We start from the raw sequence: 72,089 nt of genomic DNA, 5'->3' as shown, positions 1-72,089 counted from the left end.
TCCCTTTTGGTCTTAATTTCAACCAAGGTTTGGAGGCATTTCGTGACCAATTTGTCCCACAGTGCTAGGAATGCTCATTCCTAGATTACGCGAGGATTTCATTGACAGGTCACTGAATGTACTATTACTGGACTAGGTCCTGTTAACAATAGCCAAATCCTCTGGACTGCCTGTCTTACTAGTCTGTCATGGTCCAGAAAATGATTTTCTCTTGTCGTTTCTTTCCATTTCTAGAGTTACACTATTACAGTCGTTGATCTTATAGAACTATTTATTTGGTCAATCATTTCAAGTCACCTAGTCATCATTACTTTTATCAGAAGCTCAGTCACACATTTGGTAGTTCAAGAAACAATAATCTGTAAAATAGGCTGGATACAAATACTATAGCCAGTAACATTAATAAGGTCATAAGTAAGTAATGTTATCTTATAAGGAGTTACAAGTCTGATGCCAGAAGAAGAAAAAATTGATCTTTATGGTTGCGCAGGTATTTCTGTCATTGGGGAGGTCCGGTTAATGCATAATGCAGATACATAAGGCACATTAGAGAAAGGGTGTGGAGGCTCAAGAAGCAGAGAAAACATTTTGTTTAATTTTTTTTTGGTCTTGCCTTTAAATATGAATTTTATTTCATTATCTATGATCAGCGTGGCAATGTAATGCTCTTCTTGATCAGTCTTAAACTATGCTGAACTAGAGACGGATATTCAGTATTTGCATGAGTGGGACAGCTCTTCTTGATCCATTCATGAGCCACTCTGTGTATTCTCCCTTGTGGTAGCGGTGTGTGGAAGGCAGGGGAATGGACAAATTTAAGCTCTAGAAGAACAGAAATATTTTTCTGTTTCATTTAGTCCTGTTTCTTCAACACCTAAAACAATTCCTGGAATATAGTAGTAGTTTAATAAATGTTTGTTGAACAAACAAATTAATGAATCTTACTTGACTGCCTTCAGATTAGATTAATCCCAATTCATAAAATATTTTCTCTCTGATTGTCTTCTCTTACATTTATCTCTTTGTGCTTTTTTGTACCACTTAAACATTGGTTGGTCCTTGCCTCCATTCTTCACTTCTTAGGTCTCCTTGCACAGGCTCATCTACTCCTCTGTCTACAATTACTTTGCATCTATAAGATGATAACCCTGAAATGTGTTTTTCCAACTCAAAAAGTTTCTTCAATCTGCACACAGAATATATCAGATAGCTCCACCCAGATATCATACAATATGTCATCCCCATACATCTGAAACTCAACTCATATTCGTACCCATAACTTCTACTTTTCCTATGTTCCCTTTCTCAAATATTTGCTCAACAAAGCCTTTTGCCTATAAATAGAGACAATTCAGAATAATAGACTAAAGGTAATATTAAGGAATCTATCATGAAAAAGCTCTAATATGATAAAAATGTCTTCTGAATATTATAAAGGAAGGGGGTAGACCTGGCAGGTAGAGCCTTTTTCTCCTGTACATTGGCTAGAAATTTGAGCTGAGAGCAAGAAAAAGAAACAAGATGTAAGATTTATGGTGAAGAGTCCAATGGAAGGAAGATTAATAATTCAGAGTTACTTAGCACACATTTCATTGTGTAGTATAATTTACTCTTTTCTACTTTCATCTGAGAATTATACTTTCACAGTCCAGAAACAATTTAAAATATTCAATTGAATTTGATTTGATTCAATTAAACAAATAGTTATCTTCCTGTTATCTTTCAGGTACTTTCCCACTGCATGTGAAAAATCGATACACAGAATAATCAGTAATCAAGACAGACATAGCACTCGTTAAAAAAGCAGGTATTAGAGATGATTTGCCATTAGTATTTTTGTGAATTCAAACAACGTGGTCAGGAATCTCCCTCTTCCTCTTCTAACTATGTTTTCCTTTTTATGACCATGCCTGAACCAGTCAATATGATCTAGGAAGGAAGTGCTCTGAATGGTTAGGTTCAGACCATTTGCACATTCTGGAACCTGGAGTTGGCATCAATCCTGTACAGATCACAAGGACGGAGCATAGGTGAGGGATAGGTTCTGAAAGAAAGAGAGAACATTTGTTATCAGGAGTAGAAACACTCTATAGGCAAAAGCACAATAAACCAGCTATATTCTACCACTTTTATGAGGGCTCAGAACTTTTCTTCCTATGCATTTCATTTAAAAAATGTTCTCTCTTAACATAATGCAACTATCCTATAGGCAATTGAAAATTCACTCATCCTGTCCTCAGAGGAAAATAATACATAACCTTCCCAGTTCTACATCTAGGATGATTATCATTCCTTTTATATGGGTCCGGATGGAGCTCATCACAGTCCAGTAATCCGTGGAGAAATGATCAACTTTATAAACTCTTATACATCTAAAACACAATGGTGCAGGAGAATGACAACAAAAGTTGCCACTTGGAACATGGTAAAGGAAGAATGAATCATACTGGTCTTTCTGGGCAAGGGTAAGTGAAGATTCCTGTCTTAAGAGGAAGAGTAATTTCTGAGGCAGCCAGGTCCGTTAGGCTGACCAAGACTCTTCTCAGTAGGAGTTCTTTAGTCTACTATCCACACATAAAATAACTGGAAGATTTTTCCTTCTGGAGCTGCATCACTTTATTACAATTTTACAATTTATTTGGGGGACTAGGGAATTTCAATGATGGTGAATCAAACCTGTGACAGATTTAGATATGGCCTTTGTCTTACAGTATAAGTTCTCAATTAATGTTAACTTGAATCCAAAGACTTGTAGCTTGAACTCTGAGAATTCTTTTTCTGTTAGAATATGTAATTCATGATGGCAGGGATTTTCATTTGTTTTATTCATTTTGTTTGTTGTATAGCCAAAGCCAGTAATCTTGCAGTAGTTCAATAAATGTGTTAGATGAATAAATTAGCTCTTCCTTTCTCTTCTGTCCCAAGTTCTATTTCTGCCCACTAAGTAGCTTTGAGCTTGTTCACTTCTCTCTCTTTCCCTTTATCATCCTATCCCAATTCATCATCACCTACTGTCTAAAAATGGTCCCTCTTCCACAAGCCTTGTTCTACCCCCTTCCATTTTACACACAACAGCAAAACTCAGTTTTTAAGCATGGATCAGATCATTTTAATCCCAGATTTAACTGGTTTCCCATTGCTTTTAAGATCAAGTTTAAAATTCCTACCATGGCCTATAGTCTGCTTTGTCCATTCTCCGTACCTCTGCCCTGCCATTCTGCTGATCTCTCTTTCTTCCTTGTTCCTTAGATTGCAACCATTCTGAACTTTAGTCAGTTTATTAAATATTCTACAACATTTCAAATTTTTCCTTTCATTTGCTATTCATTCTGTCTAAAATATCTCTTTTGACTTTCTCCCATCTCTCTGCTCTTTGGTAGGTTCCTGGTTATTCTACACATCAGGAAGATTTTGACAAGACTTACATTAAATTCCCTTGGTAATGAATTCTTAAATGCAATTTAATAATATGCATCCCTCTTATAATTACTTGCCAAATGTCTGCAAAGTGGACATCTATGGCGTTAGCCTGTCCAGCACAGCTTCTGGTACAAAATCCTCCTTTCCTTTTGGGAGCCATCAATTCTACTGACATTTTTATTGCTGGTAGTTCAGGCAGGGTGTCCTGCACGCTATTACAGGGCAAGGCACGTGATTCAGATCTGGCCTTGGAACTCTGCTTTCCCTCTATTTCTTAGCTTTATGGTAGAGACAGGCCTCTGGCTCAGGACAACAGTAGGGTTAATTTGTTCCCTTCTCTCTAAGCTGCTTCCAAAAATGGTTTTATAAAAAGGAGACAATAATTATTATTTTTTCAATCAGAGGGTTTTGGGGGGAGGAATCTAAGAGGTCAAGCATTTCTTGGGTTTCCAAAAAGAAATAGTATGCTCCTAATACACATTTAAATCTTTGGAATTTTAAGACAGAAATACTGCTTTAATTTTTAATTCACTCCTCTTTTTAGCTTCTACTTGATAAGGTTTTAGAAAACAATTAGGATCCTTGCAGCATCCTCTTGTATTTAAATTCCTAGTGTATAAAGTGGTGTCGAACAAATAATAATTACTTAGTACATATTTTTAAATTAAAAAAAGAATGAATGAATGAACAGCTCAACATGTTTTCCTTTTAACAGTTTCTTAGAGTCAGAGCAAGAAAAACTCATTTTAGAGATTATTTTTCCATTCAGACCTCATGAGGATGTTTTCATTAAGATCCTAAGAAACATATTCACCAATGGGAAAGATTAGGTTATTTTGAGATATGAGAAATATACACTTAATGGTTTTAATCACTGTCTTTATTTTCTAAGCTAGAACATATTAATGATAGATTTTTTAAATGAATTTGAGGAGCTAGGTGGTTTTAGAGTCATCATTAATTTCATAGTTTCTCATTTTTCACAGTAAGTCTTCTTTTTCCATATCTTATGATAAGACTGAATTCACTTAATCAGTTTTGCTACTATTTAAAAATCTAGTTCAATTGCACATGTCTGTATTAGGTTATTCAAATCTTGGGTCACATAGTGTCTTTGAAATTTACAGTATACAGGTTGAAAAGAAGATGAAATGCCTATAAATCCATTTCTAAAGTTCCTTTTAAGTACTCAGGAAAATATTCATATAGGGAAAATTCCACTAAATTCTATAGCAGCTCTGAAAATACAAGTGAGAATCAAATATTTGTCAGAATCAAAGATGTTTTTAAACTAATTACATCACTGATTGGAACAGATTAAAAATGTCATCAATGTTTTCAATATGTCTCATTTCTGAAAAAAATTCATACAGATAACTTTATTCACTAGTAAATGTATGTTTAAAATATGATCAAAGATGATGTTATTTACTAATATGTATGGAGTATGAGTAAGTTATAAATTGTGTAAAGGATATCTTATCCTGAATTATTTACTATGGTGCATTGTGCAGAAAAATAAGCAATGTAAAGTAAGTAAAACTATTCACCCTCTTGTTAGTTTACTCACTCAAAAATAATGGCCTGCTGTATGCTTCAGATATAAACTGCCCTAATGTTGTAAACAAATACAACATAGTTTATAAATGAGTGACTTATTTTTTAAACATACTCTTATATACTACAGGTACAAATGCACTGATAAAAATGAAGTAACCTTGAACAACTAGAACATAAGGTGTGTCTATGACACCCAGGGTCATAGGTAGTATAAAAAGCCCTCTATACCATTGAACATCAGTAAGCTACCACATTGGTCTTTGCAGCTCCTCAGAATATGGTGGGGATTTTCATGGACTGGAGTGAAAAATATCAGAGAATAAGCAACTCCTTGGGCAGATAACATTTCAGGTTATCAGTTAACAGAGGCCATTAGGCACCAGCTGGAAAGGAAGAGTTCTTCCAAGGGCCTAGAGAGAGATGGACCTGATCTGTCCCTATGATGACAGTGTGTGCCATACACTCCTCCCGGTTCCTTTTCCTCTTTGTGAACTAACATAGCTGCTTAATTGCTAAATTAACTTAATTGCTTAATTGATTTGAAGGCTCAAAAAGCTTGTTGAATCAGAATAAATTTATGTTCATAAATGCTTTTTTGATTACTTCTTCCAACATCCTGAACTGTGTCTTTGCTATAAAGCTAGCCAAGATTGATTTTTAATGCAAGCACTTGAACATACTTATTGGATATTAGCTCAAATGCAATATATGAAAAAATACCACACCACAGAGAAAAAATTGCTGAAATAAAACAGTGTATAAAATTGTCAATGCTGTATGATCATATTAAGCAATATTAACCTGAAATAAATAATTCCAAAAAGCTTATCTCTGTAATGGGAGCATGGATTTAATTTTTCATTCTTTCTAACATCTATATTATCAAAAAATTAGTTATTTCTATTTCAGTTTAAAAGATTATGAGATTGTGTATATGCAATGCCTATTTTATGTCTAATTGCATAACACTTTCACAATTTAAGTATATTTAATAAATATGACTTTGATTCTGTTCTAAGACTCCATTATAGGTTGGGCTACAATTGAAAATATGTCATAGTCAGTTATGGAATGAGTAGGGAGCAGACTTGAAGTTACAGTGTCTTGCCTGATGCTACAGGGTTAGGTTTGTGTTAAGAAAATTTGAATAACATAAACATGGGCAAACATGACATATAGAAACTATAGTAAAAACCTATTAAGGTTGACAGATGTGAATATCATACTGTAATATTAAACGCATATATTAAAATGGAGCTAAAGAAAATAGGGTAATACCTGCTTCATGGAGTAATTTCAAATGCCAGTTCATTAATTAAGCTTTTTGATGCCTCTATTATTTTGACAAAAGTAATTATTTTAATAAGTATGAGTACTAGTCTTTAATGGAGAGTTTAATTTTCATAAACATCTTTAAAATCAGTTTATTGATTTCATAGTCAAGAACTAAAATTAGTTATAATTTTACCTATGGATGTACATGATGAAGGCATGTGAGCTACTTTAAACTTAGAAATTGTAATTTTTAAGCAAGAAATTAATTTTAAAGCATTAAAATTTATAACTTGGAAAGCTGCTTTTTCAATATCTGTATATCATATTTGATTTCTTTTTGCTTTTGAGTAATTTTTAAGTATTCAGTAATCCTGAAACCAAGCTCCCTTTAGTCTAGAATCAACTTTCCTGGCACATGCAAGCAACGAGTAGCCCCTAATGAATGAAGGTAGTGTTTTATTTGGTAGGGCTGCTGTGACAAAACTACAGACAGAAATTTATTGTCTCACAGTTTAGGAGGATAGAAGTCCAAAAGCAAGGTGTCTGCAGGTCTGGCTTCTTCTCTGGCCTCTCTAATTGGCTTGCAGATGGCTGCCTTCTTGCTGTGTCTTCGTATAGTCTTCCCTCTTTGTGTGTCCTAATATCATCTTCCTATAAGAATATCAGTCAGATTAGATTAGGGCACACTCTAATGGCCTCATTTTATCTCAATTACCCCTTTGAAGGAACTATCTCCAAACACAGTCACATTCTGAATAGTACTTCAGGGGGTTAGGAGTTCAACTTATAAATTGCAGTGGGACAATATTCAAGTCCATAACAACCAGGGAGCCCTGCATGGTCAGATTTTTCTACCTCCATTAATTTATATTTCCTGGATTTGTAGTGGGGCTTCAATATAAATTTGAGAAAAAAACAAAACAAAAGTGTATGTATTTGAATATGTGCTAAGGTAGTTAAACTTCACATAGAGAAAGAGTTCATTAGATATGCTTTATACACTGTGGTCCTTATTTTGCCATCACTATTTTATCAGTAAAAATTAGCAATGAATATTTCACTTACATCAGACTCCTGGTTCTTCTTCTGGTACCTAATCATTTACAAAATATTATATTATATTTTATAAACCTAAAGTATTAGCTTCTAGAGCTCCATATTTTTGGGGTTTCTGTGGTTCTCAGACTCCTATCTTTGTTTAGTTTTTGTTTAGTCACTATAGCATAAAGTTCTTCTATTTTAATTAGTAATACATGTTGCTTCTTTTAATGCTGTTTTTGCACCTTAACAATCATAGAGAAATAATAAAATTATTTTCTATATTATTCTCCCCTTTTTTCGTGTCAAAGGGTAGGGCTAATGTTGATCTACTTCTTGAGGAGAGTCCTATGCTTCTGGTGGGAAATACTATCTTTTAAGTGGCTAATTAGTAAGCTGTCCTCATGAGTTAAAAAAATAGAAATGGAACATTTTATTGTCCTTAATATTCTTTTACTCATGGTATTTCAATTGCTACTATGTGGCAGGTCAAAAAGCAAGGCATACTAGCTGGCAGGAAATTGTTCTTTCTTCTCTCATATATAACACGCATGATATTGCATATTACTATACTATATTTTTTTTAATATTTTAGTTACCTCCTCAGTAATCACATCCCCAAGGGCTTCTGTAAAATTAAAATGAAGGCTGAAACCAAGCCAGATTCAAGAAATTTAGAAGAATTTATTGGCTTCTTGGAGATCACCAACATGGTATCATAAACTGCATGGTATAGGGTGCTTTTTGAGAGAAATGTATGTAGTTTCTGCAGGGAAGCTTCATTCAAGTAGTTCAAATTTCTCTGGTTTACATAGGAAGGGGTTTCCTTTCACCTTTGGCCCTCTCCTTACTCCTCCAATTTAAGGTAGAGTGAGTTAATTCATTCATAAATTCCAGCCATTGGTCTACATTTCTCAGTTGGATGGAGAAAATTTCAGTGTATATGAAAGAGATCCCTATTTATATCCTCTCCCATTTATCCGGAATCAGGTCGAGTTGGTGACCTGGGTAGATGTACCTTTTCTGAAAATTCCAACACTTCCTCTGATAGGCTGTTCAAGTGGACTGGAACATGGAGCTCTCACACTGAGGTGTGCACTGCAACAGCACTGTCAGGGATGAAGCAAACATTTCCTTCTCTTTCAGTTGATGCTTTCATGTTTTTTACTTGGTTCAGAACTTAAGAGGGATGCTAAGTGTTGAATTTCTCAAACCTCAACTCTTTTAAAACTTTCTTCCCCTTGGAAACATTTTTCTCAGTATTTTCCTATCAACACAACAGCTCAAACCACATATGTGAAGAGTGCCAGGTGTGGTAAGTGTTGGGAAGGAATTATCTGAAGAAAAAGGGGAAGCAGTAGCAATTAGTCGTATGCAACATATGACAATAATTGAGAAATATTATTCCTTGGAGGTTTTAATCAGTCAACTTACTATTCAGTACTTTGTTTGTTCTTGATTCCTTGTGATTCACCCACCACTAAAATCACTGGAGAAGTTTGTGAAGGAGGTGGCGGTTCTCAAAATCTTGACAAAAAGGCACAGCTTTGCCAGACATGTCCCTAATTTAAGTGATAAGAAAGAGAACCTTAATGCATAAATTCTACATATTATATAAAAGACAAAAGGTTAAAAAAATTCTGTGGAAAAAGACTATGAAATTATCACCAAATCTATCCACCCTTAGATAAGGAAAGTCATGACATTGGTGAACCTGGAATACTATTTAATATGGAGACTCCAGTGGCTAAAGCAGAGTAAGTGTTAATCTTTTAAGCTGAATGAATATAATCACCTTAACTCTACTGAGCACACACTTTTTAAGCCTGCTTTAATATTATTGATCTCCTACACTTAATCATTAGTTTTATTCTGTCTTGAAACTTCTGAACTGAGTATGGGTCTGGTACATAGAAAGTATTCAATAAAATTTGAAACAAATGAAAGGAAGGAGTAGGAAGAGAAGAGACAGGAAAAGAGAGAAGTAGTCTTGATTACTGTAGCTTTCTAGTATAGTCTGAAGTCAGGGAGCCTGATTCCTCCAGCTCCGTTTTTCGTTCTCAAGATTGCTTTGGCTATTCGGGGTCTTTTGTTTTTCCAAACAAATTTTGAATTTTTTTGTTCTAGTTCTGTGAAAAATGCCAGTGGTAGTTTGATAGGGATTGCATTGAATCTGTAGATTGCTTTGGGTAGTAGAGTCATTTTCACAATATTGATTCTTCCAATCTAGGAGCATGGTACATCTCTCCATCTATTTGTATCATCTTTAATTTCTTTCATCAGTGTCTTATAATTTTCTGCATACAGGTCTTTTGTCTCCTTAGGTAGATTTATTCCTAGATATTTTATTCTTTTTGTTGCAATGGTAAATGGGAGTGTTTTCTTGATTAAATATATCCCTTTCTTTTACATCTGAGTTCCATAACACAAATATTAATTGAAGATGTGTATAAACATAAATGAGAATCTGAAACCTTTTCAAATACATAGAAATATACTTTTTTTCCCCTTAAATTAAATCTGTTCCACATATCTCAGTAAACATTACAGATTGTATTTTTGAGACCTGGCACTTATTACAGCTGAAGATCATGTGAGAAATATTTTAATATTAATTTGTAGTATATGTTTCTATCTTCATAGTTTAACATACCATAACATCTTGAAGTAGGTGTATCTCTTTAAACATTTAAGAAAACTGAGTTTTCTTTTTGCTGTCAATATAATACATATTTCAGCAACACATTAGAAGATTCTTTCTCTGTGAATTATCCCTAGAGATTAAAAATAAATGTATGGTGGCATAGAAAGGCTGCGAAAGCACATTATGTGACTGTTCCTGGCTCCCACTCTATCTTTTTTTCTATCCAAATGAAGCTTTCTGCCAAAAAGATACAGGTGTGGACGCAGATCTTTCAGTCTCTGAACACTTGGGTTTACATCTGAAGAATGTATCTTATTTTAGAATATGTATTGATGGTTTTAAAAAAAATAGAAGTGGGATGTTCTTATGAAAATGAATAAGAAGGAAAACAGTTGTCACCCTTTTGCATTATAGAAAATCTCAGTCGGATATATCTGGGATATAACTACTCAGTTATGTTCAAATGTTTGTGATGCAATATTGTGTGTCGTGATCCAGATACACATGTTGAGTGTTAAAAAATAGATCTTAAATACAATCTGCAAAACCTGCACAATATTATACTAGTTCATAGAGATGTTTGGAAAAATCAATGCTTATAAGTGACTTGTGTTTTGCCAAGAATGATTAATGTGACGTTATGGTATTTTTGCTGAATAGTCTAAAAGCATTATATTCCAGTGAAAAGAAGCGATGATTACAATAGATCCTGGCAGAGGAATGAGAAAATATTCATATAAGAATCTCAAGATCATTTTAGGCATAGTTAGAAATGTGTGCTTATTGTTGGAAAAATACAGCAGTTAAATTGTTGAATAGCAGATATTCAGATTCATGAAATGTCATTATTTTTGATTCAGTAGTCTTGTCCAATGAACTGCTTTATAAACAATATGTGTGTCTATATATTAAATTCAGCATTACAATTTGAATGATAACCATGGCCAACTATCATAGGAAGCAACATGTAGGATCCAAAATGGTCCATGGTATGAAATGGTCTCTTTCTCTTTTTTTTTTTTTTTTTGCTGTACATGTGCCTCTCACTGTTGTGGCCTCTCCCTCTGCGGAGCACAGGCTCTGAACGCGCAGGCTCAGTGGCCATGGGTCACGGGCCTAGCCCGTGGGATCTTCCCGAACCAGGGCATGAACCCATGTCCCCTGCATCAGCAGGCGGACTCTTAACCACTGTGCCACCAGGGAAGCCCTGGTCTCTTTTCTTAATCTTTAGTTTAAAAATATTTTTCTGGTTCAAAAATAAAGAGAAATTTGGTTCTCACCTCTCTAGTGTTTACTGAAGTGAGGTCATGTCCCTTATTCTGAAGTTCAAGTTCTACCACTTTTGGTTCCCAACTTATATTTTCATTTTTATCCTCCACTCATCTTCACTTGAGCACACAGTTCATCTTAATGATCTTCTTCACATTTTCAATAGTGTGGAGATTAGGTCAGGTATCAACATATTAACAGCGTACATAGTGCATGTAAATATTAGAACAGAGAAATTATAAGAACAGATAAGAGGAAGAAATTACTCTTGACCAAGGTGATCAGAAAGTACACTTAAGTAGAAGAAATATTTGAATTGAACTTGAAGGAAAATTTCATGTTGACCATCAAAAATGTTGGCAAAATAATATTTCTGAGAGAGGAAAGGATGAGTAAAGATGGAAAAATGAAAATTATACGTTGAAGTATATTTCTGAGGGCTTTTTTTTGGCAGGAGGGTGGGGTGAGAAATTACGTTAAAAAGGCAAGATTAGGGCTTCCCTGGTGGCGCAGTGGTTGAGAGTCCGCCTGCCGATGCAGGGGACACGGGTTCGTGCCCCGATCCCGGAAGATCCCACATGCCGCGGAGCGGCTGGGCCCGCGAGCCATGGCCGCGGAGCCTGTGTGTCTGGAGCCTGTGCTCCGCAACGGGAGAGGCCACAGCAGTGAGAGGCCCGCGTACAGCAAAAAAAAAAAAAAAAAAAAAAAAAAAAAAAAGGCAAGATTAAGGTAGTGGAAGGAGTGTGTCAGTTGCCAAGATTGTCCCAGCAAATAGCAGGGGAAAAACATGCATCTGTCTTTTATTTTAAAGGAATGTAGTTCATTTCAGTAAATTAAAGTTGTATTTGTAAAAATTGTCAAGAGGATTTATAAAGATAATCATGCTTGTACATATATTTCTAGCAACAATTTAAAAACCAACTAAATATGATTATTAGAGTTAGTTTACAGCCAGTTGTTCGACTAACCTATTAATATTTCTTATTAGAGTAGACGCAAAACAAAAAAAAAATACATCAGTGCAAGGGAAAAAACACGATAAAAGTTGTTTTCTTAATTGTGAATATGTTAAATTATATAGGCATTTAGGAATGGTACCATCAAAAGAAGAGTTCTGTTCACAGAAGAACAGAATTGGGAGTTAGGAAACTAAAGTTCTTGTCAAAGTTCTGTCATGATGTAGCTAAGTTATCTATCTTAATTATTTTTAATTATATCATCTGCAAAATATTGATTCAGGCTCAGTGACTTTGGCTGTTTTGGGCTATACATATTTAAATAATTAAATATACATTTACATATAAAGTATATATTTTTTGTTACAGGAATTCACATCAAAATATGCTCACTAATAATTTATTACTGAACCTTGAGCATGATATATGTCGTTGATATTTTGAGTTTAATTAAAGAGAAGACAGTTTAGCTAATTTTCATCATTTCTGAACTTTCTATCTCAAAAACATTCATTGGCTTATACAATTCATTGTATTCCCTTTAAATAAAATCATATCCAAACTAACAAGCACTTATAGTTTATAAAGTCCCAATATAACCTATATATTTATGTGGATATTTTATTGAAATATTATTTTATATTAAATATGTATTAGGATAATTTATTGATATATCATCATTCTAATTACTGAATATTAGCTATATTTTCCTTCCCTACACCTAAAATCTTTTCTGATTGGATTTGGGGCTTTCTAAACTACAGGAAATGTTTTCCTTGCTTGGAGTTAATGATATGGAAATGGAAAATTTATAAGGTATTGGGAAACAGCCCCCTAAACAGGTTTCTGTTTTTTAGGAGTCAACTCTGTCAGATGTCCAAGTAAAAATGGATAGCAATCAATTTAGGATAATTCAAGGAAGATTTATTACCAGGGGTTAGTCATAAGGTGTGGGCAAGGGTGCAGGGAGACCTTAAGGCACAGTGAAAACAGAGTGCTGAGTCATAGTTCTCAAACTCTCAGTTCTATTCAGCTTTACTTTCAGCACCTGCAATTTTCTTAGCCTCCTTATTTCAAACTAAATGCAAGAACACTGTACCTTACACAGTGTCTGCACTGATTCTGCCCTCAATAAATGGTTATTTGAATTGAACTAGATTAATAAAACACATAAATCAAGAAGGCTTGATTAAAACCTAATTCACTTGAGGCTTAATTTAACATATGTAAAATTTTTGAATAGTACAAAAAAGATATTAAAAAGTTATTGCTTTATCCTGGTAAAACACAGAGCAAAATGTTACCTTAGAGAATGTCTAAAATGTATTTTCACATTAGTAGTTGAAATAACCAATACAATATAAAATTAATCATTAATATTGTCAGATATATATATCATGGACATATAATTCACTTCTTTGGGGCCAGTAAAATCTCACATATAATACCCCAGGAGGTCTACTTCTGCCTAGGAACATTGTTACTTACAAGTAGAAATGGATAACAAGTGCTCTAGAACCCTGTAAAGAATTTGGCTATTTATCTAATGTCAAGAAAAGAAATTTATCCATGATTACACTTCTATATTATCTATCTTGATAAAATATTCCCTTTGGTTTTCAAATGAAATAACTTCCAAAGTTATCTCAGCTCTTATCTGACATTTATTGTTCATTCTGCTGTCCCTTTAGTACATATCTAGCTACCCTAGACACTAGGTGTTCAAAGTCATCCAGTAGCTTTCCAACTATTCAGTCTACTTTTACAATTCAACTGCTTCCACTGAAGTCACCTTGTCTTTGTCTTTATTGAAAGATATATCATAATTGGAAATGCTATTGATATAATTCTGAGCATTTATTTGTATCGACCAGTGTTTAGTAGCAGTCAGTTAATTGCTGCTGGGTTAACATATGCCTTAATTACATATTTACATTCCTTTTTCTTATATGAAATAGGATTATTTTTAGTCTTAAATATATTTTTATGAAATTTGATAATTTGATATATATTCATGCTAAATAAAAGCTTGATGCAATGGGAAATTTGATGGAATTTGATAAATTCTTTCAATTTGAGGACAGTTGGCATAATACTATTCAGTAGTTGCTTGCAAATGCCCCTGTACATTGTCTGGAATAGTTCATATATTCTAGGCTTTTGAAAGAAACTGAAAAGTGATGTAGGTCATCTCTGGTGGAAAATGTTTTCAAGTATACTCAAATATCTATACTTTATCAACAGAACAGTGATAAAGTCCATAATGGTTTTGATACTTAAATTATGTTTAAGGAGTACTTTTCAGCAGTGGAATCAATGGTCAGACACAAAGCAAAATGGGGTTTGCAGAAAGCAAAAAGTAGAAATGGAAGAGCATGTCTTTTTCTCAATTTCCACTTCCCAATTAAGATTCCCTTTTTATGAAACATCTCATTTATATACTTCCTTTCCTCAGGTTCATGCTGCTGAGTGTCCTTGTGTTTTCTAGTTCCTCTCAATTTTTTAATCCTTAGGAAATGATCTCATATCAGCCATTTATGTTTCCTTATATGAAAGGCTTTCTCCCAATTAAAGGAATTACAGGCATGGGAAAAGATTGTTGGAGAAGCAGTAAGATCTTCCCACAGCCTTTAAAATCACAATGTGTGGACAGGTGCTTGCTGCACTAATGAGGAAAAAGTGGCCTTGCTCTTGATGTGTGAAAAGCTCTAAGGACAAGATCAGCATAAGTGCAGCAATTATCTCTATTTCCCCAGATGTGTGGATAGGGAAGGGGGGGGCTTTTGAAACAGGCAATTTCAGTGCCAGATATTGAGGAATTACTTCTGACCACAGTGAGTGCAATGAAAATGTAACACTTTAAAAAGAGTGTTGACACATTTATTACCTATATAAGAAATGATCGATCATTTGGGATGTTGAAGAAGGGTACTTGGGAAGGAGAGGAAGTGTGAAATATTAAAGTACTTGGAACCTACAGCAGGAAAAGACAGAAATCAATTTATTCCACCGCAACAGGTGGTTAACTGAGGGTGGTCAGACAAGAAGTGGAAGCCAAAGGAGCAAAATCTGTAAAATGAGAAACTGATTGACATGAGGATGTGAGGGCTGCAGAAACAAGAAACGGGGAGCCAAAGACAATTGAGTTGAGACAATGATGCAAAGAGGAATGAAAAAGGCTACTACATATACTTATAAGCCTCAGAAAATGATCTGTTTCAGCTCAGTTTTATCCAATTCCATAGTCACAAGAGTGATAGACTCCTCCCCACCATCTCCAGTGTTATAGTTGCTCTAAAACCAAGAATGCTTAAGGAAATTGTGGTCTGTATAAATATCATTCCAAGAGTAACATCTTGCAGAACTGATAAGGTTAATAATGTGACAGAATCTCAGAGTCATTTGTGGGTGTTTCAGTGGGTGGGTTGAAGCCATAACAATTTTTGAACTCCTCTATGAAGGAGGCCACTGAAATATTCTTTGATGGATTATTGTTATGGCTGTGCCTTTATAATCATAAATAGAAAATTACAAAGTGAGGGGAAAAGGTATGGGCTTCCAGACACCTGAATAAGAAAATGGGTATATTTTATATTCTGTTAATAATGAGAAAAGTACGCTATAACTAGACCAATACTTTAGATGCATTTAACCGTCAGTAGATGGGTAATAAGTTCACTTGATTTGTATTTAAATTGTTTTGGAGACAGATTAAACACACACAAACACAAACACACACGCACATTTCCAAGAAGTGTTTTCTTTTTATAGGGCTGAACCTTTGTCACTGAATTTAAGATAAAATTTAGGCTTAGATGAAAAATCTAGAGAATATATAGTAAACTGCTCCCCTGCCATTCCTACCTTCTATATAATAGATGGAGAAACTGAAGCCAAGAAAGTTAAATAAATCTCTAAATGACTTACAGTTATTTAGAGTCAGAGGCTTGGTTTCTTCATTCCAAGCTATTTTATTTTCTATTTTTACCATACTACCTCAGTCAGTATATAAGCAGAAAACATTTAAATTTGGTTCTTATTTATTGCCATATTTTTTCAAATGGTTTGGAAATTGATAAAACAATAGCTTTTTCCCTTTTAAACACATAACCATATATATTCTAGTTTTTTAAATTTGAGAGTTTTTTTTAATATGACTTAATAGTATTAATTATTTACTTAATGGACACAGTCAAGGTTAGCAGCACAGGTAACATTTTAAAATCTATCTGGAAATGTTTGATAGGTATGGTTTAAGTTTGTGGCATTATAATTCACTGAATCTTAGACAAAAGTTATTAAATATCCTGTGTTACCTTTTTGGGGGAGAGATGGGGAGACCAGTATTGGAGCGAGGAATGGTAAGAGTTAACTGTTCTGTAAGAAATGTAACTCCGTTTCCAGAATGCATTCCAAAGAAGAAGTGACGGTTTCTGCCAGAGTGTGTGTCAGCCCTTTCCCACAGCTCACAGGAAAGTGTTGATGGTGGTAACACAGAGAGAATGAGTCCTCCATTAACATATAAAACAGAAAGTGCTGCAGTGACAGAGACAGGCTTTTGGGTTTTTTGGGGTTTTGTTTTGTTTTTTAAGTACAGTGCAATGATTCACAGAGTCAGTAAGTTAAAGATCAGGAACAATCTGTGGTCAACAATAAAGGCCATGAGACAAGTAAACATCTGGAGTATGGTTGAACCAGAACATAGTGGGGTGCACAGAAGTGGAGACAGACTGTGACAGTGCTATTACCAGAATCATTAAATGAACCTGTTTCTAAAATACCCAGTGATTTAAGAAGTTTTGACTTTGGTTAGTTAATTTTTTAAAAATTTATTTTTATTGAAGTATAGTTGCTGTACAATATTATGTAAGTTACAGATGTACAATATAGTGATTCACAGTTTAAACCAATGTAACACATTATTTTTAATGTGTTATATTGGTTTAGAATATATTTAATAAATGTAAAACCCAGTGGAGCATTTCAGACAATCAGTTTTTTATCTTATCCATGGAGGTTAATCGTTATCAATAGTTTCTTATTGAAGGGTAACTGAAGGCATATGAAGATCCACTAAAAATTATTTTTTATATGTGGCATATATCTGTATGGCATATATCTCTATGAAGTTCATTAGGGTATGCACTGTATTTGTTAAAGATTGACTACCCAATACCTAGCGCAGGATTAGATTTCTGAGACACTTCAATAATAAATTAATGAATAATGAATAAATTACCTGGGCCAGGTTTAATCAGTCTTAATTAAATCTTAGGTTAAAGAAACCATCAATGTATTCTTAAATGTAGATAACGTATTTGGTAAAATCTATTAGTGTTGCTATATTTAGAAGTAAGAATACAGGATGTACAATTAAATCTGAATTTCAAGTAAAAAACAAATTTTTAGTATAAGTATGTCCCAGATATTGCATGGAACATATTATACTTAAAAATGTTATTTATCTAAACCTCAAATATTAACTGGACATCTTGTATATTTTATCTAGCAATCATAAACTTTCCCAGCTATTAGATTAAGAATTCTATTTGTAGTATGAAAACAAGGTTAGTGGAATCCTTTATGGAATGCTGCGTTTGAAAAGACCTATTTCTGTCAGTGTTTATTATATGTGTTAGTCCATCACTCAGACATTGAAATACTTCCATGCTTACTTCTATTCTAGACTATGGATGTTCTTTTACATTATTATGAATACTTGCCTTTCTCACCCCTCAATTTCTGGTACATAATATGCTATTAATTCCCATTTCATTTTATAAAAGAATCATTTTTTTTAAACAAGAAAGGATACCAGGGATCATCAGGTTCAATATGCTTCTTTACCAAATGAGTATACTCAGTTTCAAAGACATAAAGGAATTTACAATAGTTTGTATGTCTAGTTAGTAAAAGAAGTATTTTTATTCCAGTTCCATGGACTATCCAACTCACTCCAAATGGCGGTTCACTGAATAAGCAAAAACAATTAGGCTGAAATTTAAAAAAAATAAATAAATTCAATTTGTCCAATAAGATTAACAAATTTAAGGAGAATAAAGGACACAAATTTATTTGGCTAATACTATGTTCCAGACTATGTGTTTCCTCATTTAATCCTCTCAAAAATCCTGTGAAGTAATTATTATCCTTATTTTATAATTTCTCAAGAGGTTCAGAAAGTATCATTTGGAAGGTTTGAGAAATTATCCCCCAAATACATAATTCAAGTCCAGTTCTGTATCTAAACCCAAATTTTTCTTTCTTCTCCTCAGAATTTGGTGTTCTAACACATTATCAGCTAAGAAAGTATCAGGTTGTCTGGAGGTATACACTGAACTAAAATTACAGGTATTTGTCTGAGTAGTTTCAGATGAAGAAAATACGTAGAATTTAGCAGGGGAGACACCAGGAGACACTATTTCATCAAGTAGATCGCATATACTTTGAACAAAAGAGCAAAGAGTTTCCTGTCTATATGCTGCCACTGTCACTCTTAGTTTTGGAAGCAACTTCCCACGGCAATTAAATTTTTCTCTTCATGGGTCCAAAGGATCGTTCTACATATTACTTTTTTTAAAAAATGTATTTTATTGAAGTATAGGTGATTTACAATGTTTTGTTAATTTCTGCTGTACAGCAAAATTATTCAATTATACATACATATACATGCTTTTTCATATTCTTTTCCATTATAGTTTATCACAGGATATTGAATATAGTTCCCTGTGCTATACAGTACGACCTTGTGGTTTATCCATCCTATATATAATAGTTTGCATCTACTAATCCCAAACTCCCAATCCATCCCTCCCCCTCCCGCCTCCCTGGCAACCACAAGTTGTCTATGAGTCTGTTTATGTTTCGTAGATAAGTTCATTTGTGTCATATTTTAGATTCCATATATAAGTGATATCATACAGTATGTCTTTCTCTTTCTGACTTACTTCACTTAGTATGATAATCTCTAGGTCCATCCATGTTTCTGCAAATGGCATTATTTCATTCCTTTTATGGCTGAGTAGTATTCCACTGTATGTATATACCACATCTTCTTTATCCATTCGTCTGTCAATGGACATTTAGGTTGGTTCCATGTCTTGGCTATTGTAAATAGTGCTACAGTGAACAGTGGAGTGCATGTACCTTTTCAAATTATAGTTTTCTCCAAATATATGCCCAGGAGTGGGATTCCAGGATAATATGGTAACTCTATTTTTAGTTTTTCGAGGAACCGCCACAATTTTTCTATAGTGGCTGCACCTATTTGCATTCCCACCAACACTGTAAGAGGGTTCACTTTTCTCCACACCCTCTCCAGCATTTGTTATTTGTGGACTTTTTAATGATGGCCATTCTGACTGGTGTGAGTTGGTACCTCAATGTAGTTTTGATTTTCATTTCTCTAATAATTAGCAATATGGAGCATCTTTTCATGTTCCTGTTGCCATCTGTTACATATTGCTGTTTTTAAAATAAATTTTAATTAATTAATTTATTTATTTATTTTTGGCTGCGTTGGGTCTTCATTGCTGCACAGGGGCTTTCTCTAGTTGCGGTGAGCGGGGGCTACTCTTTGTTGCGGTGTGCGGGTTTCTCACTGCGGTGGCTTTTCTTGCTGCAGAGCACGGGCTTTAGGCGTGCAGGCTCCAGCAGTTGCAGCGTGTGGGCTCAGGAGCACAGGCTCAGTAGTTGTGACACATAAGCTTAGTTGCTCCGTGGCATGTGGGATCTTCCCGGACTACGGCTCGAACCCGTGTCCCCTGCATTGGCAGGTGGATTCTTAACCACTGCACCACCAGGGAAGTCCCCATATTGCTTTTTTAAAGACGCCATTTGGGGGCTTCCCTGGTGGCGCAGAGGTTGAGAGTCTGCCTGCCGATGCAGGGGACACGGGTTCGTGCCCCGGTCCAGGAAGATCCCACATGCCGTGGAGCGGCTAGGCCCGTGAGCCATGGCCGCTGAGCCTGCGCGTCCGGAGCCTGTGCTCTGCAACGGGAGAGGCCACAACAGTGAGAGGCCCGTGTACCGCAAAAAAATTAAAATAAAATAAAATAAAGACAGCATTTGACTTCAAAAAGTCACCACCATTCATTAAGTCTTTCCTTTGAAGTTCTTTAGCTATGTAAAGAGCAAATAAGATCATGCCACTTTCCTGCTTACTTTTATCATAAGTCAAGTTTTAGTGTGAAAGTCACTTCTTGAGAGTCAACCCTAACCACTTCCCACAGCCCAGACTTGAAGCATCTGTACTTACTCTCATCCCTATGGCAGGTATGGCAATTACTGCACTTAACCAACTTGTCTGCCTCCCACACTAATTTCCTTGAAGGCAGAGACTTTGTCATATTCTTCATTGTGTTTTGAGCATCCTGCATAATCCTAGTGGTAAGTAAGTGCTCAGATTAGCTGTTGAATGACTATTGAGTCTGCAAGTTAGCTATGTTTATGTACATAGACAAGTTTAAATTTTTTATACTTCTTTTATGTTTTTCAGCTAACAGAGGACAGTACTGTTCAGAATCTGCTTTTAACTGTAGGCTGGACTTTAAGCATTTTTTTCCTAAAGTGGCTTCATCCTTGATATGTATTCTCTCATTTTCCTCTTATAGGTGTTATACATACCTGAGTAGAAAAAAGAGCTATTAATGAGGTACAATAGGGATTAAACCTTCAAATAAAAGTTACTTTACATTTCTTAGGAATCTCTAGGCTAGCTATTTTAATACTCAACAAAGTCATCTCAGATCATTTCATTACACATTCACATGAATTGTCAGTTTGAGATTTGCTTTAGATACTTTTACACTTCAGAAATAATTTTAGGATGAGAGATTTTTTAAAATGATAAAATGACACAAAGTATATTGCACACATAAAACTAAGTGGAAATTTTCAATAGAAATTTAAATTATTATACTCTTTATTTTTATGTCCCTGTACAAAGTACCTGATGAGTTTGAAATTAGCATCTTCTTTATAGGCAAGATGTAAGCAACTAAGATTGAACCCTGATGTTGCAGTTAACGGCATTTATCTCTGTTCATGGTTAAGTTTTTCACATACTCTGATATTTAAAGGAAAGATACTGAAGGTAATGCATTAAACTATATATGGCATTTTTAAGAATTGCAACTGCACATCACAGAAGAGTGCATCTCAAAACACAATGTGGCTATTTACAATCAGAGTCTAATGTGGAATGTGATGGCTCATAAAATATAAATACAAATCTTAGTGGAGAAATGTGCAATCTCTTCAGTACTAAATTTCCACTCTGAAAAATTAGTGGCTGTTCAGAAAACTGGTTCTCTTCCAGGAGTGGGAGTTTTCAATTATTAGAGGATAGATCAAATCCTGTGATAATTTAGCATCAGCACATTTCTGATTGAAGGGTCTTTCCCATAAAGCATCTGACAAGGTCAAGAGGTTTCATTCTGTGCTGTTTACTCACAATTGATTTCTTCCCTCACTTCGCATGTTCAAACAATTAATATTTTTCCTGTACTAAATGTATTCTACTCCCCATTGTTTCCCTATCAAATTCTCTATTTCATGAGTGAAGAAGAAAGAAAAAAGAAAAAAAAAGGAAATGCAGGATAAATATGTTGAAGTGGAAAAAAACATGAAGCTTCTGTTTAAGGAAAATACTTTTGTATATCTAAGTTAGTCAGGCAATGTTGTTTTAAAGTTACTTAAGCAATTTCTTCAGTTCTCCTCATTAATTTGGGTATATGTTCTCATTTTTTAATTACCTAAAGACTTTCTGAGTTATAACTTTAAGGCAACCTTAAATCTTGTGTTTGTGGATTTTATTACTTAAAAAATCCTTTAAAGATCACGCACTCTTAAACTCTAACAAGCATTAATGTCTGGAGGTGAAAGATCTAGAGGATAAAACACTTCTGAGAAAAATTTCAAGGACATGTAATTATTTAAGTAATTAATAGGGGACTGGTGGTTTTCATTGTGTCTGTTCTGTAAATAGATCTAGAGAGAGAGAGAGGGAAATCGAGAGAGAGAAATATTTTTAACTGAACCCATCGGTCAAAGCATATAGAAATTTTGACTAGGACTTCCCTGGTGGCTCAGTGGTTAAGAATCAGCCTGCCAATGCAGGGGACAGGGGTTTGAGCCCTGGTCTGGGAAGATCCCACATGCCACGGAGCAACTAAGCCCGTGTGCCACAACTACTGAGCCTGCGTGCCACAACTACTAAAGCCCGCGTGCCTAGAACCCATGCGCCACAACAAGAGAAGCCACCACAATGAGAAGCCCACGCACCACAACGAAGAGTAGCCCCCGCTCACCGCAACTAGAGAAAGCCCCCACTAAGTAATGAAGACCCAACACAGCCAAAAATAAATAAATTTATTTTTTTTAAAAAAGAAATTTTGACTAGAAAAGAAGTTACCTGTAATCTGCTCACCTATATTTTAATCTCAGTGACTGATTTTTGTTCATTATGATGAGAAATTTCAGATTATCAAATCTTTTACAAATGACAGAAAGCAAGTAGGTTATCTTGTCCTGATATTTTCCCCTATTAAGAGAGTGTTAGAAATATAGCCAATGTATGACAGTCTCTGTACGTTCTGATGTTTTTTCCATGAAAAGCCCTGTGATAAACTGACGACAGAGCAGATTATGGAAAGGTTTTTCATAAATGTTTTATGTTGTGAAATTGATTTCCATAATTAAAAAAACACTAAATAATTACAATTTTCTTTTTGAAAGAATATTTTCTTCCAAACATTCATGCTATTATATAATACATTCAATGTTTATATCAAATTTTGATTAAATATGAAAAATGAGTTACAAAAATTTAATTACATTTTATTCAAGATGGTGACCCACTTGATTAGCCAATTATTTTCATTTTGGAACAAAGTACATTTTAAAAAAATTTATGCAGCCCCTTTCACCATGTGAGGATACAACAGACGTGTGCAGTCTGGAAGAGAGCCCTCACCCAATCGTGCTGGCACCCTTACATCAGACTTCCAGCCTCTAGAACTATGAGAAATAAATGTCTGTTTTATATAAGTGTAAATAGATAGATAGATAGATATTTTATGACAGATTATTTCTGACACTTTAGTAGAATAGACTTGGCTCACTTCCATCCTCTCCAGCATTGAGATGTGCTCCTGTCCCCAGATGAATTAGAGGAAATTTATATACTAAGGAAAAATATTTGAGCACTTGCTTTTGTGTTTCTTTATAATTGCCTTGTCCTTAGGTGTCAAAGTGTCTGTCAGTGAACCTTGACTTAATACTCTTAACCATTTTCATGGCAGTTCTGGTTATCATCTAATGTGGTAGATCAATGAGAGACATGATAACAATTCTTTATGTTTTTACAGAGGTCAGGGTAGAAATCCTCTTCTCACTAGAATCTATAGTGGTCACTCAAAGTCTCTGCTGTCATATTCCCAAATTCACCTAGACTAAACCCTCTTCCTCCATTCTGAGAATGACTATTCTTTTCATGGACTTAAATGCTCACCCTTGCTTATAAAATGCCTGTTGTTTATCATGGAAGTAGAGTTGAAAAACGTTGATTGGTATATAATCAACAATGGGATACAAAATAAAGTAAATCAGCAAAAGAAAACCACATACTATTCAACACACACACACACAATCACACACACACCAGCATTCTCCTTTAACCCAACACCTAAAGGGCTTATGTGCCTTGAAAGTCCCACTATCCTGTAAAATCAGTAGGACTTCTGTGCTTGAATTAACCCTTCCAGGTCTGAGACAAGTGAAAAAACCACCCACATTTTTTCTGGATGCTTTTCTAATATACAACTCTAACTGCTTCAGTACTGTCTTTTGCTGAATATACCCCACCATTTCTTTTTCTTAGGATATCCCCATAAAAGAGAGAATACAAAGCATTTCTAAAGAAGACAGTGGGTGTTTCAGAAAGGAGGTAAGCAATTTCACAGAAGGTGGAAAATACTTAAGCAAGCAAATGATTGGATCAATGCCTGGGACTGTAAGGGCCCTGCTGGAGTTTAATATGAATTAGATGTTATGCTTCATTGACTAAGTTTACCTAATTCTTTATACATCAATATTGCTTTTTATGATGCAGTTGCCTAACTTTGTTGCAAGTTGCTACCTAATCTATAATGCTATTATTACCTCAACAGTGATTAGGAAAGCAGCAGGAGAATGCTCTGATTAAACCTTAATTATTATACCGCCGTTACTATATGTACAGTGAGAATGTATGATCTCTACCACCCCTATTACTCTCAGCTTCTTACTTCAAAGCAGCAGCTAAAGACACAACATCTGTTTAAAAGTAAATCTGCTGTTAGTTTTCATAATGAACTGCAAAATCACAGAGGTTTTTTTATCCCCTCTTACCTTAGGCTCAAGAGAAGCCCTTAGTTAAACAATAATATATTACACAATGTCATAGAAAGTAGAAGCTTCATAAATGAAAAATGTTCTGGTTTGTTTATTTTAAGATATAGCTAAAAGCTTGATTTTGTATTCTGTCAGTTTCTCTAGTTAAAAGCTGTATTAATGTGGCTGAAATACTTTGAAATAAGTAGAGCTAAAAAAAAAATCAGCATATATTTAAACTGAGGACTATGAGGTAGAAAAGTCACCACTTTCCCTTCAGGTAGAGGCCTGAAAATATATCTTTCTTAATGAGGTTTCATGCTGTCCTACTGGATCCTTAATCATTTAAAATGCAAATTCCAAAGAATGATGTAAGAGCTATCACATATATAAGAAGGTAGTTAAGTTTTTAATAAAAGATTATGCCGTCTGCTTCCCTCATCATTCTACTGACTGTGAAACTCCACCTATGCAATTAAATAAACTTGTAAACTATAAACAACATACCTCAGAAGTCAACAAATGGAATATCACTTTTCCTGGATTCCCTGCCTCCTCCCGTAGTTTAGAGTTTGTTCATATTGTCAGGCACACAGGAGGGTAAGAATTACCTTTTCTGAACACTGGACATTCTGCTTTTTATGATTCTTATTATTTTTTAATCAGTAATTTCTGAATGAATTAGAAGAATTATTTTAAAGTGACCTACTTGAGATATCTTGAATACATAGAGAGCCTAGCTCTGCCTGAAATTTTTTTCAGGTAATTTTGTATGAAATCAGGAATGCAGGAAGAGGACTTTGTGTTTTCAGAGGGGGATTTTTTTTTTCTCAAGGAGAACTCGGGGTTAACTTACACTCCACTTTCAATGTCACCTGCCTCTAATGTACTTGACGAGTTTCTTTTTATTTCCAGTTTTCTTCTTTTGTTTTTTAATCCCACTCCTGACTCAATCCATGCTGCAATCTCCTTCTCTCTTGTTACCTTGCTCTTAACAGCTACTTTTGGGACTGTTTTGAGTCTCCCCTTATCTCCCTGCTGCCCTCACCTTGAACTCTGGAACCACCATATTTTCATCTTCATTCTGACCCTAGCAAGGGCTGAGTAGGCTGTCTTTACTGTCATTGGCAAATCTCTTAATTCTTCTCAATATCACTAACACACGCTCAACAACAAATCAAAGCAATATGAAGCAAAGAAATAAACTAAGCAATAAAACCATTCTAGAGTTGAGAAAGAAATAAACACCGAGTCTTCACAAGACAATAGCTCTGGATGCATTCGATTTGTTATCTGACAACTAAGTACAAATTATTTGTCCTCCTTAGAGACCTGGTTTCTTAAGAACTGTTTGTTTGGTCTTGGAATCCTAAAGGCTCACTTGTGCTTGAAATATCATATGTCTTTAATACATATTTATAAAATAATTGAATGGTTGAGTTTGCATTTAAATGTTTTATTATACTTTGTCCCAACATAAAATGGTGAGGTTTTAAAAAAATCTATCATAAGTTACTGTGTTAATGGACTCCCCAAGAGATATGCATTTTTGAACTGCTTAAATAAAATTAAAGAGTGAGTGTTGAAAATTGAAGCTGGGTAATGTAGGGTAAGACTGATGTCATGAAAGGCCTTGTATTCCAGGATGAATTTGCAGTTTCTTTTGATGAAAATGGACATTTATAAAAATATTTGATATAAGGAAAAGTCTATCACATTTGCAATATTGAATAATCACTTATAATGGCAGTAGCTGGGTGTAAGATAGGTTAGGAAGCTATTTGGGTCATACTGGTAAGAATAATGACCATCTGTTTATGACAGTATGTGTTGGTGAGGGGGAGGATATCTTAAGGAAGCAGCTGAAGAGAGAAGAGTTTGATTTAAAATTCTCAGAATGTAAGTAACAAGATTTTGCCTAACTTTTCAAATTAAGAAACACTCAAAATTGTCCCATATATGATGCTATCCTGCATATAATGTTCAGCTCCTAAGTCTCAGTCTAATACCTAAATAAGTGTTCAATCAAGGCAACTTCCATTGTTTTCTTTTCTCTGGTATTTAAATCACATCATATTTGATTTCAGTGTTTCTCTGTCCAAACTGACTTGCAGCATTCTGTGTAAATGGCAATAAAATAAATCTGATTCCCTTCCAAAGTTATATAGCTTTACATTATTTCAAATCTCCATATCATGCAATATAATTAAAAAACACTTATATATGTAGGCTATTATATACAATTTAATATTACTATTTAAAATACAATGTTTCAAGTAGTTTGCATAAACTAATAGTGTGTGTGTGTATGTGTACCTATGTGTGTATTGGTGGTCTATTTTACTTTTCATCAGTGTTCCTAAATTAAAATAGGAGGGCCGGGGCTTCCCTGGTGGCTCAGTGGTTGGGAGTCCGCCTGCCGATGCAGGGGATGCGGGTTCGTGCCCCGGTCCGGGATGATCCCACATGCCGTGGAGCGGCTGGGCCCGTGGACCATGGCCTCTGGGCCTGCGCATCCGGAGCCTGTGCTCCACGGCAGGAGAGGCCACAACGGTGAAAGGCCCGCATACCACTAAATAAATAAATAAATAAATAAATAAATAAATAAATAGGAGGGCCGGCTTTTTGTTTATTAATTTTTAAATTTGTCACAAGAAGTGTCTTGTCTTAAAAACTAACGTGATAAATCTATTATAAATATGAAAAACAGTAACCTATTTTAAGTATTTCTAAGAAAAAGCAGATAAAAGGAATTAGCACAAATGTACAATTATGTAGTGTATAAAATGGTATTTCAAAAGCTGCTCATGCATTGATTTTGTCATATAATCCCCAATACAATTCTCTACATGAATCTGAAAACTTTAAACTCTGATTTATAATGAAAGCTCAGAATTCTATAAAGTAGATTATGTGAAGTAATAAGAAAAAGCCTATGGACGAATTATTTCTTAGTTAGAAAATTGCAAAACTGCTTCAAGCTACTCTCTGTAGAATGTCAGAGGTAAAAAAAAAGTTAGAAGAGTGAATATGAAGTTGTTTTCATGTTTTTAATAAATAGAAAATAGTTTCTTTCTCTAGAATGATTCACGAATGTGTATTCAATCAATAATAATTTTGTGTCTACTCAGTCTATGTCACGATGCTAGCTAGCACTGTGGGGACACAAACATAAACACTGTCTCTCCTTCCTCAGCTTGTAGCATAGCAGGGGACACAAAATTATTAAACAAGAGAGATTGTCACATGCCATAAGAGACACTGAAATATGTCTTTAAAACTTCAGAGGAAAAATAAATTACTCCTGGTGAGGGTGATGGGGAAAGAAATCTAAAGGAGGTAACATTTGAGGTGATTTGTGAAGAATGAACAGGAGTCAACAGTGGAGAGATGGAGAAGAAAAGACATTGTAAAATAAACAACATGAGAAAATGTGTGGCAGTGAAAGAATATGGAGAAAAAATGGGAAATGACTGGTGGCAACAAAACACATGAACTTTACAAACGCTATATGATGCCTAGGGCAATGGAAAGGTGATAGAATTGTGACGAGGATGATCTTGAGTGATGAAGTAAAGAGTTTGGACTAAATTTTTTAGTCAAAAGAAACTGGACTAAGGAAGTGGAGGGACTGATGGGGAGCTATTGCAAATAGTAAAAAGGTGAACATGGAAGTGAAAGAATTATGTTTTAGGATGAATTAGTGAGCATTAAAGAGAGATGTTAGATAAGTTAAAAAATAAGTCAGAAATTTACTGTATTATCTAGATGAGAGCTATTAAGGATATAAACAGCGTAGGTGTTTATATTAATTTTTAACAAGAAAATACCACCTTTTGGAGGAATTACTTTGGTACAGAGTCTAAAATGAAGGAAATGTTGCCTTATATTTTATTTTATGAAGAAAGGAATAGAAAAGAGAATGGCAGATCTATTGATGACCCATATCTTATTGTGCACTGGGAGTTGCTAATTCATATTAAGTTTTGCTAGTGAATTATCTATGCAAACAGGCTTCTGGGAAAAGTACTTCCTATTAAATAGCCATGTATTCTGAGTGGAAAAGTTAAGCAAGTTTGGGAAAGATGCAACATTTATTCAACATTTTCAAATCATCCACTTTATTTAGCATGTTTCGTATGAGATTTGAGATATATTATTTAAATATCAAAATCACCAAATTTGAAAATCACCGTTTCATATTTATCTAAAAGATTGCAGGTATTTTAAACTAATAAAAACTGAGATATTTTCTGAGCCCCATAATGTTATCAAGTAATGGCCAAATTAATGTTTCTAGAAAAGAAATTACATGCTATTATATGCCATCCATATTTGTCATCTCATCTTATTTTCTAGAGACTCCAAATATCAGTGATAAAAGGAAAAGTGTCCATTTTTTCCAAAAAACTATTCATATTTCTGGTACTATTTGTATGCAACATCCGGGATGTTTATTTATATTGCTAGATGTAAAATTCAGTTCTCTCTAAATAGATAGATAGATAATAGATCAATTGATATAGATATGTAAATATAGATAGATAGAAAGAGATTATATATATATATATATATATATATATATATATATATATATATATCCTCATGTGTTAAAATATTATGAGTGGCTCTCTCAATCTCTATGTATCTTTTATTTGGAGGTTTTGGAATGCTGAAACCTACATTTTCTAAACTCCCTTGCAACGAGAGAGAATTCTACTTATGAATTAGTGCTCACCAATTAAGTGTGCTCCCATAAAGTTTGAAAGTCAAAGTCCAGGAAGGCCCTCTTCCTTCAACTCTGGCTACACCTGCTATTTAGGAAATTCATGACTCTCTTGCATGGGGTGCCCAGTGCTTATTCTTCAGGTTTCTGAAAGAAGCAGTAACCTCTTGATGTTACTGCTTACTCTTTGGGTTACAGCTTTGTGTGTTATTTCAGTTTGTTGCTATTCAGAGCTTCTCTGGAAGTAGAAAAGGCATTATGGCCCAACCTAGAGCAGCCTCGCTTCAAAAGCGGGCTGGTTCTAGATTCTTCTTTGTATCACCCTAGAACCCCAGCCTTGAACTGGCTCCTTTAGCCTTTCAACAATTTTGTAAACAGTTAATTCTAATACTAAATTCTTTTTTCCTTAGAGTGAGTGGTTTCTGTTTTCTGTCTTGGGCACTACATGGTACAGCCAGTATTCTACTGAAATTATATAAGTATGATTATCTCCAACTTTACCTCTTGATATTTTCTGAATTTGTATAACACAGTTCTTCAAGTGAGTGCTATTCACCCCAGACTAAGTAACTATGGAATGGGGAAATATGATTTGTAGGAATGCTTTGTCTGAAAAAAGTTATCAAAGCTAAAAAAGGTATGGTTAATTCTATTGGGCATGCATTTTTGTGTGGATGGCCATCCTTGTGTGTTCCTTGCTTTTGGACTTAGAGTTTGCTATGTTTTCTTTCCTTCTTTCCTGTATTCCTCCTTTAAGCATTCTCCCTCTCTTCTCCCCTCTTCTTTTTTTATTACTCTGTTTTCTCATATTTCTATTATTTTTTCAGTCACTCTTTCCATCCCTGTCACAATTCTCCCTCACAGTAGTCCAATCAGTAATTTTTATTTTGCACTGAGAACAGGTTCTTTTGGTTCAAGGCCTGAAAGAGCTGTCAAAAATCACAGATATTCTCTAAATGTATCCTCAAATTTACTGATTTGTAGGGTGCCAGAATCATTGCTTTCTCTTAAGGTTCCTTTCCTCTAATAGAATAAAATTCTGAGATTGTGTTTGGTTTTTTCATTGTGTAGAAAAGAAGTTGATATGTACACAAATAAAAATGGCAATAATGATTGCTTTAAAGAACATGGGAAGAAGTAATATAGAAGCAGCTATCTAGACATAATTGAACTTTAGAAGCCTCATGAAAGATTTAAGATGGCTATTGAAATTGTCTTGCTTGCTGGGGGAATTCACTGATTAGTTTTACGAGAGGGGTCAGGAAATTTTGGCCATTTTCTCATATTGCTACTTAAGACCTGTTGTGATTCAAAGGAAAGGGATAATTAGGTCAATGGGGAAACCTAACAACATATATTTGTCAGATGAAAGGAAGTGCCTTGAAGTTTTATAATATGCTTTCTAGATATATACTCAGTTCACAGAGTTAGAAAACTTACCATGTAAACTCAAGGATTATGGAGAATATCTTCCCTATAAATGCTGGCAATATAACGTACAAAACTCATAGACTTACCTTGCCATTGGTTTGTATAAAATATTATTATTTTCATTACTAGAACTGCGTGTATCACAATTATATTAAACAGACATGAGAAAGAGTAGATACACGATTATGATAGTAAAATGACATGAAAAAGGATAACATGTGATGTACATCTTAAAGAAAACAATCCTTATGAAATAGCTAAATAAGGCTTTTTCTGATTTAATTGTGCAAAATTTGTCTATTCATACCAATGTGATCAATCTAGTATTTGAGATATGTTCATGATTATTATTTTATTTTCTGAAAGTTTTCTTTGACATTTAATTAAAATCCTCAGTGCAATTAGCAAGAAATTGATCAACACTGTGAAGGCTAATTTTATGTGTCAACTTGACTGGGCTAAGAGACACACATAGCTGGTGAAACATTATTTCTGGGTGTGTCTATGAGAGTGTTTCTTGAAGAGACTAGCATTTGAATTGGTAGACTGACAAAGAAGTTCGCCTTTACCAATACAGGTGGGCATCATCCAATCCACTGAGGGCCTGAACAGAATAAAAAGGTAGAACAAGGCTCTATTTGCTTTTTTTCACTTGAGCTGGGACACTGATATTCTGCTCTTCAACAATGGTGCTCCTGGTTCTCAGGCTTTTGGACTTGGAATGAGACTTACACTAGCAGCCCCCACAATTCTTGGGCCTTTGAACTCAGACTGAATTACACCACCAGCTTTCCAGTTCGCCAGCTTGCAGATGGCAGTTTGTGTGACTTCTCAAGTCTCCATAATCTATTCATGATAATTTTAATTCTCAGTACCTGTTTTATCAATGAGTTAATAATTATCCTAATTGTTAATATAGATTATATTATTTCTAATGGGGAAAATAATTCTATGCATTGAGTATTTTTAATTTAAAAATCATGTAAAAGTTGGGAAAAAAAACTATATCATATATCTCTGCATGGAACAACATCTGGCAAACACATGATGGTAATATTCCTTTAGTCCTGGACATCACATGCAGGTTCAAACCTTTAGCATAAATTCTCTGGAGCAAGAACACAGAAGAAAATGTTAATGGGTTTATTGCATCTAACTGGACATTTTCCTTTCTCCTCATTCCTTTCTCTTGTTACCTATAATGAGACACTGGAGCTCACCACAGTTCTTAAGGCTACATGGTTTACAGTCCTCAGAGCTGGTTCAGCCATTTGCCCATAGGAAGCCTCTGCACTTCCAGCTGGAAACTATCATGCTAATGATGACACTAAGTACTAATTAAACTAGTCCATGGCTTTTTTTCCTCTTCTTCTTTCAACTCTCTTTGTGATGCCTCCTGATGAACAGAATTTCTTAAAATTAAGAGGTTATTTTTTAAAATATATTATTGGCAAGCAATAAAGTGTACATGTTTAAAGTATAAAATTTAAAAAAATACATATGTAATACCCAGAGAAACCATCAACAAATTTAAGATAATTAACATATTAATCACCCTAAATTTTCTTCATGCCCTTGGTAGTTCCCCAGAAAAATAGTGATCTAATTTCTCTCATTAGAGATTAGGTTTCATTTTGTAGAAATGAACAATATATAAAAAGACTAATAGGACTTCCGAGTAAGATGGCGGAAGAGTAAGACGCGGAGATCACCTTCCTCCCCACGGATACACCAGAAATACAGCTACACGTGGAACAACTCCTACAGAACACCTACTGAACGCTGGCAGAAGACCCCAGACCTCCCAAAAGGCAAGAAACTCTCCACATACCTGGGTAGGGCAAAGCGGAGAGATTCCCGCACAGAGGATCGGTGCCGAGCGGCACTCACCAGCCCGAGAGGCTTGTCTGCTCGCCCGCCGGGGCACGCACTGCTGGAAGCTGAGGCTCGGGCTTCGGTCAGAGCGCAGGGAGAGGACTGGGGCTGGTGGCGAGAACTCAGCCTGAAGGGGGCTAATGTGCCACAGCTAGCCGGGAGGGAGTCCGGGAAAACTCTAGAGCTGCCGAAGAGGCAAGAGACTTTTTCTTCCCTCTTGGTTTCCTGGTGCGCGAGGAGAGGGGATTAAGAGCGCTGCTTAAAGGGGCTCCACGGACGGGCGCGAGTCGCGACTGAAAGCGCGGAGCCCAGTGACAGGCGTGGGACGCTGGGGCTGCTGCTGCCGCCGCCAAGAAGCCTGTGTGCGAGCGCAGGTCACTGCCCACACCGCCCTTCCGGGAGCCTGTGCAGCCCGCCACTGCCGGAGTCCCGGGATCCAGGGGCGGCTTCCCTGGGAGAACGCACGGCGCGCCTCGGGCTGGTGCAACGTCACGCCGACCTCTGCCGCTGCAGGCTCGCCCCGCACTCCGTGCCCCTCCCTCCCTCCTGGCCTGAGTGAGCCAGAGTCCCCGAAGAGGCTGCTCCTTTAACCCTGTCCTATCTGAGCGAAGAACAGACGCCCTCCGGCGACCTACACGCAGAGGCGGGGCCAAATCCAAAGCTGAGACCTAGGAGCTGTGAGAACAAAGAAGAGAAAGGGAAACCTCTCCCAGCAGCCTCAGAAGCAGCGGATTAAAGCTCCACAATCAACTTGATGTACCCTGCATCTGTGGAATACATGAATAGACAACACATCATCCCAAATTGAGGAGCCAGGAGTCAGTGCTGTGCCTCTGAGGTGGGAGAGCCAACTTCAGGACACTGGTCCACAAGAGACCTCCCAGCTCCACATAATATCAAACGGCGAAAATCTTCCAGAGATCTCCATCTCAACACCAGCACCCAGCTTCACTCAACGACCAGCAGGCTACAGTGCTGGACACCCTAAGCCAAACAACTAGCAAGACAGGAACACAACGCCACCCATTAGCAGAGAGGTGGCCTAAAATCATAAAAAGTCCACAGACACCCCAAAACACACCACCAGACGTGGACCTGCCCACCAGAAAGACAAGATCCAGCCTCATCCACCAGAACACAGGCACTAGTCCCCTCCACCAGGAAGCCTACACAACCCACTAAACCAACCTTAGCCACTGGGGACAGACACCAAAAACAACAGGAACTATGAACCTGCAGCCTGCAAAAAGGAGACCCCAAACACAGTAACATAAGCAAAATGAGAAGACAGAAAAACACACAGCAGGAGAAGGAGCAAGATAAAAACCCACCAGACCTAACAAATGAAGAGGTAATAGGCACTCTACCTGAAAAAGAATTCAGAATAATGATGGTAAAGATGATCCAAGATTCTATTTCCCAGATCCAAAATCTTGGAAATAGAATAGACAAAATGCAAGAAACAGTTAACAAGGACCTAGAAGAACTAAAGATGAATCAAGCATCGATTAAAAACACAATACATGAAATAAAAAATACTCTAGATGGGCTCAATAGCAGAATAACTGAGGCAGAAGAACGGATAAGTGAGGTGGAAGATAAAATAGTGGAAATAACTGCTGCAGAGCAAAATAAAGAAAAAAGAATGAAAAGAACAGAGGACAGTCTCAGAGACCTCTGGGACAACATTAAACGCACCAACATTCGAATTATAGGGGTTCCAGAAGAAGAAGAGAAAAAGAAAGGGACTGAGAAAATATTTGAAGAGATTATAGTTGAAAACTTCCCTAATATGGGAAAGGAAATAGTTAATCAAGTCCAGGAGGCACAGAGAGTCCCATACAGAATAAATCCAAGGAGAAATACGCCAAGACACATATTAATCAAACTGTCAAAAATTAAACACAAAGAAATCATATTAAAAGCAGCAAGGCAAAAACAACAAATAACACACAAGGGAATCCCCATCAGGATAACAGCTGATCTCTCAGCAGAAACTCTACAAGCCAGAAGGGAGTGGCAGGACATACTTAAAGTGATGAAGGAGAAAAACCTGCAACCAAGATTACTCTACCCAGCAAGGATCTCATTCAGATTTGATGGAGAAATTAAAACGTTTACAGACAAGCAAAAGCTGAGAGAGTTCAGCACCACCAAACCAGCTTTACAACAAATGCTAAAGGAACTTCTCTAGGCAAGAAACACAACAGAAGGAAAAGACCTACAATAACGAACCCAAAACAATTAAGAAAATGGGAATAGGAACATACATATCGATAATTACCTTAAATGTAAATGGACTAAATGCTCCCACCAAAAGACACAGAGTGGCTGAATGGATACAAAAACAAGACCCATCTATATGCTGTCTACAAGAGACCCACTTCAGACCTAGAGACACATACAGACTGAAAGTAAGGGGATGGAAAAAGATATTCCATGCAAATGGAAACCAAAAGAAAGCTGGAGTAGCAATTCTCATATCAGACAAAATAGACTTTAAAATAAGGACTACTAGAAGAGACAAAGAAGGACACTACATAATGATCAAGGGATCGACCCAAGAAGAAGATATAACAATTGTAAATATTTATGCACCCAACATAGGAGCACCTCAATACATAAGGCAAATACTAACAGCCATAAAAGGAGAAATCGACAGTAACACACTCATAGTAGGGGACTTTAACACCCCACTTTCACCAATGGACAGATCATCCAAAATGAAAATAAATAAGGAAACACAAGCTTTAAATGATACATTAAACAAGATGGACTTAATTGATATTTATAGGACATTCCATCCAAAAACAACAGAATACACATTTTTCTCAAGTGCTCATGGAACATTCTCCAGGATAGATCATATCTTGGGTCACAAATCAAGCCTTGGTAAATTTAAGAAAATTGAAATTGTATCAAGTATCTTTTCCGACCACAATGCTATGAGACTAGATATCAATTACAGGAAAAGAGCTGTAAAAAATACAAACACATGGAGGCTAAACAATACACTACTTAATAACGAAGTGATCACTGAAGAAATCAAAGAGGAAATTAAAAAATACCTAGAAACAAATGACAATGGAGACACGACGACCCAAAACCTATGGGATGCAGCAAAAGCAGTGCTAAGAGGGAAGTTTATAGCAATACAATCCCACCTTAAGAAACAGGAAACATCTCGAATAAACAACCTAACCTTGCACCTAAAGCAATTAGAGAAAGAAGAACAAAAACATCCCAAAGTTAGCAGAAGGAAAGAAATCATAAAAATCAGATCAGAAATAAATGAAAAAGAAATGAAGGAAACGATAGCAAAGATCAATAAAACTAAAAGCTGGTTCTTTGAGAAGATAAACAAAATTGATAAACCATTAGCCAGACTCATCAAGAAAAAAAGGGAGAAGACTCAAATCAATAGAATTAGAAATGAAAAAGGAGAAGTAACAACTGACACTACAGAAATAAAAAAGATCATGAGAGATTACTATAAGCAACTCTATGCCAATAAAATGGACAACCTGGAAGAAATGGACAAATTCTTAGAAATGCACAACCTGCCAAGACTGAATCAGGAAGAAATAGAAAATATGAACAGACCAATCACAAGCACTGAAATTGAAACTGTGATAAAAAATCTTCCAACAAACAAAAGCCCAGGACCAGATGGCTTCACAGGCGAATTCTATCAAGCATTTAGAGAAGAGCTAACACCTGTCCTTCTGAAACTCTTCCAAAATATAGCAGAGGGAGGAACACTCCCAAACTCATTCTACGAGGCCACCATCACCTTGATACCAAAACCAGGCAAGGATGTCACAAAGAAAGAAAACTACAGGCCAATATCACTGATGAACATAGATGCAAAAATCCTCAACAAAATACTAGCAAACAGAATCCAACAGCACATTAAAAGGATCATACACCATGATCAAGTGGGGTTTATTCCAGGAATGCAAGGATTCTTCAATATACGCAAATCAATCAACGTGATACACCATATTAACAAACTGAAGGAGAAAAACCATATGATCATCTCAATAGATGCAGAGAAAGCTTTCGACAAAATTCAACACCCATTTATGATAAAAACCCTGCAGAAAGTAGGCATAGAGGGAACTTTCCTCAACATAATAAAGGCCATATATGACAAACCCACAGCCAGCATCGTCCTCAATGGTGAAAAACTGAAACCATTTCCACTAAGATCAGGAACTAGACAAGGTTGCCCACTTTCACCACTCTTATTCAACCTAGTTTTGGAAGTTTTAGCCACAGCAATCAGAGAAGAAAAGAAAATAAAAGGAATCCAAATCGGAAAAGAAGAAGTAAAGCTGTCACTGTTTGCAGATGACATGATACTATACATAGAGAATCCTAAAGATGCTACCAGAAAACTACTAGAGTTAATCAATGAATTTGGTAAAGTAGCAGGATACAAAATTAATGCACAGAAATCTCTGGCATTCCTATATACTGATGATGAAAAATCTGAAAGAGAAATCAAGGAAACACTCCCATTTACCACTGCAACAAAAAGAATAAAATATCTAGGAATAAACCTACCTAAGGAGACAAAAGACCTGTATGCAGAAAATTATAAGACACTGATGAAAGAAATTAAAGATGATACAAATAGATGGAGAGATGTACCATGTTCTTGGATTGGAAGAATCAACATTGTGAAAATGACTCTACTACCCAAAGCAATCTACAGGTTCAATGCAATCCCTATCAAACTACCACTGGCATTTTTCACAGAACTAGAACAAAAAATTTCACAATTTGTATGGAAACACAAAAGACCCCGAATAGCCAAAGCAATCTTGAGAACGAAAAATGGAGCTGGAGGAATCAGGCTCCTGGACTTCAGACTATACTACAAAGCTACAGTAATCAAGACAGTATGGTATTGGCACAAAAAACAGAAAGATAGATCAATGGAACAGGATAGAAAGCCCAGAGTTAAACCCACGGACATATGGTCACCTTATCTTTGATAAAGGAGGCAGGAATGTACAGTGGAGAAAGGACAGTCTCTTCAATAAGTGGTGCTGGGAAAACTGGATAGGGACATGTAAAAGTATGAGATTAGATCATTCCCTAACACCATACACAAAAATAAGCTCAAAATGGATTAAAGACCTAAATGTAAGGCCAGACACTATCAAACTCTTAGAGGAAAACATAGGCAGAACACTCTATGACATAAATCACAGCAAGATCCTTTTTGACCCACCTCCTAGAGAAATGGAAATAAAGACAAAAATAAACACATGGGACCTAATGAAACTTAAAAGCTTTTGCACAGCAAAGGAAACCATAAACAAGACCAAAAGACAACCCTCAGAATGGGAGAAAATATTTGCAAATGAAGCAACTGACAAAGGATTAATCTCCAAAATTTATAAGCAGCTCATGCAGCTCAGTAACAAAAAAACAAACAACCCAATCCAAAAATGGGCAGAAGACCTAAATAGACATTTCTCCACAGAAGATATACAGACTGCCAACAAACACATGAAAGGATGCTCAACATCTTTACTCATTAGAGAAATGCAAATCAAAACTACAATGAGATATCATCTCACACCAGTCAGAATGGCCATCATCAAAAAATCTAGAAACAATAAATGCTGGAGAGGGTGTGGAAAAAAGGGAACACTCTTGCACTGCTGGTGGGAATGTGAATTGGTACAGCCGCTATGGAGAACGGTATGGAGGTTCCTTAAAAAACTACAAATAGAACTACCATATGACCCAGCAATCCCACTACTGGGCATATACCCTGAGAAAACCATAATTCAAAAAGAGACATGTACCAAAATGTTCATAGCAGCCCTATTTACAATAGCCCGGAGATGGAAACAACCTAAGTGTCCATCATCGGATGAATGGATAAAGAAGATGTGGCACATATATACAATGGAATATTACTCAGCCATAAAAAGAAATGAAATTGAGCTATTTGTAATGAGGTGGATAGACCTAGAGTCTGTCATACAGAGTGAAGTAAGTCAGAAAGAGAAAGACAAATACTGTATGCTAACACATATATATGGAATTTAAGAAAAAAAAAATGTCATGAAGAACATAGGGGTAAGACAGGAAAAAAGACACAGACCTACTAGAGAATGGACTTGAGGATATGGGGAGGGGGAAGGGTAAGCTGTGACAAAGTGAAAGAGCGGCATGGACATATATACACTACCAAACGTGAGGTAAATAGCTAGTGGGAAGCAGCCGCATAGCACAGGGAGATCAGCTTGGTACTTTGTGACCGCCTGGAGGGGTGGGATAGGGAGGGTGGGAGGGAGACGCAAAAGGGAGGGGATATGGAAACATATGTATATGTATAACTGATTAAATTTGTTATAAAGCAAAAAAAAAAAAAGACTAATAGAGTATGTCTCCTTTTTTCCTTTTTTTTTGGTTTGGTTTGTATTTTTTTAATTTTTTAAAAATTTTTTGTTTATTTTTAACAACTTTATTGGAGTATAATTGCTTTACAATGGTGTTAGTTTCTGCTTTATAACAAAGTGAATAAGCTATACATATACATATATTCCCATATCTCCTCCCTTTTGCATCTCCTTCCCACTCTCCCTACCCCACCCCTCTAGGTGGTCACAAAGCACCTAGTTGATATCCGTGTGCTATGCGTCTACTTCCCATTAGCTATCTATTTTACTTCTGGTAGTATATGTCACTCTCTCATTTCGTCCCAGCTTACCTTTCCCCCTCCCTGTGTCTTCAAGTCGATTCTCTACGTCTGCATCTTTATTCCTGTCCTGCCCCTAGTTTCTTCAGAACCATCTTTTTTTTTTTAAGATTCCATATATATGTGTTAGCATACAGTATTTGTTTTTCTCTTTCTGACTTACTACACTCTGTATGACAGTCTCTAGTTCCATCCACCTCACTACAAATAACTCAGTTTCATTTCTTTTTATGGCTGAGTAATATTCCATTGTATATATGTGCCACATCTTCATTATCCATTCATCTGTTGATGGACATTTAGGTTGCTTCCATGTCCTGGCTATTTTAAATAGAGCTGCAGTGAGCATTGTGGTACATGACTCTTTTTGAATTATGATTTTCTCAGGGTATATGCCCAGCAGTGGTATTGCTGGGTCGTACAGTAGTTCTATTTTTAGTTTTTTAAGGAACCTCCATGCTATTCTCCATAGAGGCTGTATCAATTTACATTTGCACTAACAGGGCAAGAGGATTCCCTTTTCTCCACATCCTCTCCAGAATTTATTGTTTGTAGATTTTTTGATGATGGCCATTCTGACTGGTGTGAGGTGGTATCTCATTGTAGTTGTGATTTGCATTTCTCTAATGATTAGTGATGTTGAGCATCCCTTTCTGTGTTTGTTGGCAATCTGTATCTATTCTTTAGAGAAATGTCTATTTAGTTCTTCTGCCCATTTTTGGATTGGGTTGTTTGTTTTACTGATATTGAGCTGCATGAGCTGCTTGTAAATTTTGGAGATTAAACCTATGTCAGTTGCTTTATTTGCATATATTTTCTCCCATTCTGAGGGTTGTCTTTTCATCTTGTGTATGGTTTCCTTTGCTGTGCAAACGTTTTTAAGTTTTACTAGGTCCTATTTTTTTAAATTTTTGTTTTTATTTCCATTACTCTAGGAGGAGGATCAAAAAAGATCTTGCTGTGATTTATGTCAAAGAGTGTTCTAGGGCCTCCCTGGTGGCGCAGTGGTTGAGAGTCCGCCTGCCGATGCAGGGGATACGGGTTCGTGCCCCGGTCTGGGAGGATCCCATATGCCGCGGAGCGGCTGGGCCCGTAAGCCATGGCCGCTGGGCCGGCGCATCCGGAGCCTGTGCTCCGCAACGGGAGAGGCCACAACAGTGAGAGGCCCGCATACCGCAAAAAAAAAAAAAAAAAAAAAGAGTGTTCTTCCTATGTTTTCCTCTAAGAGTTTTATAGTGTCCAGTCTTACATTTAGGTCTCTAATCCCTTTTGAGTTTATTTTCGTGTACGGCATTAGGGAGTGTTCTAATTTCATTCTTTTACATGTACCTGTCCAGTTTTCCCAGCACCACTTATTGAAGAGACTGTCTTTTCTTCATTGTATATTCTTGCCTCCTTTGTCATAGATGAGTTGACCATAGGTGCGTGAGTTTATCTCTGGGCTTTCTATCTTGTTCCATTGATCTATGTCTCTGTTTTTTGCCAGTACCATGTTGTCCTGATTACTGTAGCTTTGTAGTATAATCTGAAATCAGGGAGTCTGATTCCTCCAGCTCCATTTTTTTTCCCTCAAGACTGCTTTGGCTATTCGGGGTCTTTTGTGTCCCCATACAAATTTTAAGATTTTTGTTCTAGTTCTGTAAAAAATGGCATTGGTAATTTGATAGGGGTTGCATTGAATCTGCAGATTGCTTTGGCTAGTATAGTCATTTTCACAATATTCTTTCAATCCAAGAACATGGTATGTTTCTCCATCTGTTGGTATCATCTTTAATTTCTTTCATCAGTGTCTTATGGTTTTCTGCATACAGGTCTATTGTCTCCCTAGGTAGGTTTATTCCTAGGCATTTAATTCTTTTTGTTGCAATGGTAAATGGGAGTGTTTCCTTAATTTCTCTTTCAGATTTTTCATCATTAGTGTATAGGAATGCAAGAGATTTCTGTGCATTAATTTTGTATACTGCAACTTTACCAAATTCATTGATCAGCTCTAGTAGTTTTCTGGTGGCATCTTTAGGGTTCTGTATATGTAGTATCATGCCATCTGCAAACAGTAACAGTTTTACTTCTTGTTTTCCAATTTTTATTCCTTTTATTTCTTTTTCTTCTCTGATTGCCATGGCTAAGACTTCCAAAACTATGTTGAATAATAGTTGTGAGAGTGGACATCCTTGTCTTTTTCCTGATCTTAGAGGAAGTGCTTTCAGTTTTTCACCATTGGGAATGATGTTTGCTGTGGATTGTCATATATGGCCTTTATTATGTTGAGGTACATTCCCTCTATGCCCACTTTCTGGAGAGTTTTTATCATAAACGGTATTGAATTCTGTCAAAAGCTTTTTCTGCATCTATTGAGATGATCATATGGTTTTTATTCTTCAATTTGTTAATATGGTGTATCACACTGATTGATTTGCGTATATTGAAGAATCCTTGCATCCCTGGCATAAATCCCACTTGATCATTCTGTATGATCCTTTTAATGTGTTGTTGGATTCAGTTTGCTAGAATTTTGTTGAGGATTCTTGCATCTATATTCATCTGTGATATTGATCTGTAATTTTTTTTTCTTGTAGTATCTTTGCCTTGTTTTGGTATCAGGGTGGTGGTGGCCTCATAGAATGAGTTTGGGAGTGTTCCTTCCTCCACAAATTTTTGGAAGAGTTTGAGAAAGATGGTTGTTAACTCTTCTTTAAATGTTTGATAGAATTCATCTGTGAAGCCATCTAGTCCTGGACCTTTGTTTGTTGGAAGATTTTTAATCACAGTTTCAATTTCATTACTTGTGATTGGTCTGTTCATATTTTCTATCTCTTCCTGGTTCAGTCTTGGAAGATTATACCTTTCTAAGAATTTGTCCATTTCTTCCAGGTTGTCCATTTTATTGTCATAGAGTTGCTTGTAGTAGTCTCTTACAATGCTTTGTGTTTCTGCAGTGTCTCTTGTAACTTCTTTTTCATTTCTAATTTTGTTGATTTGAGTCATCTCCCTCTTTTTCTTGATGAGTCTGGCTGATGGTTTATCAATTTTGTTTATCTTCTCAAAGAACCAGCTTTTAGTTTTATTGATCTTTGCTATTGTTTTTTTGTTTGTTTCTATTTCATTTAATTTTGCTCTGATCTTTATGATTTCTTCCCTTCTGCTAACTTTGAGTTTTGTGTGTTCTTCTTTCTCTAGTTCCTTTAGGTGTAAGGTTAGATTGTTTATTTGAGATTTTTCTTGTTTCTTGATGTAGGCTTGTATAGCTATAAACGTCCCTCTTAGAACTGCTTTTGCTGCATCCCATAGGTTTTCGATCATCGTGTTTTCATTGTCATTTGTCTGTATGTATTTTTTATTTCCTCTTTGATTTATTCAGTGATCTCTTGGTTATTTAGTAACATATTGTTTAGCCTCCATGTGTTTGTGTTTTTTACGTATCTTTCCTTGTAATTCATTTCTAATCTCATAGCATTGTGGTCAGTAAAGATGCTTGATAGGAATTCAATTTTCTTACATTTACTGAGGCTTGATTTGTGACCCAAGGTGTGATCTATCATGGAGAATGTTCTGTGCTCACTTGAGAACAAACTCTAATCTCCTGTTTTTGGATGGAATGTCCTATATATATATCAATTAAATCTATCTGGTCTATTGTGTCATTTAAAGCTTCTGTTTCCTTATTTATTTTCATTTTGGATGATCTGTCCATTGGTGTAAGTGAGGTATTAAAGTCCCCCACTGTTATTGTGTTACTGTCGATTTCCTGTTTTATGGCTGTTAGCAGTTGCCTTATGTATTGTGGTGCTCCTATGTTGGGTACATATATATTTTTAATTGTTATATCTTCTTCTTGGATTGATCCCTTGATTATTATGTAGTGTCCTTCCTTGTCTCTTGTAACATTCTTTATCTTAAAGTCTATTTTCTCTGATATGAGTATTTCTTCTCCAGCTTTCTTTTGGTTTCCATTTTCATCAAATATCTTTTTCCATCCCCTCACTTTCAGTCTGTATGTGTCCCTAGGTCTGAAGTGGGTCTCTTGTAGACAGCATATTTATGGGTTTTGTTTCTGTGTCCCTTCAGCAAGCCTGTGCCTTTCAGTTGCAGGATTTAATCCATTCATGTTTAAGGTAATTGTCAATATGTACATTCCTATGACCATTTTCTTAGTTGTTTTGGGTTTGTTTTTGTAGGTCCTTTTCTTCTCTTGTGTTTCCCACCTAGAGAAGTTTCTTTAGCATTGTTGTAGTACTGGTTTGGTGGCGCTGAATTCTCTTAGCTGTTGCTTGTCTTTAAAGCTTTTGATTTCTCCTTCTAATCTGAATGAGATCCTTGCCTGTTAGAGTAATCTTGGATGTAGTTTCTTCCCTTTGATCCCTTTAAGTATATCATACCACTCTCTTCTGGCTTGTAGAGTTTCTGCTGAGAAATCAGCTGTTAACCTTATGGGAGTTCCCTTGTATATTATTTATCGTTTTTCCCTTGCTGCTTTCAATAATTTTTCTTGTCTTTAATTTTTGCCAGTTTGATTACTACGTGTCTTGGTGTGTTTCTCCTTGGGTTTATCCTGTATGGGACTCTCTGCACTTGCTGGACTTGGGTGACTATTTCCTTTCCCATGTTAGGGAAGTTTTCGATTATAATCTCTCCAAATATTTTCTCTAGTCCTTCTCTCTCTCCCTCCTTTTGGGAGCCGTATAATGGGAATGTTGTTGCATTTAATATTGTTCCAGAGGTCTCTTAGGCTGTCTTTATTTCTTTTCATTCTTTTTAGTTTATTCTGTTCTGCAGCAGTGAATTCCACCATTCTGTCTTCCAGGTCACTTATCCGTTTTTCTGCCTCAGTTTTTCTGCTATTGATTCATTCTAGTATAGTTTTCATTTCAGTTATTGTATTGTTCATCTCTGTTTGTTTGTTCTTTAATTCTTCTAAGTCTTTTTTTTTTCTTTCTTTTTTTTTTTTTTTTTTTTTGTGGTACGTGGGCTTCTCACTGTTGTGGCTTCTCCCGTTGTGGAGCACAGGCTCCAGACGCGCAGGCTCAGCGGCCATGGCTCACAGGCCCAGCCGCTCCGCGGCATGTGGGATCCTCCTGGACTAGGGCACGAACCCGTGTCCCCTGCATTGGCAGGCGGACTCTCAACCACTGCGCCATCAGGGAAGCCCCTCTTCTAAGTCTTTGTTAAACATTTCTTGCATCTTCTCATCTTTGCCTCCATTCTTTTTCCGAGGTCCTGGATCATCTTCACTGTCATTATTCTGAATTCTTTTTCTGGAAGGTTGCCTATCTCCACTTCATTTAGTTGTTTTTCTGGGGTTTTATCTTGTTCCTTCATCTGGTACATAGCCCTCTGCCTTTTCCTCTTGTCTGTCTTTCTGTGAATGTCATTTTTGTTCCACAGGCTGCAGGATTGTAGTTCTTCTTGCTTCTGCTGTGTTCCCTCTGGTGGATGAGGCTATCTAGGCGGCTTATGCAAGTTTCCTGATGGGAGGCACTGGTGGTGGGTAGAGCTGACTGTTGTTCTGGTGGGCAGAGCTCAGTAAAACTTTAATCCATTTTACTGCTGATGGGTGTGGCTGGGTACCCTCCCTGTTGGTTGTTTGGCCTTAAGCATCCCAACACTGGAGCCTACCTGGGCTCTTTCGTGGGGCTAATGGCTGACTCTGAGAGCGCTTACACCAAGGAGTGTTTCCCAGAATTTCTGCTGCCAGTGTCCTTGTCCCCACGGTGAGCTACAGCCACCCCCACCTCTGCAGGAGACCCTCTAACACTAGCAGGTAGGTCTGGTTCAGTCTCTCCTTGGGTCACTGCTCCTTCCCCTGGGTCCTGAAGTGCACGTTACTTTGTGTGTGCCCTCCAAGAGTGGAGTCTCTGTTTCCCCCAGTCCTGCCAAAGTCCTGCAATCAAATCCCCCTAGGCTTCAAAGTCAGATTCTCCAGGAATTCCTCTTTCCATTGCCGGACCCCCAGGTTGGGAAGCCTGACGTGGGGCTCAGAACCTTCACTCCAGTGGGTGGACTTCCTTGGTTTAAGTGTTCTCCAGTCTGTGAGTCACCCACCCAGCAGTTATGGGATTTGATTTTACTGTGATTGCACCCCTCCTACCATCTCATTGTGGCTTCTCCTTTGCCTTTGGATATGGGGTATCTTTTTTGGTGAGTTCCAGTGTCTTCCTGTCGATGATTGTCCAGCAGCTAGTTGTGATTCTGGTGTTCTTGCAAGAGGGAGTGAGAGCAGGTCCTTCTACTCCGCCATCTTGGTTCCGATCTGTCCAAAGTTTTAAATGTACACTTTCCTTCTGGCTATTAGGGATTGTATGTTAAGAAGTCCAAGACTGGACTTCAGAAGAAGCTGAATCAGGCACTCTCTGCCCCTCAATCAGAGTTTGGAACTAGAGCTATGTCCCAACCACCTTCTGCTACTACCTGGTTGTTAGCAGTGACAGTTAGCAAGTTGAACTGCCTCGGGCAAAGTTCTCAAGTGCACATATTCTGCTATCATTCTGTAAATTATAATCCACCCACTGAAAGATATTTAGAAATCATGTAATGTGACATTTCTGCCAGTTTTCCCAATGTACAACAAATTACAGTATAATGAGGGAATGATGAGAATGGGATACCTGATTAAAAATTCAAGGCCTGTGTCCAGCTATAAATATATGCAGGCCTCCAGAATTTTAAATGTAAGAATTAAAAAGTGACTTGGAATCATTCATGGTCAACATAGTATAAGGAAAGGGGAAACTATGGGATGTGGTTCTTCTAGATGAGTCACTTATTAAATAAATAGCCTTTATATTAACAGAATATTACCTCTCATCTTTCATTCACAAAGTTAGGTGTATCAAATGGTGAATAAAATAATCTTTAGGAAAATGTTCCATTGTTACTCTTGTGTTCTAATTTTTATTGTAATATCCTTAGGGAAAATAAATCACAAACACAGAGTAGAGTCATTTGAGAAAAAATTCTCTAAATGACTACATCTTATTTTACTCATAAGAATTCTAGTGGTTTACATAATTTCTTTCCTATTAACTTTTCTGAAAAACTCAAAGATTTCTTTAACTTGCCCATAAAGTACTATACCTGCCAGGATGATCTGAATCTGGGTGTACTCTTGAAATCCAACTCTGTAACCTATGATTTCAGGAAATTAAGTGTTGTTTGTATTTTGTGGCTTGTTAGTGAACTTTGTTGCTAACACAGCCTACTAAAACCATGACAATTTCTGGAGCTGAGGCTCTGACTGCCTGCCTCTTCCTGCTCTTTCTCAGAGAAAACTCTATGATCACTGCCATTAATGCAGATCTTAGAGTATTATCCAAGCAGTAACAGGTTTGAGGTACCACTTAACTCTCCCCTCCTTTGGTCTCCTTCCAATACAGGACATGTAACCAAAGAAAATAGTTAAATGGAAAACAGTGTGTCAAAAATGTGCAAGATTCTGATTTCCCAGTAAAAATATATAGTATAATAAAAGCTAGATTAGAAAACATGGCTTTTAGTTGATATTAAAGTGGGGTCTCCTGCTTCTTACTCTAAAATAAAATTTGGATTCATTTGCTCAGGTGTGCCTATATATTATGAGATAAAACTAGCTCTGCTTGGTATACTCCAAGGCTGACCAGCTACATAGAAGACTACATTACTTACCTTGCTTCAGAAGAAAAAGAAAGTACTTGGAACATAGCCAAATATAGCAATATAGGCCAGGCCAGGTATGCTTTGCCATATAGAAGTAAAGATCTTAAAGTCGGTAGAAGGATCTGTTATGTATTAGCTTCATTGATATTTCATGTATTAATTGGATTCTTGCACACTAGTGAAAGGGAACTCAGTCAGGCTTTCATCAATAACAGCAGCCCCCCATAATGGGGAGGGATAAATAAGATTAAAAGAAGTATTTCCCCCAAATCTTATGTATGGTCAGATGGTCATCTGTGGGCCAGGACTGCAATGTGTGGATATTGAAAGGAGCAAAACCGTTTCTCCCTATACCATTACAGAGTTGATTACTTGAGGGAGTTTCTTCCCTCTAACTACATTTAGTCTGGAATATTTGATTGTAAAACTTCCTGGTGGGGGGTGGGGGGCGGTGCTCAAAGTTTATAGCACTAGAGAAGTGATTTTTTGAATTCACACACAGAGAGCCATTACTCCTAAAGTGCAGGTAGTTGGGCTGTATTTGCTTCTAGAGTCAGTTATATGCAATGCCAGCAGCACTCTATTTGACAACTTGAGATCCAGTGCTAAATTAAGAACAATGTAGTGCCTAGGTTATCCCATCTCCTAAATGACTGTACTAACTAGAGTACATTTATTTTTAAGTGGTACATAAGTCTGTCTTATAATCCATCTTGGGACTGGCATGTGGGCACAGTGTGAGGTGGCGTGATCATTGTCAAGCTCTTATACATTTGCAATCAAGAGTAATCTCTACCCATCTCACGTTTGAATGATGAGATATATTGAAATGCTATTAGCAGCTAACACATTAAACACTTTGTGTTTTGTCAAACATTCTGTGAACTTGCTAGCATGCATTATCTCACTTAATCTTCACAACAAATGTGAGATTTCAAATATAATTCTTATTTTATGGATGGGCATGATGGTTAATTTTGCTGTCAACTTGACTGGGCTTCGGGATATCTAGAGAGCAGGTAAAATATTTGTGGGTGTGTCTGTGAGGGTGTTTCTGGAAGAGATTAGCTTTTGAATTGGTAGACTGAGGAAGGAAGACCACTCTCATCAATGCAGGTGGGCATCATCCAATTCACTGAGGACATAAGTAGAACAAAAAGGCAGAGGAAGGATGAATTTGTTCTCTTGCTTGCACTGGGACACTCATATTCTCCTGACTTCAGACACTGGTGCAATTTTGGACTCAGACTGGGACTTACTATTGGCTCCCCTGTTTCTCAGGCCTTCAGGTTTGGACTGGAACTACACTACCAGCTTCCTTGGGCCTCCAGTTTGTAGACAAATCATGGGACTTCTCAGTCTCCATAATTGTGTGAACTAGTCTCTTACAGTAAACATCTTTCTATATAAGTCTATATATAGCCTATTGGTCCTGTTTCCCTGGAGAACCCTAATACAGTGGGGTAACTAAAGCTTAGAGAAAATAATTTGGCCAAAATAATACACCTAATAAGCAATGGACCCAGAACTGAAACTGTAGATCCAAGGGCAACTAATAATATTTAGCTGCATCAGGAGCACTGATGCCTTAACTGGGCATGAATGAAACCAATTCCACCTACCAACAGTTTGTAATTCTAAATTCCTCGTCAAATAATTTTTAAAAGGTCCTCTTATAGTTACAATATTATAAAATAGTCATATATATAACACATATATAATTACAATATTATAAAATAATCATATATATATATATATATATATATATATATATATATATATAAAACACAGAGCTAATTGTAAATGTACATATTTTACTTTGGGCACTAAGTGGTTATAGCTGACAAGAAACTTGCTTTTTGTTTTTTTTTCCCATTTAAAAACGTTGTGTTTCATTTTCCAAAAATAGAAGATTATACATGCTTGATTTTTCTTGCTTTAGACCTGGAACTGATTTTAAGGATGTGACAATTAGATCTCACAGCTTGAAATTTTCTATGTCTAGCATTAGATATAAAGATTTTGAAGGGAATTTATTGCCCAAGAAAACTGTAATAAATGGGCTGTTGCAAAAGATGCAAGTTGATATATTAGAGGGAGTAGTAACTTCTCTCATTGAAAAAGAAGAATTGGTGGACTATCACAATGGTATAGGTATTATTTTTATTTTCAATATTTTATTTGGGGTTTGAGTAATATCAGAATCCCTGATACAACATCAGATTACTTTTCCTTAAATGAAGTGTAGGTAAACACTAAGGGGCAAGCTTAGGTATCACATATAAAACAATAAACAAAATTGTCTTTCAAAGGTAGGTTTGACTGCTAGAGAGAACTGCCATAATGTGTCAAGCAGGAGAGAGCCCCCATCCTGAATGAGAAAGTTACTTGTCTATATGTTTGGCCACTCCAATAACTCACAAAACTAAATGTGGTTATACTGTACAACATTGATAAATGGCTAACTTATTATAAAAGCCTAAGAATTAACATAGAGTTAAGAAGTTCAAAGATTTAATAATTAGGTGGCTTCAATCATATGCCTTATTGAGTGCCAGGTATTATTCTAAGCACTATCTGAATTAATGCATGCAAAGCTCTGGTAGCACAAAGTCCACATATTTGTGCTAAAAATGTGACTAATCTACTAATGTCTTTTTTGATATGAAGGTGTCTTTGCCAGGAGTGAACAAACTGAAATGGCTACATGCCAAGCTTATGGAGTTGAATAAAGGATGCAAGTTAATATTTAACAGAGAAAAGCACCAATGTTAAAGTCAGAGTTTCAATAGACAAAGACTGGAGCATAAACCTTAGTCTTTGTTTTCTCTTGCCTCCATTTTAGTAAATGTTCTGCTCTCAGACCCAGTGACTTATGAGTAAGGCTCCTTTAGGACAACTTGTCTGGATGGTGTGTCAAACTATTGTTGGAAGCCCAAAGAGTTATGGGAACTTAGACATCTCTGTCCCAGCTGGAGGAAATACCAGCTCTAAGGTGAATGCAATTACCCACATAATGAATTACAGATATTATTTCAAGAAACTAAACAGACACGACTGATACAGCTTGAGACAGAGAGCCTTGTGAAAGATCCTGAAGAGACCATGAATTAAATTCATTTAGAAATGCTGTTTCCACTAAGGGATGATCATTAAACCTGTCTGAGATAAGAATTGGCATTGGCAGGTTAACAACTGGATTCTTTAAAATTTTAAGTTGCCATTTTCACCACTAAATCTTTAAATATAAAAATTTCTTTCTTGTTAGTATAAATAATGTTATCCCTGAAGAAGAACACCAGAGCAATGGTTCTATTTTTCTTTTTTAAGAATAAATTTGGAAATTTTTATTTGAGCCAAATTTGAGGATTGTAACCCAGGAAGAGCATCTCAGAAAGCTCTGAGAACTGTTTTGCCCGTTAGAAGTCAAGGCACAGTTATATAAGTTTTTTGAGGTAGAGGGTTGTACATCAAATGACATATTATTGACAGTTTACATAATCCAGACCTAAGCATGATCATGCTGGGTCATGTGACCCCTTACAAGATCAAGAAGGAATGTTATCTTTTAAGGAGTTGTCTTGTTGATGCTAAGAAAGTGTTACTATTTATGGTTGAGTAGACCCCGTTCCCTAAAAACCAAGTCTCCCTAAACCTGAGTTCCTCTCCCGAGTTTATGATTAATATCTCTATCCAAAATGATGGTTCCCTTTTCTTGTCCAACATCTATTCTCCTCAAGATTGAGGAGTATCAAAGAAAAGGGGGGATTGATACTGTGCAGGGCCCTGTGGGGCTCCTGGGCACAAAGACTTTCTGTGTCCCCCACTTCTTTGATTATAGGAAACAGCCTTCATTCAGCCTCCATGATCTTCCGTGGGTTCCAATGGGCAGATTCAAGCAGTTGTTAATTAGGAAAGGGAGAGGATGGGAGACCAGGGAGAAAGAGTCAAGAGCAGCCTTGGGGCAAGGTCCTGTTTCCCCATTAACAATACACACAACAATACCTTTGAGCTGTTTTGCAGATGTTGAAACCCCCTCCATGTGGGAGAAGTTAAGGATGGTATGCTGCCCCGAGCAATGGTTCTTAACCAAGAGCAATTTCTCCCCCAAGGGATATCTGTCAAGGTCTGGAAACATTTTTGGTTGTCACAGATGTGGAGTGGGTGCTACTAGCATATACTGGGTAGAGGATAGAGTTAGTGCTAAATACTCTACAGTGCACAGTACAGTCCCTCCCACAAAAGCACTGTTCAGCCCCAAACACCGGTAGTACCTAGGTTGAGAAACCATGCACTAAAGTAAAATGTATAATATGTAAAAGAGTCACTACTGCTATGATCCATTTCATTTTTAGCTATTTGGTGGCATCCTTTAGGTAGATAATAGTTAACGTGGTAAAATAAGCTGCTTTGTAAATGTTTTGGAAATGTTTTCTGTCAATTTATAAAACTCTCCTTCTCTCTCACTTTCTCTCTCCCTCTATACACACACTTTTGTATATCAATACTGGGATCAATGTTTAAAAATTAATTTTATTTTCTATCAAGCCCATTAGATTATAAGCTCTTAAATGTTTGAGCCATCTTGTTTATATCCCTAAGTCCTAACAAAAGTCTTTTTTTTCCCTATGATGAAGTATGTGCAAAATAGACAAACAAATGACGGGTTTACATTTTGTGCATGTTGTGTTCAGATAGAAATAAACTGATAAGAAACTAGTGAAATAAATAATATAGCATGATGGTTCTGATTATGATTTATATCTCTTTGGTTTAATCTTATTTCCTTTACTCTACCAGCAGCATAACATTGGCCAAGTTGTGTAATGCCTCAATGCCTCAATTTGCTAACATATAAAATGGATCTATTATACAAAGTTGTTATAAGAATTAAATAAGAAATATATTTTAAAAACTCACAGCAATGCCTGTGCATATAAAACATTATTATTTGTTGCCATCTGTATCCATTCTTCTTTCCAAATTCTTTTATAGGGTGGTGAAATTAGGCAGAACCCAGATCATTCATCTGACCTCAGAATTTCTCCCTGTACCTCTATAAGAAAAAATAGACATGGTACCTTCTTCTTCTTTGTGTGGAGTATAAGAATAGGGTTTACAGTGGATGAGAGACTGTGCTTTGCTTCCAGATCCTAGGCAAATAATGAGGACCTCAAGACTCCCTGAAGCCTCAGCATGGAGAATCCAGTAAATTCCATCAGAAAGGGGCTATGCCTATCATTGGCTGGGCGTTATCTTGGGAGGACCTACTAGAACCTGCTGACTCCATTTTATTTATTGGTAAACAGCTCTTGTGTGTTGATTGTCACCAGGTTTACTTCTTGGAGGAGGACTTTTGACACATAGCAGGAAGACTTGAGATATGAAATTCCTCCATGTGCATTCACAATGGAATAAATCTCTAGCAGCTTTTTCTCTACCTGCTCCCTAGAGAAGAATCCTCCACATCTTCTAGTCATTCATTCACCAGAGAAAGGAATCCTGAAAAAATACATTAGGGCTTATTGAACTCAAAATCATGATCAAGAAGAGAAAATAATTACAACTCAATAAAGGATGTGTTAGCATGAACAATGAAGATGGATGTTCAGGGTAGACATTCAGAAAAAAAGTCTCTCCTTGAAGTACATTAAATGAAAAAGACAGGATTTCATTGTGAAAAAGTTAACAAAAATAATAGTAATGAGAAAGCCCACAAATAGGCACAATGATTTTCTGAAACAAAAGAAATCCCAAGGTTTTCAAATTTTAAATTTGTAGATTAACTGAAAAACAGGATTTTTACTATTATGAATAGAAATATTATTGAGGAAGATCAAATAATATATAAATATAAATTGTGACTTTTCTGTCTGTAATATATATGGAAATGAAATTCATGAGGGAAAATAACAGGCATGTAGAACAGGTAAAGGAAATCTCATATGCAAATAAAAGAAATTATGTAACAGAAAAATATTGCAGAGATGGTTATTGAACATAAGAGAATTTCCCTAAATTGAAGAAAATCTTTATTTAAAAAAATTCCTAGAAAAATTAATTTTAAAGACTTATTCTAAGGCACAACAGTAATATTTCTACATTCTCAGGATAAATGGATATTTTACTGACCTTCAGACCCAAATAAATCCTACTTACAGTTATGTTATCTGCTATACTAGAAGATAAGGACATTGGAAGAACATCTATAGACTGAGAGAATATGACAGAAAGCCAGAGTCCTCTATCCAGCCAATATACCTCTTTACTGTCAACATCAAGTATGACATATTTAGACATGTGAAAACTCAGAAAATATTCACTCTTATATGTACTCTAACCAAATATCAATTGCATCAGTACAGATATTTAAAGATATTAAAGATACATTAGGCAAACAGTGGCTGGTGAAAAACCTTATACTATCTATGCTTAAATTCAGATGGTAATATCATAACTATAGGTAAAAATTAGATTATTGAGGCAGAAGATAAAGTGTGTAAGGAAAAATATATAATAACCCAGAACTAAGGCATTTTATATTTTGGCAATATAATCAGAGACAAAATCAGGCAAGTAAAATAATTCTAAATTAAGCTTTCATGTTGTAGAAGAACGAAGTAGCAAAGCGAAAGTATTCAAAATTTTTCACTCTGATGGAAAAGCTGTTGGTGAATAAATCATCTGGGTGAGAGCATAATTTGAAAGATTGAAGAAATATGGCTTTACTTATTGTTGATAAGACAGGGAAGGATCAGGCAAAATTGAAAAGCAGAACTGAATTTAAGAACTAGGAAAAGTGAAAGATAAATGAGCAGAAACATAATCAGATAATAGGTACCAATGACAGGAATACAAGCAAATGTCAGTTATTACACTACATGTGTATTGGCTGACTCCCTTATCAAAATACAGATGTTGTCAGATTGGGTGTCAGCCCATAAGATTCATACAGTTGCCCTTCATTATCCTCGGGCTATTGGTTCCATGACACGTACCCCCCCCCCCGATGATAACAAAATCCATGGATGCTCCATTAAGTTCCTTATATAAAACACAGTAGTACAGGCGGTGCTTGGTCTTTCCGAGTTCCACATCCGTGAATTCGATCTGATGTCAATGTGGAGGGTGCACTGTATATTAAAAAAAGTCAATAAGGTAGATATCATTCATAACAAACTAGCCTAAAAATGAAAACTAAGGCTTAAACAAATATATGTCAAGCAAGTGAAAGTGAAAAAAAATCATACATAGCAAATAAATATCAAATTGGAGCTAAGGGTCAAATGCATTCTATAGCAGAAAGAGGAACATGTACTTACTAAATTTAAAATCCATGAAGATACCAGCCACTTATAAACAAATGACAAAAAGCCAAATAAATAAAAACTAATTGGAAATGCAGGGCAACTTAACAAAAGCACAAGTTTAGTGGATGATTTAATATACCCTTTTGAGAATGTAAGAAGCCAGTTATACAGATAACCAAATATATAGCAATAACATGAAATATTTAAATAATGCATCATCAAAAGCTTAAATGTTTGTGTGTACAAATGTTACATGTATGAAATTTTCATCTCTATAGATAATGCACATTTTTCTTTTATCCATACTTCCCTTACAAAAACCTATCATATACTTTATTACAAAGATACTCTTATTTAGTTCCAAAAGGGTAGATATTTTATGTTATAATTTGATGAAACTTAAAAATCAAGAATAGAAACATGATCGAAGAAGATATGTACTTTTTAAATTTTCCACAGGAAAGTAGGATTTATTGTTGGGCACAAGTAAAGAGGGGACAGCACCAAGGCTCTCATGAGTGCAGGGCCCGCCATTTGTCCAGAGAGCCACAATTAAGGATGTAGTTGACCCCACAGCCTTCCAAGATGGACTGCTTTTCTGCCATCATGTTTTCAAATTCATCCGCATTAAACTTAGTAAATCCCCACTTCCTGGAGATGTGGATCTTCTGACAGCCAGGGAACTTGAACCTGGCCCTGCAGAGGGCCTCAATCACATGCTCCTTGTTCTGCAGCTTAGTGCTGGTGGACATTATGACTTGGCCAATGTGGACCCTGGCCACTGTGTCCTGGGGCTTTCCAAAGGCACCGGGCATACCTGTCTGGAGCCTAGATTGGGAATAGCATGCCAGTCATGAACGTCCATTAGAAAGGGCCGTCTCTAAGGTCCCTTGGGGCAACCCATACAGGTAACAGGCTGCATACACTACCGAGGAGGTTGCTGTTTGCAGCCATTGCACACTGGGCACCCATGGGGAAAGATTTATACTTTTAAAAATTAAGAAACATTCTCCAAAATAGCCACAGGATACTAGATAATATTAAATATTCTCTAGTAAGTAATTGCAAAAGAAAATGATTGCAAATAAACCAGAAAATAATGAAAAGCAGAGCAATTCAGTAAACCTATGGGAATCAAGCAAGAATGTATTTAGACAAATAATTATTACTGCAAATATATTTATTATAAAAATCAGATTAAATAAATTAAATATTTAATAAATTGACAGTAAAAAATAAACCACAGAATTGGGAAATTAAATTATTACTAATGAAATATGACAAAAGGGAAAATAATAGAACTGAGCAATAAAATAAATTCTTTTTTTTAAAAAAGAACAATAAACCTTTCATAGCTTAATTTATGTAAAAAAGAGAGAGACAGAATTTACAGCAATTTCTGTTATTTTTAAGGCTCTGTTAATTTCCTATTTATAATCATTCTGCCCATTTTGTTGCTTATAAGGCAAATTATTTTTTACTGTCCTGCAAGTGATCAAGGTCTTCAGGAGAACCCAGATGGTCAATTTTGATGGATCTAAACAAACACGGATAAACTAAATCATCCTACAGAGACCTTGCTTTAGTTATGGACATATAGCAAAATTCTCAAAAATAAAAAGAGAGGGAAAGGCAACTCACTGGCTTATGGAAAGAAAAGTTTCTAAAATGAGACACTAGATAAGGGTATTTTATTTTCTGTCTAAGGATGCTGAAATCTGTGTAAATGCCTGAAAAGTTTCCACCCATTTAGGGGGCCATGAGGGGAGTTAGTAAGATTATTTCTTAAATTAATGGTACACTCAGCAGCATCAACGTTACCTGGAAACAAGTTAGGAAAACAAAATCTTGACCCAATCCAGTCCAGAGCTACTAAAGTAGAAGCTCTATGCTGTAACAAGCTCTCCAGGTGATTCTGACACAGGTTAAAGTTTGAAAACCACTGCTTTCAAAGGAAAAGCAACATCCTAAAGATGGATGAGGGGAAATATTGAAGATAGTTGGGTCTCAATAATGTTGTTGAGCTGCTGATTTAATGAGACCTGGGACTGTCCTATCTCCAGAATTCTCTCTCCTCCTCTTCCCTTCCCTTCCCTCTCTTCTCCTTTCCTTTCCTTGTCTTTCTTTCTCTTATTTTTATAAAGCAATACAGTGAGGTTTAATGCATTGTATGACAGTAAAATTATTAAATCCATGGTTTGGTAAAACCAAAAATACCTTTATAGAAACTCTTGTTTTTGCCAACCAGGAGAACCAACCACAGAGAAAACTGCTTGGCTTGGCCCCAAGAGATCCAAAAAAGAAAATGATGACTAACAGTAAAACCCTGACTGAGGACACAGAGGTCTATGCACAACTATGAAGCTTTGACACTTTTACACCTTTTTAATTTTTCAACTTATCTTTTTCCTTTGTATCTTCCATTAAAATGTTTTTATCACATTATATCCATGTCTTCACAACTAGGTATCTAGTTATTAATAAACAGTGTTAAAATTTTAATTAATGACATATTTTGTTTATAGAGGTCGTTTGATTATCCAGATTTGTTTACTTGTTGCCTAAAGCATCTTAACTTAAACTCATAAATAGAAAAAGAGAAACAAATCTAACAATGAAAAAACGAAAATTATAAGAGAATATGACATGCAATTCAATCACAATACTTGAGGAAATCTTGAGAAAATTGATTATTTTCCAGCATAATATAAAGTAACAATTTTACAAAGGAGAAGTTAAAAAAATTGAACAGGCAAATACTAATGAAGAAATCAGAAAGGCAATTAAAACTCCACCTTTAAAAGAAAGATATGGAACGCCAATGTTTTCTATTATTTTATGTTTCTAAACAAAAAGTAATTTCTTTATTCTTTAGATTATAAAAACAATTGGAACTTAGTATAAACTTAATATTCTAACAAATAAAGATAATCCAAATTTATAGTCACTTGTAAATACGAATAGAATATGCAGAATTATATATGGATCCAGCAATTCATAAAAACAACATAATATGATCAGTCAGCTTTTAATATAGAAAATTCATTGCAAGGGAAAAAAATAAAGAAGGAAAACAAATAATTTAACAATAGATTCTAGAAAGCCAAGTGATAAAAAATATCAGTCATTCATAGTAAAATTCTAAGTAAGATAGAAATAGAAACTAGTTAAACAGGATAGAGTTAATTTTCAAAGCACAGTAGAGAACATTAGATTACATGATGAAATATTGAAGTATTTTCTCTTAAATTCAAGAATAAAAGAGGAATGCTTTTCCTCACTATATAATTCATGATCAGGGAAAATTGATACATATTTTGGAAAGAAATGCCAAGATTGTATATTTTTTTAAATGATAGGATTATAAACTTGTCTCCAGTTAGACAGTGAAATAAGTGAGAATTTTTAAGATAGTTGGATAAAAAGATAAATACAAAAAATAGTTTTTCTCTAACTCAGGCAAGAGCTATATACAGATAGAAATAAACACACATGCATAAATATATATTCAAAATAGTGATCAAAGATATAAGAACCTGAGGAATAATGTAATAAGGAATGTATAGGATTTATATGAGGGAAACACCATTTTTTAAGGGCATTGAATCAGTAAGAAAAAATGGAGAGTTATACTGTGTTCTTAATGAGAAGATTTAATTTCAAGAAAGAAACAGTCCTCCAAAAATAATATGTAAGTATAACGAAATTCCATTGACAATACATGAGGATACTTTTCTAGATTCTAATAAGGAAGTCTACAGTTCCATTAAACAAGAAAATATAAGAAAAAAAGAATTATGGAGAACACAGTTTACAAGCTATTGAATTTTTCTATAAAACCATTGTAATTATAACATGATATTATCACAGGAATAGTGAATTAGATCAGTGTAACAGAATATGCTGCCCATAACATTTAATATAAAAATGTTTACATTTCAATTCAGTGAGGAAAGGAGGTTTATTTATAAATGATCTCATCTTAATTGATTATCCATCTGAAGGCAAAAGACATATTTTCTAATTTTTCATTTCACTCCTATAAATAGATAATTCCCAACATATCAGAGATTTAGGTGCAAAAAAATATTAAATGACAATGAAAATTAGGAAAATACTTGAGAAAATATGAAATGTATATCCCCAAGAAAAAAGAAAACTCATGATCATAAGGGAAAGGTACACGTATTTAGCAATATGAAAATTTTTTTAAATGGCAAAACATACAGAATCAAAATGCAAATGATGGGCTATTAAATATTTTCAATATTTATGAAGTAAAATTTCTAATAATTCTGATTTTTAAAAGAGATAAATAAGAGAAATAAGGTCTGGAGAAAAATATGAAAAGAATATGAATAAAAAATTCACAAAAGTTAAAATGTGCTCATCTTTAGCATCAGTAAAGAAAATACAAATGTAAATAACATCAGATTGACAAAGGGAATGCCTTCCATTGCTAATGGGAATGTTGGCAGTCTCATATGTTGCTGAGCACTTTTTTATTACCATACCATATTTGGAAAAATATAATGTATACTAACATTTTAAAATATGCATAGTCTTTAATTTTATTACATGAAAATTTGAGATGTTAGATTATAGAAATTAATTCACTTTTTATAAATATACATATGTATGTATATTTTGTGCAAATATATGTGTATATATATAAAGGTATTGTACAGAGCCATATATACATATATATATATATATATATATATAAATGTACAGTACTATTTTTATGGGCCAAAACTGAAAATATTTACTTTCTTGAACAATAGATAACTATCTTGGTGTTATCATGCTATATTATATAGGATTATTTCATTTTTGTTACATAATATTTTATAGTTCTTAAATAATTTACTCAACCCAACAGTCCTACAAAGTATGATCATTTCAGAGTTCCAGCACAGTAATATCACAAATTTGATTACTGTGTTAACCACTGGATCCTCTATGACTAATAAAATTAGAGTGTAATATCCTCATTTTCATAATTTCTATAAATTTAAAATTCCCCCCATAATGTTGATATACAAGTTTTTTCTTGACTGAATTAGTGATTATTTTTAATATGAATATACTTCAGCAACTAATTTACATTGAGAATATGTTTAGTACACTTTCAGAGAGTATATTAAGATTAATAAAATATATTGGAGGCAATGAAAATATTTTCTGAGATTCAAATTTTAGCTATATATTTTTATAAGATTAGTATGAATTTACCATATCAAATAGTTCAGTTGTTTACTACAAATAGTTAATCCAGATTGCCACACTAGTGATTTGGCAAAGTCAAATACATATATTTTAATCTCATTGATACTGTTATACCATTCTGTTAAAAAAAATTCTCATGCTAAGTGAGAATAACTGTATCTCCTTTGATCAGGTTAATAGAGTGTCTGAAATTGTGTATATCAGAAAGCTATTGAGATAATCTCAATATGCTTAAACTTCTGCTAATTTATCCCTTTCATCTCAACATTTTCCAATTAAGCTATGCTCCCACAAATCTCTTGAAAATAACACAGACAAATAAGCAAAAAAAAAAAAAACAAATGGAGCTGTTTTATGGTATCAACATTTTGAAGCTGGAAAAGACATTAGAACACATCTCTTTTGAACCTATTACTTTATAAAGTAAGATACTCAACTGTAGTACCAAGCAAGAAGTCCTTCTAAACATAATGGACACCATAAAAATTCTGCTAAGGTTAAATTTAAAAAGATACATATGAAGTCAAATAGATAATTAACAGGAGAGCTCGGAATCTAAATTATATTTCTATTCCAAAGTCCTGTGTGCCTGTTGTTCCTCAAATGTGAATTTGTTAAAATGCATGTTCCTAAACTCCTTTACTGGAGACTTCAAATGATTCTGCAAGTTTGTGTACCTGGCTATTTATGTGATCAAGGAAATTTGGGAAGAGCTGTACAATAGGTTACTGTCAATAAACTAATATATTGCCAAACCTCAAATTTAACCTAATGTGTATAAATATTAGTTGCATCTACTCTGTAGTATTCTCTCCTCCATTCATTCTTTTTCTGTAAAGGCTAATCAAGTCAGAAATTCCTGCCTTTTCCTTCCCTTCCCTTCTCTTCCCTTCCCTTCCCTTTTCCTTTCTTTTCTTTCTTTTTTTTTTTTTGACAAGTCAGGGAATACTATGAACAGTAGATTTTCCCCTCTGACTGCACTCAGAGTTAATATCCATATCTCCTCCTATAGGATTCTTAAAAATCCAATTAAAAAACTCACTTCTGCTTAGGAAGTAAGGCTGGACACACTTACTTTAACTAATAGACATATATGAACATTGTATTTAATATATATATGAAGTGTTTATTGACCCATAGATATAACAAAACTTTGAGTCTATTAAAGTCATAAAGCCTATCAACAAATAATTAAGAAAATATCCAATAACTATACGTTAACTTATCCATAATTTATCTCCATTTATTAATGAAAACTTGTCTGACTTTTATTAGCACAGTAAGAGAACCCTGTGTTGTTACTGATATTTGTTTTTATTTTTCAGTAAAATATCAATATAGGGTAAGGAAATTGTGCAGCCAGAGTGAATTCAAATTTTGCCACAACTGGTAAGGTGCTTGAACTAAATAATCAGGGCAGGCAAGAAACAAAGACAATTGACAGTAGTGCAAATCAACTTCAGATAAGTATTAATAAGGAGTATTTATGGAGTATTTATATGAGCCAGTGTTAACATGAGTGTTATATGAATCCACATTTGCCAGGTACAAGAAACATAGAACACAGTAGTTATACAGATGGTTGCAATTCAGTGAGAAATGGGTATTAGCATTATAAACACTTGGGCTCAATCATACTTCTCATTATGTCGAAGAAGTTTTGTTAAAGATAATCTCTGTAGGATCCAAGTGTCAAATCTATAAACAAGGGGAAAAGACATTTGTTTTGAAGATTTACTATGAAAATTAAACAATATTTTTCTTCTGAGCTAGTAACCCATAGTTGTGGCTCAAGCTCCAACTGTCTACACAACTCAATCTCAAGCTACAATTGTTCATACATTCTTTTAGAGTCTCAGACTCAACTTTCCCAAACTATTGAACCTATTATAATATCTTTTATTGATAGAGTATCTGTTACTGTTATTAGTACTAATTATCAAGACGATCAGCTAGAATTATCACAAATAATAACTTAGACCACACAAAATGGGGATGACTAATTCAGTAATGTTAGAAAAAGTTTCAGAGAGAAGATATACAAGTTTAGCTATGACAATAGATAGTTGTTAAACATTGAGTGGAAACTATGATTCTGATGGGATGGAGGCAAATGGCTATACAAGCTTCTTCAATTATACTGAATGTTGTCTGTGTCTTATTCTTGGTTGTGTTTATAGAGCTTATCACACTGCTCAATAGCTTTTGTTTTAAATGTTGTTCATGTGCCTGTGCATGCATATGAGAGAAAGAGGGAGAGAGACAGAAACAGAGAGGAAACAATTTAACACTGTTCTTTGATGAGTAGTCACCAAATGATTATTAATTTTTTCCTCCTTATATCTCTTTTCAGTTTTTTTCATTCCTTACTTAATTTCTTTCCACATCTTGGTATTCACTATCCCTCTTTTTTTTTTTTTTCTTTATACCTCAGTAGCTGCCCTTTCCTGCTCTAAGTCACTCCTGTAATCACTAACTGGATGGATGCCCTAGGAGTAACATGTTAAAGTATAAATTATGACATCATGTTGAATCTCCTGGAGGACCTGGAGGACATCCTAAATTCCTAAGGATCTGTTTTGAATAAAGCATAACACTTAGAGATAAATGAAGGATTTATAATATTGCAAAGTTCTTTATCCATCTCTACTCTTGATTAATAGCCAAATAGTTTATTGCATGTTATTCAAACAAGCACTTGATATGGCCCTCAGCACATAGAAATCTAAATCAGTATTCTTATGGCAACTCACATCTACTATAAATATTGAGTTAAAATGAGATGTTTCACAATCTAGCACGTACTTGATCCTCTGAACTGAAAGCAAGAAAATAGAAAATTAATAAACATATATACTTACAACTGCATGGGATTAATATTGATAAATTTCAAACTGGTCTTTCCAAATTAAAAACATGTATATCCTTGACATTCAAATGGATTGATTAGTCTCATCATTGTATAAGACTTTCCCTTGTTTTTTCCTAAATTAAAGGTATAAAAGGAATACAAGCTCTTAAATGTGAAGAAAATAGAGAGCTTGGATCAACAAGAAGGGAAGCTTTATTAAGAAGAGTTGAAAGTTGGTTGGGCTCTCAGGGCTCCAGTTCAAGCATGCCTAATATTTTTTTTTTTACATCTTTATTGGAGTATAATTGCTTTACAATGGTGTGTTAGTTTCTAATTTATAACAAAGTGAATAAGTTATACATATACATATGTTCCAATATGTCTTCCCTCTTGCGTCTTCCTCCCTCCCACCCTCCCTATCCCACCCCTCTAGGTGGACACAAAGCACAAAGCTGATCTCCCTGTGCTATGTGGCTGCTTCCCACTAGCTATCTGTTTTACGTTTGGTAGTGTATATAAGTCCATGCCACTCTCTCATTTTGTCACAGCTTACGCTTCCCCCTCCCCATATCCTCAAGTCCATTCTCTAGTAGGTCTGTGTCTTTATTCCTGTCTTACCCCTAGGTAAGACAGTTCTTCATGATATATATTTTTCATAAATTCCATATATATGTGTTAGCATATGGTATTTGTCTTTCTCTTTCTGACTTACTTCACTCTGTGTGACACACTTTAGGTCCATCCACCTCATTACAAATAGCTCAATTTCGTTTCTTTTTATGGCTGAGTAATATTCCATTGTATATATGTGCCACATCTTCTTTATCCATTCATCTGATGATGGACACTTAGGTTGTTTCCATCTCCTGGCTGTTGTAAATAGAGCTGCAATGAACATTTTGGTACATGACTCTTTTTGAATTATGGTTTTCTCAGGGTATATGCCCAGTAGTGGGATTGCTGGGTCATATGGTAGTTCTATTTGTAGTTTTTTAAGGAACCTTCATACTGTTCTCCATAGTGGCTGTACCAATTCACGTTTCCACCAGCAGTGCAAGAGTGTTCCCTTTTCTCCACATCCTATCCAGCATTTATTGTTTGTAGAGTTTTTGATGATGTCCATTCTGACTGGTGTGAGATGATATCTCATTGTAGTTTTGTTTTTTGTTTTTGTGGTATGCGGACCTCTCACTGTTGTGGCCTCTCCCGTTGTGGAGCACAGACTCTGGATGCACAGGCTCAGCAGCCATGGCTCACGGGCCCAGCCACACAGTGGCATGTGGAATCTTCCCAGACCGGGACACGAACCCATGTCCCCTGCATCGGCAGGCAGATTCTCAACCACTGCGCCACCAGGGAAGCCCCACTCATTACAGTTTTGATTTGCATTTCTCTAATGATTAATGATGTTGAGCATTCTTTCATGTGTTTGTTGGCAGTCTGTATATCTTCTTTGGAGAAATGTCTATTTAGTTCTTCTAACCATTTTTGGATTGGGTTGTTTGTTTTTTTGTTATTGAGCTGCATGAGCTACTTGTAAATTTTGGAGATTAATCCTTTGTCAGTTGCTTCATTTGCAAATATTTTCTCCCATTCTAAGGGTTGTATTTTGGTCTTGTTTATGGTTTCCTTTGCTGTGCAAAAGCTTTTCAGTTTCATTAGGTCCCATTTGTTTATTTTTGGTTTTATTTCCATTTCTCTAGGAGGTGGGTCAAAAAGGATCTTGCTGTGATTTATGCCACAGAGTGTTCTGCCTATGTTTTCCTCTAAGAGTTTGATAGTTTCTGGCCTTACATTTAGGTCTTTAATCCATTTTGAGCTTATTTTTGTGTATGGTGTTAGGGAGTGATCTAATCTCATACTTTTACATATACCTGTCCAGTTTTCCCAGCACCACTTATTGAAGAGGCTGTCCTTTCTCCACTGTACGTTCCTGCCTCCTTTATCAAAGATAAGGTGACCATATGTGCGTGGGTTTATCTCTGGGCTTTCTATCCTGTTCCATTGATCTATATTTCTGTTTTTGTGCCAGTACCATACTGTCTTGATTACTGTAGCTTTGTAGTATACTCTGAAGTCAGGGAGCCTGATTCCTCCAGCTCTGTTTTTCATTCTTAAGATTGCTTTGGCTACTCGGGGTCTTTTGTGTTTCCATACAAATTGTGAAATTTTTTGTTCTAGTTCTGTGAAAAATGGCAGTGGTGGTTTGATTGGGATTGCATTGAATCTGTAGATTGCTTTGGGTAGTAAAGTCATTTTCACAATGTTGATTCTTCCAATCCAAGAACATGGTGTATCTCTCCATTTATTTGTATCATCCTTAATTTCTTTCATCAGTGTCTTATAATTTTCTGCATACAGGTCTTTTGTCTCCTTGGGTAGGTTTATTCCTAGATATTTTATTCTTTTTGGTGCAATGGTAAATGGGAGTGTTTTCTTGATTTCACTTCCAGATTTTTCATCATTAGTGTATAGGAATGCCAGAGATTTCTGTGCATTAATTTTGTATCCTGCTACTTTACCAAATTCATTGATTAGCTCTAGTAGTTTTCTGGTAGCATCTTTAGGATTCTCTATGTGTAGTATCATGTCGTATGCAAACAGTGACAGTCAAGCATGCCTACTATTAATTTCAACTCAGAGGCTGTGAACTTCCATGGCTGATGGTACTAATATATCTTCAACTATAAAAAAGAATAGAGTATTTAAAACTTTATGTATCTCTATCTCTGTGTCTATATCCTCTATTTGTTTATGAAAGTGTAAAGGGACGGATTCATCACGTACAATTTTTACTAAGATATTTTTCTTCTTCTGGCTTATTTCCAATTGTGAGTATCAGATGACCTCTTCTGAATTGAGCAGATGGCTTAACCTAGGAAGTCTCCACAACCTCAGGCAGCCTGTGGACATTCTTTGGAAGCCTATTGTATGTCTTCCCAGTTAATTTATATAAAAAGATTTATGTTAGTTTTCTCAATTTACTTTCTGCAGTAAAACTTATGTTACTTCTTTTCACTGTGTCAATTTAGCTAAGCTAGAGCCATGTTTCACAGATTTTCTTCACTGCATGGTGTCAAGTTAGATTGGCCATAAGAGAAGTTTGTGTGGAAGGAGAAGTGGCCGTATGTTTTTTTTTTTGTTTTTTTGGTTTTTTTGCGGTACGTGGGCCTCTCACTGTTGTGGCCTCTCCCGTTGTGGAGCACAGTCTCCGGACGCGCAGGCTCAGAAGCCATGGCTCATGGGCCCAGACGCTCTGCAACATGTGTGATCTTCCCGGACCGGGGCACGAACCTGCATCTCCTGCATTCACAGATGGACTCTTAACCACTGCACCACCTGGGAAGCCCGGCCCTATTTTTTATGCTCTGAAGTTTGGTGCAGGGCCAGGTGCTATTTCTGCTTCCACATATCCTCACTCATATATGGGCTCAATAGTTGTTTGGGAACAGCAATCCTACTTGTAGTCTGTTCTGCTCCCACTGGATCTTCTCCGTCAGCTTTGAATCCTGGGCCAGGGGTGTGCAGATCCACAGTGAAGAGCTGCAGGCTATCCTGCAGGTGCCCCTTATCATAAAGGTTGGAAGTGGTAAGAGACAGATATGGCTTCCAGTTAGTCCTTGTTCTTCCCCTGCTATGCATCTTTCCTTTTCAACCCCTATAGACCTGAATTCAGTCCTAAAACTAGATGCAGAGCCATAGCCACTAGACTACTGAACTAGCTCCCACAAATGCATAAGGTCTAATTCTGGTAAAATATTCATTTTTATATATCACTGAGTGCTTCTTCTTTTCTTACCAAATCTTAGCTAATATAAAAGCTTTTATATCAGGATGTTTGGCTACCATTCACACAATGACATTTGTTTTTCTCTCATCTGTTTTAAAATATGGAATATTTCATGATCCAACTTTACATTACAGCTAGATGCATAAATAAGATGAAAGACAATGCAGATACTGAGAGGATCTCTTTTTTTAAATTTTTTTTTTATTTTTTTATCCTGTGCTGAGGGATACTCCCTCAAAGCTATGTAAAGAGGATTATCCTCTTTTGGAGAAGGAATCCAGATACACACCAGGACCACACATTTGGAAAAGCTTAGCAAGAAACACTCTTCACAGAACATGGCAGAATATTGATTTATTTTTGTGGAACGTAAATCTCATTGGATCATACTACTCTATATTATTAAGGAAACAATTTTTACTTTCTCATGGGAGAAAACTTTGTTATTCGTGTTCTCAGAGTGATTTGCACAGTAAAAGAGACAGCGTATTGGGTTGACATTCTGCCAGCACTTTTGTTGTTGATTATTCCAGGCTGAGTCATGAAACTGCTATTCTATAGATGACTCTCCCCCCCCTCCTTAGTCCACCTTGATGGTGGACTAAGTAACTATCAAGTAACTCTAGGATTTGTCACATACACAGAACAGCTGCTAGTCCATGAATGCCTTTGTAGGAATTAGGAAAGACATCTCTCCATGCCAGAGAACACCTACATGATGGCTTTGCATGTCTGTTTGTTTAACATTCAGTGATAATCTTGAAGATCTTTACCATCTTCCATAACAAAGAAGCTCTTTGTTGGGCTTCGGAGTGCCCATCATTTGGAAACACTTTCTAATTTTAATGTACAGTAAGTCCCCTACATACGAACCTTCAAGTTGTGAACTTTCAAAGATGTGAACATGCACTGTTCATCCAACCTATAGACCAGGGAGTTATAGCTACTTTCAAGAAATATTATTTACATCACACTTTTCATCAGGCAGTAAAGATGACTGATGAATCAGGGACAACCTTGTGACAATTTTAGAAGGACTATAACATCTACAAGGCCATAAAAAAACATCGCCTTTGCTTGGCCTGTGGTTATGGCCATCCCCATGAATGGGGTTTGGAAGAACCTTTGCCCACAGTTTGTTCACAATTTTCGTGGATCTGAGAAGGTGGATAAGGAGTCCAAAGAGGTCTTCAGCAGCTTAGTAACCCTCAGCAAAAAGCTAGAGTTAGATCTGCAAGAGGACGACTTCACTGAACTCCTTGCTGTGCCACACAGGAGCTTCCTAATGAAGACCTGATGGAATTGGAGGCCCAGAGAAAGGATAAAGAGAGGCAAGAGGAAGAAGTGAGTGAGGAACCAAAGAGATTCAAAACGCAGGCAATAGCAAGGGGATTTTTCTTTATTGTGGAGGCACTGTTAGTTTTTGAGGCACAGGACCCAAATGTAGAACGGTACATGAAGGTTGCAGCAGCCATTCAGAATGCAATCCAGTGCCACTGTGTCATCTATGATGAGAAGAAACGAGCTACTACCCAGTGATGTCGTTTTTTCAAGAGGGTAGATAGAATTGAATCCAGCAAGGAACCAGAACCTGTGCCATCAATGTCAGGTGTGAGTGAAATTGCAGTTTGCCCTCCATCTCTTATTACTGATGATCCTTCAGCTCTACGATCTCCCACCTTCTCTCCCTCCTCCAGTCAGTAACTCTTCTTGCCTGTTCACTTGATGCCAGCCCCTGTATGCCAGCTGTTGTACTGCACTACTGTACTTTTCAAGGTACTGAAAGGTACCTCCTCCCGTCATGCCCTTTCCTGCCTGCCTCCTTCTCTCTTTCTCTCTCTCCCTTCCTCTCTTTCTTCCTTCTGTCTACCTGTCACTGATTTCTTCCCTCTTCATAAGAAAAAAAGCTTAACCATGATGGATTTTTTTTAATGAAAATTTTTTTTTCTAATTTTAATCTCAAAGTCTCCTGTTTGAACTATCTATATTAGTAAATTTCCTGATTCTATCCAAATTCCTTAATGATGCAATTGGCTTCCTATTGAAACAGAAGATTGTTTAAATCCTCAAGATAAAGTACTATAAGATATTATAGATGTAGAAGAGCATACTAATTTATAATTAGTATGATAACTAGTATCTTTTCAGTAAACTTATTTGTGTATTAGTTTCATCACTTACAAAATGGGGATAAAATTTGAGGACACATTTAAAAAGATACCTAGGAAATTGCAACTACATAACTTGTGAATGGAAAAGAAATGGTGTAATTATACTGTGACCTAAAGATAATAAGAGCTTATTTATAGCTTCTACCATTTTTCTGACTGAAATGTAAAAAGTTCTAATCACAGAGGTCTGTTGGTTGACTTGTGAGCAAAGCACTCAACGATTTAATATTAGCCATTTGTTATTCATTCAGGTTCTTTCTAGTTAACTTTGATTCACAGAAGGCAGGAATTTAATAAATCAATAAATTTTAAGCATACTTTGTATTTTCCTTTCATATCTTTAAGCATTTATATTTTCAGAGATAATAGACCTAAAGTATGTTGAAAGATCTTTCTCCTTGAAACTCCAAATTTATCTTAGTACTTTATCAATATAGTGTATATTAGTAATTTAGTGAAACAGATGAGTCACTTAAACTAGAAAGAACAGATTTTTCAGGATCTCCAAACATATCTCTCAATATATAACTGTGGAAAAAGTGTATGAAAAAATTTTAGAAATAAATTTTGGAGGTAATTCTGATTTGCCTTTGCAACTAACACTTACTTGACATCAGCAATCTACTCTGATACTGAATTAATCTTTCTTTCATTGTATAACTCATTCAATTAATAATATAGAAATGAAATGTGCTTATATCCTGGATCTACTTTCCATTTAGATAGGCCAATATAATTATGATATCATCCTGAGAAAGATATACACTTTCTTTTCTTTCCATTATTTTCCCTTTAAGTAACTAACAATTTAGCCCATAAGCAGAGACATTGAAATAATTTTCCCCATAGTTAACCTAGGAATATCATTGTCTTCTATCTCCACTGTCAGTAGTTCTCATTAATTACTGTTTAGAAAAGGATTGACTCAGAAACCAATTATTTTACTGGAAAAAAAATTTGCCACAGAAAGTCATTTTTCATTTGAGACCTATTCTTCATGTCATGCTCATTATCAAATCATTGGTATTTCTTAAAACTGCTGTGTTAATTTGGTATGTAAAGATTTCCCATGTTTCAGAGTTGATGGATTTTTCTTCCTTGTCTACTTTTTTCCCTCCAAATTAAACAAATTTTTCTGTATTTTTATTTTTAGATACTTGGCTCATTTATGAATTTTGCTTAGTTAATGTTGTTTATGAAATAAAATATCCCTGGAATTTGTCTTGCACTGAATAAATTAGTTTATTCATAATCAAAATAAACTTAATTTTCTCCTACCACTTAGCTTCTGTTGAAAGCAGGTTTTCTTTCCACTACTTCATTTCTGGCTTGTGTCTATGAAAATCATATCTGCTGAGGTTTCTGTTTATTCATATACTAGCAAAATAAATGTTTACTGGGTTTTCCAACATTTACAGCTCTATGCTTTTAATATGTTATTTTTGCCTTCTAAGCCACCCAAAGGTATGTTAGATATTGCATAATTCATTAATCATAAGTTTTTCATCATAAGTAATTAGAAGTATAAATAGTTTAAAAGGCTGATAAGAAAAATATCAAGAATCATGTGTCTGTTTTGCCCAAAAAAGAATACTATAAAAACATGAAAAGTTGGCAGCAAGTTTTTTTTTCTTTTAATATCTTCACTGAGTTCAAAATTAGAAGTAGCTACAGATGACAGGATATGTGAGGTACAAGAAGACATTTCCATCCCAAATCAGTATCTTCTTGCACATGACCTTATGTTAGCTACAGCTACTCAGCTTTCCAGTTCTCATTTTCATGTTAGTGACATTTCAGAAAAAAATGACATTTGATTTATTTTTGTCTTGTATCCTGTTTTCTCTTTAGTTTAAATGGTCCCTTGTGGGTTACTTTTGCTTCTTGTTCCTTGAAACCCAACCAGTCTCCAGCATGAATGATAATGATGAAAACATTTGGATTAGTACATTTTGTGATGTTTTTATCATGGGATTCTGGAAGGAAACAGAAATTTTCTTCTCTGGACCCTTTTCATTAAGAAATAGGCTCGAAGAGGTAGGTTGTCTTGCACAAGGCTATTCAGGTGTTAACGGCAGAGACAGGTTCAGAATGTAGCCGGTCCTTTTTCGATTACAACATGCTACTCGGTTTCCTGTAATTACAAGAGGGAGTTCCTCTCCTTGGCCAGAATTCTCTTTGGCATTGGGGGCGGTGCTTTGCCTGATTAGCTTTCAGTCAGCTGTCAGGGTTCAGCAACCATCTCAAAATATATTAATCTCATCATTTTTGTGCTTGTTAGCAGCTGCATTTTTCCCTTTTACTCTGTCATAATATTTCAGGTCCTTAACAGTATTCTCTCAAGGATGACACACAGAGATAGTTTCATGCTATGGGAGAAATCCTAAGAGGAAAATTTCATGGTTTAGTATGTGACCCAAAGAGAGATTTGTCCCAAGCAGTCAAACAGCTTTACTTAGATCTAAGGCACAGGGACTAAAGTGAGCTCAGTTGAATAGGTAAGTAACTCGGCTTTTTAGAAGAGAGTTGTGACACTCCAGGCTGGAGATATTTGTGGAAAGGTATGAGCCTTTGTCGGGAAGCTATTCTTGTTTGCTCTAAACCCTACTAATCACCTCTGATGTGTGCTGCCCATTGACTTCAAAGAATCTGTGGCCTGGGTAGGAAGGAAGTGTGCTGAGAAAAAGGAAAAAGAAGTTCATGGTGGTTCAAAGTCACATTAATCCTCCTTGATGATTCAGGTAGCCAAGTAAAAGGACAAAAAACAACAAGGAGAGATGCTTTAAAATAAATGGAAATAAATGTAGGAATAAAAGAGACATGAAGTGAAAAAAATTCTCTTTGGTCAGTGGTTTCTATTTTGTGAATTCTTGTCCTATTTTCAGTGTCTCATTTCTGAAGCTTAGTAAGTATTCTTTCTTTGAGCTTCACATAATACAGAAAGGGAAGGACAAAAAAGTTTGTCCAACATAATACCTATGTGTGTTGTGTCACCTACTCTGATTAGTTATATTGTATTGGCAAAATTGGTTCTTTGTTTTTCATAATTAGATTAAACAATTCTGCTTCTATGTACTTAATTTTTAGCTCACTTTACTTCTGTATGAATGCCTTAGTTAATTATAGTAACTGATATTAACTGCAGATATCTACTGAAAACATGAATAATTTTATACCTTTTATTTCTGTGTGTATATATATATATATATATATATATATATATATATATATATATATATATATATATAATTACTCTAACTAAAAGGAATTTCCCTTGTCAAAAAAATGATTTACATGTTTGGTATAGAGGAGATAGAATTTATACACATAGAATTATAGTATACTAAGTACTCTATTATAATTTGTCGTTAATATACATATACTGTCTTAGCATTGTGTGTAATATGTATTTTAAATTTAGATTGTAAGGAATTAAGATCCTATGATATATAGTAAATTACTTAATCATAATTTAATTTCCCTGAGCAAGAATTTCCATTATATTCCCATATATCTCCCACATTAATTTTTTTTAAAACAAATGGTTGCTGTTAAGACCCATTCTGAAAAAAGGGGAGTACAATGTTAATCACAATTTCTTCCCAATTCAGTTATCATGTTTTCAATATGTTTGGTGGTCAGAGAACACAAAAATATTTAAAAACTTTGATTTAAGATAAATATATATGATGAAATATGTATTGCCATCCTTCAAAATTATTCTATAATTGTAAGAAAAATCATCAGCACTTGATTGTAATCTTCAAGTTGCTAAAATCTTCCTCTTTATCTCTTTATTAAAATTATTCTGTGACAAAA

The sequence above is a fragment of the Mesoplodon mirus genome (genome assembly GCF_964341445.2).
Source record: "Mesoplodon mirus genome assembly, chromosome: 2".
In the NCBI taxonomy this organism is placed as follows: Eukaryota; Metazoa; Chordata; class Mammalia; order Artiodactyla; family Ziphiidae; genus Mesoplodon; species Mesoplodon mirus.
Note: the sequence above shows the minus strand (reverse complement) of the source record.